Source organism: Penicillium angulare (genome assembly GCF_028827245.1).
Source record: "Penicillium angulare strain IBT 27051 chromosome Unknown utg000001l_segment0_segment0, whole genome shotgun sequence".
Taxonomy (NCBI): domain Eukaryota; kingdom Fungi; phylum Ascomycota; class Eurotiomycetes; order Eurotiales; family Aspergillaceae; genus Penicillium; species Penicillium angulare.
Window position 1 is genome coordinate 1 of NW_026623160.1, and position 52,649 is coordinate 52,649.

The window sequence follows — 52,649 nt, forward strand, 5'->3', positions numbered from 1 at the left end:
CCTAACCACCCTAACCTTATCGGCTAACTGGCGCAGCTGGCTAACTAGCTAACTGGCTTTAGCTATCTGGTATGCTTAGCCGTCTGGTTTGCTTAGCTATTTGGCTCACTGGCTTACTGGCTAACTGGCTAACTATCTACCGGGCTTACTAGCTACCGGGCGTACTAGCTACCGGGCTTACTAGCTACCGGGCTTACTGGTTACTGGGCTCTATGACTATTGCGCTCTATGACTACCGCCGGCTAATTGGCTAACTGGCTAACTAGCTAACTGGTTAATTGGCTTACAGGCTTACGGGCTAATTGGCTATCTTAGCCACCGCCCCACATCTAGCTGCCACCCCACACCCAGCCACCCCCTAAACCTTATTTACACTACCTCTTTACCAAATATATCTCTCTTATCCTTTCTACTTCCTCACCTACCATTAGCTACCTTTTTGAAGATATATATCTTTACTATCTACCAATCTTGATTGATATTATGTCTTCTATCCTACCACCCCTACCGCCTTATCTGGTGTATTATCCCCAGTACGGTCTAATAGCCTGTGCTACACACCAGCAAGCACTATATGAGACTAAAATTCTTGATCATGTAATCAAGTTCCACCACAATCTGTCTCTTACCGAGGCTGATCTAGCTAGCTATCGGCTGCTATCTTTGGCTACTAGCCACCATCTGATCTTGGAAATTCAGCCTATTCCGCCGCTACCGACACTTAAACTACCACAAAACGGCTATCAATGCAAACTATGCAAATCTCTCCATCTGAGCCAGCGTAGATCCCGTGACCATCTACGTGAGAGCCATAGGATTACAGGCTATACAGCTCAGGATGCAGAAGCTACTATATGCCCGATCCAAGCCTTAGAGGGCTCAGCCTATCTTTTTCGTGTTACCGAGCCTAGGCTATCTTTGCCTACTACTCTCACTCGCAAGAGATCTAGAGAGCTCTCTCTCTCAGGCTCGGTCCCTAGCCCAGGCCAGCGGCTAAAGATAGCTACTCTGTCTCAGCTAGTTGGGCCTAGCCAGCCAGCTGCGCTCTCTCAGCCAACCGGGCTCTCTCAGCCAACTGGGCTCTCTCAGCCAACCGGGTCTCCCAGCCAGCCGGGTCTAGCCAGCCAGCCGGGCCTAGCCAGCCAGCCGGGCCCAGCCAGCCAACTGGGCTCTCTCAGCCTACCAGGCCTAGCCAGCTAACCGGGCTCAGCCAGCCAACCCAACAAGCTCTCCCTACCCAGTTTTTAGCTAGCCTGGCTAATCTACGGAGCTCTCTAAACAATCTAGGGTAATCCAACCCCTTGATGAGACCTACGAGGCTAGGGGCTTTTTCACAGATAGCCAGTATCCAGCCTATCTAGCTGGCCGGGATGCTGCTGAGCTAGAGACCCTATTTACCCTACAGAGCCCGGAGCAGATGATCTGGCTCTCCGCTATTATATATCAGCTGATTTCTCTAGGGAATAGCTATATTCAAACAGCCTCTCCACAGACCCGAGCGGCTCTGAATTCCTTTAGCCTAGACCCCGCTACCCAGGCTACATTACGTCCGCTACGGGGTCTACAAAATAAGGCCTCCATCAAGAAATATAGCCTGATTTTTCAGGCTTTAATTCAATTTTTACTACGTTCTTATCTCTCTATCGATGGCGGCGGCCCTGCAAGCTATCAGGGTCTTTATACTCTACAACCGCGGCAGCTAGCTGGCCTAGCAAGCCTAGATCACTTTTTACAGGCTTTGCCACCTCCATCCGAGAGCCTAGCTGCCTATCAGCCAGCTTCCTTCCAGCCTAATGATCTATCTGATACAGGCTCCGATACAGGCTCCGATACAGCCAGTTCCGATAACGATACTCTACCGATACTACCGCAAGCTAGCTTAGATAATAAACAGATCTCTAAGGGTGTAGGCTTAGTAATTGAGCTAGCCCTCTCTCTAGCTGAATGTGAGGCTAGAGATAGACAAGATATCCCACTCTATGCATTCCTAGCCTGTTTTAGCCGGAACTATCAACGTGATTGCTTTAAACCGTTGGACCAAATCACCCATTCTTACTCAGCGATTATCAAATGCTACCAGTTGATTATACTATATTGGCTATATACAGATATCTTTACTGATTTAGCTATTGATCAATCTATGGCTAGTTATACTAGATCTTGGATGCACCAATAGTTTATTGCACAATCGGAGACTCCGTTAGGGTATATATTGATCTTACGTGCCCTAGGCTTTGCTATATCGAAATCTAGCACCTCGCTAGGCAAGATATATAGCCTGGCTCCCTATACCCTTCGGTATCAACATATTACTCTCTCGCAGCAAGATCTAAGGGTCTTCCTAGCTAAAGGTATAAATTAGCTTGCCCTAGCTTTATCAAATGATCTATTTCTGGAATTTACAAATTTTCAAGCGGTAAGTTAACAACCCTAACGAGTATGATATATATATATCTATATCTAGCTATATCTCTATATCTTACTATATTTACTAATATATATCTATCTATCTATCTAGGCCCAATCTTCTCTATCTCTCTCCAAGGCTGCCAGCTTCGAAGATATAGGAAATATGACAAATCAATGGTCTTTTCTGTCAGTCTATCTAGCTGGCCAGCCATCTGATTTCTTACTTCAGAAGGCTTTGGCTACCCCAGCCTGGACTAAGGAGATAGCAGCCGAAGATAGACCTGATATAGAGCTCTCCCGGTCTAAGGTTCTAGGCTATCTAGAGACTAGCAGCAACTGGCTAAAGGGCCTTCTAACCCTAACCCATATAGCTAGCGGTGCACCGGCTAGAGGTACAGAGATAAATCAGGTGATCTGGCAAAATACAGCTACCAACCAGCGGAATTTATTCCTAGATCCAGTGAACCATATCTTCCTAATCCGGCTAGCCTATTCGAAGACCTTTAGCCGAAATGGCCAAGAGAAAGACGCTGTACGGGCCTTACCACAATCAATCTCGTGGCTACTTTTAGCCTATCTGGCCTATATTAGGCCATTTGAAGAGGGCTTGCTGATCTGGCTGCATAAGCGGCTGCCTGAGGCCTATTTTATACTATTCTATGATTACCGGACAGCTCAGCCGTTCTCTTCTAAGATACTCTCACATACACTGAAGAGTATGAGCTCAGAATTGATTGCTCAGCGGATCAATATAAAGGTCTGGCGGCATCTAATGCAAGGCTTTATCCGTTATGGGCTTGGTCTAGCCGATCCGCTGGCCGATTTGGGTACAGATAGGCTAGATGTGGAAGGCCTTGGAGCCGAACAGATGAACCATTCTCGTGGAACCGGCTTAGCTGTATATGGCCGAAATATAGCAAGCTTCCAGGGTATCAGAGCAGATATCCAAACAGCTTTGATTAGCTTTAGTCAACAATGGCATACCTATTTGGGTATATCAGCTGATCAGCTTATATTAGGCTCACTGTTCTATAATAGGCAATCTGTGAAGCCCAAGGCCGAAGCCCAAGCCCAGCTAGCCTCTTCTAGTCTTCCAGAGCTTGTTTTACTACCCCTAGAGAGGCCGGTTGTACAATATCACTACCCTATCCGTTTAGGGGCAGTCAGGCCTACCAAACAGGTTAGCCTAGGCTAGTTCTATGAGTTTTTAAACTTATATAGCAATCTATATTCCAGCCAGCCAGGCACTCTCTCAGAGCCAACTGGGCCTAGCCAGCCAACTGGGCTCTCTCAGCCAACTGGGCTCTCTCAGCCAACTGGGCTCTCTCAGCCAACTGGGCTCTCTCAGCCAACTGGGCTCTCTCAGCCAGCCGGGCTCTCTCAGCCTGCCGGGCTCTCTCAGCCTGCCGGGCTCTCTCAGCCTACCGGGCTCTCTCAGCCTACCGGGCTCTCTCAGCCAGCCGGGCTCTCTCAGCCAGCCGGGCTCTCTCAGCCAGCCGGGCCTAGCCAGCCAACTGGGCTCTATCAGCCAGATCTGGATGCCAGTCAGCGTATACGCAGCCTAGTATACTCGCCTTTGCTAGATAGCAGCTATATCGATAGGGGTACCCTAACGCAGATGCTTAGGGAATTCCTTAGTGATAATACTGCTGTTTTTCGGAGCTCTGGCCAACAGGAAGCTTTTTATGCTATAATAAAGCAAATTCCATATCTCTATCTTATCTTACCAACCGCATCTGGTAAAACTACCCTATTCCTCTTTGGGGCTAGTATATTGCCTAATCAGATAACGATATTGATTATACCGTTGATATCTTTGAAGCTAGATATCCTAGCTAAAGCTAAGGCCTTAGGGCTAAGGCCAACGGTATGGGAGCCTGCTATCGGCTATAAGGGTCTCGATCCGGAATCTCGGCTGATTCTTGTCCAAATCGAGTATATTGTATACCCTAAATTCTACGAGATGGCTAGCTATCTAATCAATCAGCAACGGCTAGCTAGGCTAATATGGGATGAATGCCATTTAATCCCACTCTCGCAGAGCTATAGGCCTATTATGAAACGGGTTTGGCATACCCTAGCTTTGCCGGTTCCAATGATCTTTGCCTCGGCTACCTTACCGGGCTATCTAGAAGCTGAGCTTACAGGGATGCTAGGCTTGCAATCTAAGCCATATATTATCAGAGAGAGCCTAATTTTGAAGAATATAGCCTATGGGGTGGAGAGTTTACCGGCCTTGCTAAAGCCAGAGAATTACGCTGGCTATCTGATACAGTGGATGAAGGCTTTTAGGGCTAATCGGCTTAGCTATACCGGGAGGAAGACTATTGTGTTCTGCCGTACAAAGGCTATAGTTGATCAGCTATATCAGGCCTTAGAGCCTCAGGCAGCTAGATTCCATTCTGATCTATCTGAGGAAGAGAAATTAGCCCAATTAGCCTATTTCAGAGCCGAGGGTCCAATTTTATTGGCTACTAGTGGTATCGGAGCTGGCTATGATTTCCCAGATGTGGATCTTGTAATCCATTTTAAGCCTGGCCGATACGAGATTACTAGTTTTATACAGGAATCTGGCCGAGCTGGGAGATCACCTAATCTATCTGCATGGGCTTATTGCCTAATTCCGTCTAGCTCTGGAAGATATATATCTTCAAATGGCCCTGCTGAGCAAATTTATTTTCAGCAATATCTGTATGAAGATATCTGCCGGCGGAGAGTTATAGCTCGGGTATTTGATAGCCAAACCCTAGAGCATTGTGAGCCTAGCTGGGCTCTATGCGATCTCTGTGCTAGCCGATTTGCTACCCTGACTAGCCAATCCCAAAGGGTGAGAGCAGTGGAAAGGCAATATAACAACGATATGGCCTTTTTTGCTAGAGCGGTAAAATACTGGACCGAGGAGAGATGTTTTATATGCTGGCTAGGATAGTATAGTAAGTTACAACTCTCTCTCTCTTTATATATATATATATAAATATATATCTATATATCTATATATCTGTTTGCTAATATTTAAATATAGCTATATATCAGACAGAACAGCCGAGAGATGAAGCTTCTGCACACTGTTTTACTAGCTGTTACTACTATAGGACAGGCTATAAACAACAGGCTGAGAGGCTAAGGGCTATGGTCTATCCAGAGGAAGATAGCTGTTGTTTTGACTGCTATCTGCCTACTAGGCTATGCAAAGGAGCTTTGTCTACTGAAACAGGATGTTTTTCACCAGAGCTTATAGCAGCATTTTGGGTATTATCTTCTAAAATAATAGAAGAAAATGCAGAGGCTGATATAACAGATCCAAGCCTAAACGGGGATTGGGTGCCTAAGGAATGGACGCCAACTAGGTTTAGAGAGCAGATATGGAGATTAGATACAGAGATGGTAGCCGGCGTATGGTTTTTTTATAGTTTTGCCAAGGAATTTTGGAGTGATATGGGTATGGAGTGATAATTTGGATGAATCTGCAGTTTTACTAGTTTTACTATATTTTTTATATAACTGTTTTATTATAGCTGGATAGCTGTAAATTTTCTCTATCGAACGGTCTAATTTGGGAGTTTATAGGATTAGTATAGAGCTAAATACGGCAAGCCCATCCAAGCCGAACGATATCAAATTGACTAGGCCTATCCAAGCCGAGCCACATCAAACCAACAGGGGCTTTCCAAGCCGAGCTATACCAAACCAACTGGGCCTATCCAAGCTGAGCCGTATCAAACCAACTGGCGTATCTAAACCGAGCAATATCAAACTGACTAGGCCAGACTAAGCCGAACCATATCAAATCAACTGAGCCCGTCCAAGCCGAACTATACCAAATCAACTAGGCCCGTGCAAGCCGAACCATATCAAATCAACTAGGCCCGTCCTAGCCGAACCATACTAAATCAACTGAGCCCGTCCAAGCCGAACCATACCAAACCAATTAGGCTCGTTCAAGCCGAACAATAGCAAATCAACTGGGCCCATCTATATTAAATCAACTGGTATATGTAATCTGAATTAAACCAATTCAACTAGGCCTATATATATTAAACCAACTGGCGTATCTAAATTAAACTATACCAGATCGATTAGGCCCGTCTAAGCCGAACCATACTAAATTAACTAAGCCCGTCTAAGCTGAACTATACTAAACTAACTAGGCCTGTCTAAGCCAAACCATATCAAATCAACTGGGCCCATCTATATCAAATCAACTGGTATATATAATCTGAATTAAACCAAATCAACTAGGCCCATATATATTAAACCAACTGGCACATCTAATCTGAACTATACCAAATCAACTGAGCCCGTCCAAGCCGAACTATACTAAATCAACTAGGCCTGTGTAAGCCGAACTATATCAAATCAACTAGGCCTATCGAAGCTAAACTATATCAAACCAACTGGCGTATCTAATCTGAATTATATCAAATCAACTGAGCCTATCTATATCAAATCAACTAGTATATATAATCTGAATTAAACCAAATCAACTAGGCCCATATATATTAAACCAACTGGCACATCTAATCTGAACTATACCAAATCAACTGAGCCCGTCCAAGCCGAACTATACTAAATCAACTAGGCCTGTGTAAGCTGAACTATATCAAATCAACTAGGCCTATCGAAGCTAAATTATATCAAACCAACTGGCGTATCTAATCTGAACTATACTAAATCAACTGAGCCCGTCCAAGCAGAACTATACCAAACCAACTAGGTCCGTCTAAGCCGAACCATATCAAATCAACTGGCGTATATAATCTAAATTATACCAAATCAACTGGGCCTATCTATATCAAATCAACTGGCGTATATAATCTAAATTATACCAAATCAACTAGGCCTATATATATTAAACCAACTGGCGTATCTAAGATAATCTATATTAAATCAACTGAGCCCGTCTAAGCCGAACTATACTAGATCAACTAAGCCCGTCCAAGCCGAACCATACTAGATCAACTAGGCCCGTCTAAGCCGAACCATATCAAATCAACTGGCGTATATAATCTAAATTATACCAAATCAACTGGGCCTATCTATATCAAATCAACTAGCGTATATAATCTAAATTATACCAAATCAACTAGGCCTATATATATTAAACCAACTGGCGTATCTAAATTAAACTATACTAGATCGACTAGGCCCGTCTAAGCCGAACTATACTAAATTAACTAAGCCCGTCTAAGCTGAACTATACTAAACTAAGTAGGCCTATCTAAGCCAAACCATACCAAATCAACTAGGCCTATCGAAACTAAGCTATATTAAACTGACTGGGCCTATCTATATTAAATTAATTAGCATATCTTATTTGAACTATACTAAATCAACTAGGCCTATCTATATTAAACTAACTAGCGCATCTAAGGCAATCTATATTAAACCAACTGGCGCATCTAAATTAAACTATACCAAACTAACTAGGCCCGTCCAAGCCAAACCATACTAAATCAACTAGACCTATTGAAACCAAGCTATATTAAACTAACTAGACCTATCTATATCAAATCAACTAGCACATCTTATTTAAACTATACCAAATCAACTAGGCCGATCTATATTAAACCAACTAGCACATCTAAATTAAACTATATCAAATCAACTAGACCTATCTAAGCCGAACTATACTAAACCAACTAGGCCTATCTAAACTAAGCTATATTAAAATAACTAAGTCTATCTAAGCCGAACTATTTTAAACCAGATATACCTATCTAACTCGCTAATTAGCTTAACTAGCTAATTAAGTTGCTTAGCTATCTAGCTTACTGGCTTATTTAGCTATTTAATTTACTAGCTTAACTAGCCAACTAGCTAACAGGTTCAGTTGCTACTAGACTTACTAATTAACTAGCTAACTAGTATAACTAGCCTACTAGCTAACTAGCTTACTTAGTAATATATTTTATTTAGCCTAGTAGCTTAGCTAGCCAACTAGTTTACTTAGCTAACTAGCTTAGCTAACTATAGCTAGGTGTCTTTACTAGAATATATGATTTTTATTACAATATCTTTATTATTAAACTACTATAGTTCTAGTCTAATCTTTTAAAGTAGTTACTCTAGGGTAATTAGGGTTCAATAATCTTATCTCTTTTATTAAAGATAAGATAAAATAGCTAAAAAGGGGATAGCCTACCCGCAGCGACTAGCTTTATCATCCCCTATCAAAACTGAATTCCCTAATTCTAAATCAACTAGAGTCTTACTCTTATACTAGTATATTGTAGAATATTATTTAATATTACAATAATTTAGACTTTAATTACCAATTTTAAAAAAACCCCGATAAGAATATCTCAAAAATTAAAGATTTGGGAGGGGCTGTTGGGTTTGACCCACTTTTTCTAAAGACCCACTCAACACCCCCCCCCTTGCCAAGACTTGTTAATGCGGAACAGGGGGGGGGGTGTTGGGCCCGACTATAGTTAGGAAGATAGCTGTTGTTTTAACTGCTATCTGCCTACTAGGCTATGTAAAGGGGCTTTGTCTACTGATAAAGGCTGTTTTTCATCAGAGCTCGCACTAGTATTTTGGGTGTTATCTTCTAAAATAATAGAAGAAAATACAGAGGCTGATGTAATAGATCCAAGCCTAAACGGGGAATGGGTGCCTAAGGAATGGACGCCTACTGGATTTAGAGAGCAGATATGGAGATTAGATACAGAGATGGTAGCTGGGGTATGGTTTTTTTATGGTTTTGCTAAGGAATTTTGGAGCGATATGGGCATGGAGTAATAATTTGGATTAATTTGGAGTTTTACTAGTTTTGCTATATGTCTTATACAATGATTTTATTATAGCTGGATAGCCATGGATTTTCTCTATCTAACGGTCCAATTTTGGGTTTTATATGATTATTATAGAGCTTAATAGGAGAAGGCTAGCTAAATCAAACTAAATTGAATTAAGTGGGCCGGTGTAAGCCGAGCTATATCAAACGGACTGGGGCTATCCAAGCCGAATCGTATCAAACTGACTGGGCCCATCCAAGCCGAGGTATACCAAACCAACTAAGCTGAACCATATCAAACCAACTGGCGCATCTAAACCAAATCATATCAAACTGACTGGGCCTAACCAAGCCGAACCAAGCCGAATCGTATCAATCTGATTAGGCCTATCTATACCAAACCAACTGGCGCATCTAAACCAAATCATATCAAACTGACTAGGCCCAACCAAGCCGAATCGTATCAAACTGACTGGGCCCATCCAAGCCGAACCAAGCCGAATCGTATCAATCTGATTAGGCCCATCCATACCAAACCAACTGGCGCATCTAAATCGAATCATATCAAATCAACTGGGCCTATCTAGATCAAACCAACTGGCGCATCTAAATCGAATCATATCAAACTGACTAGGCCCATCCAAGCCGAATCGTATCAAACTGACTAGGCCTATCTAAGCTGAATCGTATCAAATCAACTGGCGCATCCAAGCTCAGCTATATCAGACCAACTAAGCTGAACCATATCAAACCAACTGGCGCATCTAAACCGAATCATATCAAACTGATTAGGCCCATCCAAGCCGAATCGTGCCAAACTGATTGGGCCCAACCAAGCCGAATCGTATCAAACTGACTGGGCCCAACCAAGCCGAATTGTGCCAAACTGATTGGGCCCAACCAAGCCGAATCGTGCCAAACTGATTAGGCCCATCCAAGCCGAATCGTATCAAATCAACTGGCGCATCCAAGCTCAGCTATATCAGACCAACTAAGCTGAACTATATCAAACCAACTGGCGCATCTAAACCGAATCATATCAAACTGACTAGGCCCAACCAAGCCGAATCGTGCCAAACTGATTAGGCCCAACCAAGCCGAATCGTATCAAACTGACTAGGCCTATCTAAGCTAAATCGTATCAAACTGATTAGGCCCATCCAAGCCGAACCATATCAAACCAACTGGCGCATCTAAACCGAATCATATCAAACTGACTAGGCCCAACCAAGCCGAATAGTACCAAACTGACTGGGCCTAACTAAGCCGAGCCATATCAAATCAACTGGGTTCATCTATATCAAACCAACTGGCGCATCTAAACTAAGCCATACCAAACCAACTAAGCCTATCTATATCAAATCAACTGGCGTATTTAAACCGAATCATATCAAACTGACTAGGCCCATCTAAGCCGAATCGTATCAAACTGATTAGGCCTAACGAAGCCGGATCGTATTAAACTGACTGGTCCCAACTAAGCCGAGCTATATCAAATCAACTAGGCCTATCCAAATCAAACTAACTGGCGTATCTAAACCGAATCATATCAAACTGACTAGGCCAGTATAAGCCTAATCGTATTAAACTAACTAGGCTAGTGCAAGCCGAATCGTATTAAACTGACTAGGCCTAATTAAGCCGAGCTATATCAAATCAACTGGTGTATCTAAGCTAAGCTATATTAGACTTAGTGGGCTAGGCTTGCTCTATGTTTTGGTCTACTCCGCTGTTCGGCTTACTTAGTTAACTAGCTAAATAGCTAACCAGCTAACTGGCTAACTAGTTTACTAGTTTATTTAGTTAACTAGTTTACTAGCTTACTGGCTTATTGGCTTACTGGCTTACTAGCTTACTGGCTAACTGGCTAACTGGCTAACTGGCTAACTGGCTAACTAGCTAACTGGCTAACTGATTAAGGTGGTTAACTAGTATACTAGCTTAGCTAGTTATACTGATTGATCTAAGCTAAACTATATATTAGTCTACTCTTCTGTTCGGCTTACTAGGCTAACTAATTAACTGGCGAACTAGCTTAGCTAGCCAACTGGCTTATATAGCTAACTAGCTTAGCTGTCTATAGCTAGGCTTCTCTACTAGAAGATATAATTTTTATTATAATATCTTTACTATTAAACTAATAAAATACTAGTCTAATATATTAAAGTAGTTATATTAGGGTGATTAGAGTTAAATAGTCTTATCTCTCTTATCTTATCTTTAATAAGAAATCCTAAAAGGGAATAGCCTATCCGCGCCCACTCGGTTTATTATCCCCCATCAAAACTGAATTCCTGAAATACAAACTAGCTAGGGTCTACCCTTTATATTTCTATATCTTATTATATTTTTTAATAATATAATAGATCACAGCCTAATTATAAAACTTCCAAAAAGAGCGATCATAATATCTTAAAGATTAGAGATTTAGGAGGGGGGTCCGTCTTAGACCCACTTATTCTAGAGACCCACTCGGACCCCCCCCCCTTGCCAAGACTTCTTAATGCAGAGACCCCCCCCGGGTCCGGGCCCGACTATAGTTAGGATATTGAAAAACATCTTCTTCTTGTATATATATAAATCTAACAACTATTGGACCGGTCTATTAGTCTTATATACTATAAATATATTAACTATTAACTGTAACTACTCAGGAAATATACAAATTACCTAATGACCCTAGATCTAACTAAGGGATCCTAATATAGATATTATAGGGGATCTAGATATAGAACTAGGGATAGTAGTTTTTTATATAGGACTACTAATATAACCCTTATCCTCTTTATTAAATATATATCCGTCTACTATAGGAATATTATCTCTATAAAAATACTTTTTATAGGTCCTCTATACTAATCTACACTAGATTATAATTAAATTAAGGTCTAATTATAATACTTTATATAATACAAAAAACTAGGTGATTTTAATTAAATTAGAAATCTTAGGTAGATAATCCTCTATCCTATCTTATCTATATAACTTCTATCCCAATATAGCTGATATATAAATAAACATATATCTATACTTATAGTGCTGGATCTTCTAGTGTAATAAATTAATATAAAAATCTATAATTGTATACTCTAATAGCTATAACTTATATAGCTCTTTATCTATATCTATAAGATCTAGGCTAGATAGGCCTCTGGTCTATATACAGTACTATATAATCTCCCACAATCATTACTATTGTAATATAAACTTGTATAGGGGACTCTCCTACTCGTAGGGCTACTACATCTATATAAAAAATATTAAAATCCACTGCTATAGCTCAATATAATCCTTGATCTTTACCTCTTTTATATATACTAATAACAACTTATATAGAGAATCGGCCTTCTATATATATATAGCCTTAATCTATACTAAAAAACTACTTACCCGGGTGATCTACTAGCTTACAATAACTAATCGCTCTATAGCCTATTAAATAGCTCACGCTGTACCCTTAAGACCCTCTATATCCTTATTTAACCGCTCTATAGACTAAACTAATAGAATAGATAGGATACCCTACAAATACTGGACCTACCTTATATAGTTTAACTATAGGGTAGTCTTATTGAATTTATTAGCCTGGATGATAGTCTGCTGGCTATAGGCCTACTCTACTTAGAATACTTATATATACTAAACTAATTACTTAATAGTATCGGCTGGTGGGATAGTAGATATAGTATAGCTAATAAACTAGTAGATCTAGATAAAATAAGAACTAGCTCTATACTTAAAAATCCATTAGTATAATACAGACCGGGAATTACTGTCAATCTCTATCTTAATATATATAATCTCAGACGGTTTAGGGCAGTCTCAGTGGCTATTAAGGGACTATCTATAGATCTATTACTAATAGACTTATAATAACTAGACCATACAGTAAATATATTTCTTATATTATAAATATAATAAACTATTGTAGTATATTAGTAATCCTAGGATAGGTTTATTAATCTAAATAGGCTAATAGGTAATATTAGGCTGATTATTAATATAATCCTATTACTAAATATACTACTTAATATACTATACCCTTATATAGGGTATCCGGTAGTTAGTACTAGTTAAATAGGTAGTGATATTATTCCTTTATATAGTATACTTATATTTCCGGTATACTATAACCTAAAACTCGGAATTAATAGAAAATAACTTACTAGTATTAGGATTACTAGGGATAGGGTATAATATACTAAAAATAGAAATATATATTACAGTAAACCTATATATAATCTATACAACTGGAAAACCAGATTACTAGAACTTAGTCAAACCGCTTCAAAAAAACACTATAATATTAATCGAAATAAAATAAACCAACCCCTAAATTTTTAATTAGAATAATCCTTATGATTATCTATATCCTATTAGATCTATAGTAGTAATATTTGTACAATAATGTATTACGGTCGTACAGGATCTGTACCCTATTAAAAAAACTTGCTAATTTCGAATCCCTGTAACTACCTTTTCTAATACTTAGAATACTTTTAAATTTGGTTAGATAATAAAGTAGGGAGTATTTAAAAATATACTAAAATATAAGCCCCGTACGAGCCTAAAATATAAATATAATAGACTTAGGTATATTAAATGTAATAGACCCTAACCTACTTTTATTTCCCTATACTTAAGAAATCTACCCTAATTGTAATAGTGTCCATTATAATTACCCCTATAGGTTAGGGGGTGCTTAAAAATATACTAAAATATAAGCCCCGTACGAGCCTAAAATATAAATGTAATGGACTTGGGTATGTTAAATGTAATAGACCCCGACCCACTTTTATTTCCCTATACTTAAGAAATCTACCCTAATTGTAATGGTGTCCATTACAATTACCCCTATGGGTTAGGCCTAGGTCTAGGAACCGGTTATATTATACTATAACTACCCTTAACCACTAGTCCTCTACGGCTCTATCAACTAGTTAACGGGGCTATTAACCTATCAATCTATTTGTACGGACACCGGAACGGGTTGTCCTTCACTAGTCTATTAATAGGTTAACCGGCCTACTATAAACGGGCCATCTAGGCTTAGGAATAGGTCCCTCACTACTTATATACTATTACCCTAACTACTTATATATTATCGCCCTTACTACTTATATACCGTTATTCTTACTACTTATATACTATCACCCTAATCACTTATATATTATTGCCCTCACCACTTATATACCATTACTCTTACTACTTATATATTATTACCCTAACTACTTGTATGTTATTACTCTTATTACTTATATACTATTACCCTTACTATTCCTATATATTATTACTCTTACTATTCCTATATACTATTACTCTTACTACTATAATACTATAACCTATTATTTCTTTATATAACAACCGGTCCCTTTATAGGTTCCTTTATAGGTTCCTTTATAGGTCTTTTAATAGCTTAACTGGCCTACTAACTAGTTAATTGGGTTATCAATCAGTTTACTACTTAGTATAGACTCGGGAATAGCTCTTATACTACTTATATATTATTACTCTTACTACTTATATACTATTACCCTACAAATTCTGACTATAGATTACTAGATATATATTTCTTGATCTATCCTAGAATATATAAATATATTATCTATATATAAATATTATCTACGTACCATAATCTATAAATATATAATATATTTCTTATAACTATATTAACTTAATCTTATACCTATTGTAAACTTATCGACACCAAATAAACTTTTATACTAACTAGGACTACTATAATATAATCCCTATGGCTATACCTCCTAAATACTACTTTAACTACCCCTTGTCTATACTATCTACCCTACTATACTATAACTGATAATCTTATGCTGTACGGATCTTACTATATTGTTTCTTGCTAAACAATATTATTATTACTATTAGTAATAATATATACTAGTATCGATTATATACTTACTGTACCTCCTTCGTACAGGATCTCTCTTTATTAGGATCCCCCTATGGGTATATCGACTACGGTATCCTATACTAGAAATATATACTATAATCCTGATATCGGATCCTATTAAATATATATATCTATTTCTACTACGTCTTAGCCTTACGATTATATCCCTATAGGTACTAGAATAACTTATATCTATTGTCTGATCCCTTCTATATATACGACTAATACTATATTAACTACTACTCTATTTTATCTTGGAAATATATATTATACTAGACTTGGTCCTGGCTAGCTTATGGTCGTTGGTTAGATAATTATATATGTTCGATATCTTATTGTTGGAACTGATATCGTATAGCTATAGGGATAGATAGGGAATCTGGGATAGGACTATCTTTAGTTGTGGGATTGGTATACTTAACCATAGGGGTCTAGGATATTAAACTCTCTGACTTATTTACTGTTGAATTATTGTGGGAACTCTATATGCCTGGGCTTACTCCTTGGTACGGCTGATCTGGATAGGCTATATCCTTATACGGCTGACTTGGTTGGGTTGTACTCTTATATAGCTGATTTGGCTGGGCTGTATTCTAGTACGGCTGACTTGGACGGGCTGTACCCTTAGACGGCTGACTTAGCTAGACTATATCCTTATATGGCTGACTTGGCTGGACTGTACTCTCGGATGGTTGACCTAGATGGGCTGTACTCTTAGATAGTTGACTTAGTTGGATTATATTCTTATATGGCTGACTAGGCCTGGTCTTAATATTGTAATCTTGGATATCTATCTTTTATCTTAACCAATCCCGATTATATCTATTACACTAGGATTTATCTTTCTTATATCTAGCCTGGATATATTTATCTAAATATCTATCTAATATTACCTGTTAATACCTACTCCCCTAGTCTAATAGAAATATATATTACTATACCTACTACTACTCCTCTATAAACTCTTATATCTATTTTAGATAGTATTAATATCCTACTTACTAGTCCTTAGGCTAGATAATAATTATCTTACTAGATAACCTATTACACCCGGTATATCTACTCTTCTATATATAATCTAATATTATATAGGACTATCCTAAATAGATTATATTGTAGATATCTAGAATATTAATATCTATATCTAATATATTAGTAGCTATAATCATAACCCTAGCCATCTATTGAAATCGGGTTAATATCCCTTCTAAATCATATTACTTACTAAAAAATATATTATACCCTAACTAGTTGGTTATTATTTATATATACTTAATAATATTTCTATATATAATTACCCACCTAGGGTAGGCTTACTAGACCTGATCCTAGATAAACTAGATTACTATATCTATCTAGATCTATTAATATATATAATTATACCTTTTATTAATCTTAGGATACTATACCTGGTATACTATATTGGGCTAGTGTATACGGGCCTAGTAAATAGTAATCTGCTCCTGGGACTATCCTATCTAGTATAATAATATTAGTTTAGTGGCCGGGAGTAATATAGCTATTAATAATACTATTTATATCTATATAGACCATAAATCCCCTATCTCTTATAATTAGGGCTAGAATATCTTCTAATTATTTAACATAGTATAGTACTTATTAATCATAATCTACTCTAACTACTACAATAATTGCTGCTGGTTTAAAAACGTTTGGAACACCTAGCTATAGATAATCTTAGGTGTTACTAATATAATTGTTGCTTTATCTGACAGTTATTGGTTGTTATATAGTATATATAATATCCCTAACTACTTGTACTGTTGTACTATATCCTATTATAATATAATTAATAGGACGACTATTATAGTTAATCTACTACTAATCTATATAGATAATATAAATAATATACTTTTACCCCTATTAGTAGGTATTATTATAATAACTAGGCTAACCCCTTACTAGATAGCTTATAATATAGGCTTCTACACCCTACAGAATTTTATCTCTGGTTGTCTAACTATCTATTAGAATAACTATAATATATTTATATAGGCTAATTAATACTACTACTATATATAGCTCTCCTTAATCTTATCTTTCTATAGATTATAAATATACTTATCTAATATATTTTCTTAGATAGTAGATACAAATTCTAAAAATTAATACTAATCCTAGTTAGACTACCGGAACTACTGCTATTGGTATATAGTATTGTTAGTAGGCTCCATAATTATATAATTATATATTATCCCAGCCATATAGGATAAATATATAGCTTATAAATTAGTAATATATCTTATAAACTTATTCTTATTTATTCTATCCTTATTATTGGGGTCGTATAAGGCGGTAGGCTTAGTGGTATCCTCTTAGATATTACTCTTAAACTAGCTCTTGTCCTATAAATACTACTAGTTGATAGTAATAGTAATATCGCAGTATACCAATATATAGATAGATTGTTTATATAACCCAGCGGCGGTGGCTGATTCTAATATCTTACGAAATTATATACTGGTCTATTCCTTCTTACTACTAGTATCTGGGCCCTATATATACTCTAATTGCTAGGGGGTGGGGGTAATTCTTTACTATTATTACTAGTATGCTTGTAATATCTCTATAAATAGTAACACTAACCATATATATTATATAACTAACTTATCTACCTCTAGTAGTAAATACTACTAGATTATCTTAGTATTATTACTAATATAGAATCTTTTATAATATTAACTTATAAATACTACTATACTATCTTTAATAAATATATTATAGATCTCCTACTTGTTATTCTAATACTAGATACTTAATAACTTAGATATATAGCTAGGTTAGCTGGTTATGATATAGATAGCTATACTTAATTGTTTATAGAATCGGGCTACCTTAGTAAAATACTAGTTAATTATATATATATAGAATCCCTGGTTATTACTTTTATTAAATTATTGGTGTAATATAAGCTCTTAGGCTATCTACTAGATTAATTACTTAGCCCTAGGGATGGGCTACTTTATACAAGAATCCTAGATAAAACTCTAATCTGTGGTCTATTATATAGGGTTGTTATATAAATCCTGTAAATTGATATAGGGGACTTATATACCTTTAGTGAATAACAATTAGTAGTAGAACTAGTATTATATATAATCGACTAATCTATAGACTATCCCCTAGAAATTATTTATTGTAAAATATAACTATTTATATAATAACTTGTTTATATTTTTCTATCTAATATACCCCTTGGATAAGGTATTAAAAAATATCTTCTTCTTGTATATATATAAATCTAATAACTATTGGACTAGTCTATTAGTCCTATATATTATAAATGTATCGACTATTAATTGTAACTACTTGGGAAATATATAAATTACTTAACAATCCTAGATTTAACTAGGGGGTTTTAATATAGATATTATAGGGGATCTAGGTATAGAACTAGGGATAGTAGTCTTTTATATAGGACTACTAGTATAACCCTTATCTTCTCTATTAAATATATATTTGTCTATTATAGGGATATTATCCCTATAAAAATACTTTTTATAGATCTCCTATACTAACCTATGCTAGATTATAATTAAATTAGGGTTTAATTGTAATGTTTTATATAATATAAAAAACCGGGTGATTTTGATTAAACTGGAAATCTTAGGTAGGTAATCCTCTATCTTATCTTATCTATATAACTTCTGTTCTAATATAATTAATATATAAATAAATATATATCTATACTTATAGTGCTGGATCTTCTGGTATAATAAATTAATATAAAAATCTATAATTATATACTCTAATAGCTATAACTTATATAGCTTCTTATTTATATTTATTAGGTCTGGGTTGGATAGGTCCCTGGTCTATATATAGTACTATATAATCTCCTATAACTGTTGTTATTGGGATGTGAACTTGTATAGAGGACTCTTCTACTTGTAGGACTATTATATCTATGTGAAAAATATTAAAATCCGCTGCTATAGCTTGATATAGTCCTTGATCTTTGTCTTTTTTATATATACTAATAATGGCTTATATAGGGAATTGGTCTTCTGTGTGTGTATAGTCTTAATCTGTACTAAAAAATTACTTGTCTAGGTGATCTGCTAGCTTACGATAGCTAATTGTTTTATGGTTTGCTAAATAGTCTATGTTATATCCTTAGGGCCCTTTATATCCTTGTCCGGCTGCTTTATAGACTGGACTAACGGGGTGGATAGGATGTCTTATAAATACTAGACCTACCCTATATGGTTTAACTATAGGGTAGTTTTATTGAATTCACTGGTTTAGATGATGGTCTGCTGGCTATGGGCCTGCTCTATTTAGAATGTTTATATATGTTGAACTAACTGTTTAATAGTATTAGTTAGTGGGATAGTAGGTGTAATATGGCTAATAGGCTGGTGGATTTAGATAAAATAGGAACTAATGTTATACTTGAAAATATATTGGTATAATATAGACTAGGAATTGGTATCGATATTGGTCTGGATCTGTATAATCTTAGATAGTTTGGGGTGGCCTTGGTAGTTATTAGAGAACTAATAATACTCCTTAGACTAATGGTTTTTAATCCCTTTTAAATTTTGGTAAATATATACTGAATATTATAAATATAATAATCTATTATTATATATAGTTAATCTGGGGATAGGTTGGTCAATCTAGATGGGCTAATTAGTAATATTGGGCTAGTTCTTAATATAGTCTTATTACTAGATATATTACTTAATATACTATACTACTATATAGGGAACCTAATAATTAGTGCTAGTTAAATAAGTAATAATATTATTTCTTTGTATAGTATACTTATATTTATAGTAAATCACTATATTAAACTTAGAATTAGTGGAAAAAAACTTACTAGTATTAGGATTGTTGGGGGTAGTCTGTGATATACTAAAAATAGAAATATATATCTAGGGATGATTATATAAAATCTATATAATAGTTATATTGTATAGATAAAACTTAGTTAATTGGCCTAAAAAAAAAATTGGAATATAAACTGGAATATAGTGAATCAACCCCTAAATTTTTAGTTATCTAAACTATATAATTACCTATACCCTATTGGGTGTCTAGTGGTAGTGTTCGTACGGTAATATATTACGGTTGGGTAGGCTCTCTATCCTATCAAAAAAACTCCCTGATTTTGAACCTTTGCAACTACCTTTTCTAATACTTAGAATAGTGTCAAATTTGGTTTGACTATAAAATGGAGGGTGTTGAAAAATATACTAAAATATAAGCGTTGTATGAGTCTAGAATATAAATCTATTGGACTTGTGAAGATTAATTCTATTGGACCCCGACCCACTTTTATTTCCCTATACTTAAGGAATTTACCCTAAATCTATTGGTGTCCAATGGAATTACCCCTATGGGTTAGGGTGTTGAAAAACATACTAAAATATAAGCGTCGTACGAGTCTAGAATATAAATCCATTGGACTTGTGAAGATTAATTCCATTGGACCCCGACCCACTTTTATTTCCCCATACTTAAGGAATTTACCCTAAATCCATTGGTGTCCAATGGAATTACCCCTATGGGTTAGAATCTATCGGCGCATACTCACGCATCAAAGATCAAGGCTACAACTTTGAAGCTATAACATTCATGACTGATCCAGAGCACGAGACAACTGGAAAGCTCTATTTCGGGAAGCAAGATACATACGGCTATGATGGCATGCGTATCACAAGAAAGGTGTTAAACCACGAGTTAACAGAGATGGCGAAAGAGGCTGGCATTGAGATCTTCTATGGAAAGAAGTTTACCAAGCTTATACATGAAGATTGCAACAGTGATAATGTTGTCTTCGAGTTCGCGGATGGAACTCAGGAAAAAGCCGAACTGCTGATTGGTGCTGACGGGATCTACTCCAAAGTTCGTTCGAGTATTTTCCCAGACATCTCCCCCGATTACTCTGGCCATATGGCCATAACATATTCATTCCCGCGCACCCTTATGGATGATAGCATAAAAGAGAACCTACCACTCCCGGTATCACTACGTGGAAAGCAAGGGTCCTTTATTTTATCACCCCAGGCTAAAGACGGCAAAGAGCTTCTTATTGGGCGACAGCTCAAGTATGCCCAGAAACTTCATTTCAGATGGGTGTAGTATAACTACATGGAGGAAGACTCGGGACGGGTATGTTTGCACTGTTTGCACGTTTGTGCGGTTTGACCCACTCTCGGATGCAGGCCAATCAGATGATTGGCCTGGAGAGTGGCATCCGCCTACATGTATGTAGCATAGCTCTCTCTCTTCTTTTCCTTTCCTCAACGTTGTTATTCGTTGTTCTTCGCACTCTTCTCTATTCTAGTAGATCATAGGCACCTCATCACATAATAACAACGTTCCTCTTCTTTTTTATCCCATCTTTTCAGATAACAGACGGACTACGGTGCTCGCTCGCACGACTGTCACCTGTTATCTCTCACTTTGAACCAACACAATGTCACCAGCGAACGTGACAAACCGATCGTCTTCGCGTCGCCGACGAGAGGCAGGACGCCGAGAAGACGTTGACGATGACCGGCATACCGATGCTGCTGGTCATGGATCGACAACTGACCAGCATACCGATGCTGCTGGTCAGCCCGAACCGAACCCGATGCCGAGGCGTCGTGAATCACTGACCTTCACAGGACCGGACGCAGCGAGCCAGACTGTAGAGACAGTTAGCGAGCTGCTCGTGTGGATCCAGAATGATCCTGAAGCGGCCTGGAGGATGATGGCGTCCAAGTGGAACGCCCTTGAACAGTCGCAGGCCACCCTCAAGGAGGTGGAGTTGGAGCTACGACTGATGCGTGCTAATTATGCGGTCCTCCAAGAGGAACTGCAGAAGACACAGGATGGATGTTGTGGTGGTAACCACTCGGCTGACTTGGTCGATGACCTTGAGGAGGAGTATCGGAACATAAAACAACAGCTTGAGTCGGTTGAGAAGGAGCGCGATACTCTCGCGGCTGCTTTTCGTCTTCTAGTCCCAACTAAGCCTGTGGAACATGTGGTTCCGACAACTGAGTGTGTTTCCTCTACTTCTGTGCCTCCCTCTCCATCACCTATGGGCCCAATACGATCGAAGACAGCGTCATCTGAGCCTGGTTCGTGGCATACCAAGAAGGTCGCTGATCCTGCGATGCTGTCGGACGGAAAGGAAGTCCGCTTCGAGGACTGGGAGGACGGGATCCTGGACAAGTTGGAGTTAAATGCTGATCATTATCCAACTGAACGCCACCGAATGGCATATCTAAGAGGTCGTTGTGAGGGGAAGGCCTTGCAACACATCAACCCTCGGATGAACCGCACATCCGCGACCGCTTACCAGAATGTCCGCCAGGTCCTAGACCACCTACGGGGTGTCTTCTTGGACCCGAACCGGGCACAGCTGGCTGCATCGGAGTACGAGATTCTCAGGATGGCGCCAGCGGACGATTTCAAAGACTTCCTAGCCTTGTTTTCCCGGCTTGCGGAGGAGGCGCGTCGCCCAGAGGAGGTACGAAGGCGTGATCTGTACTCTAAACTCCCGACCAAGATCCAGAACCAGGTTATGATGTTGCTTGGCCGCGATGGCTCGATGGATGACTTCGTACGGGAGTGCCAGCTTGCGGCGAGTTTTGTCTCCCAGCAACAGAAGTTCCAGAAGATTCGTGAGAAGGACACTAAACCTTCCTCCTCTCCCGCGACGTCGACAGTAGCAGGGACAGCCTCAACAGCCGATGTGGATAAGACGAAGGCTAAGGATGAGCGGAGCCGGCTTATGAAGCTAGGGTTATGCTTTATCTGCAAGCTGCCGGACCATATTAGTAGAAACTGCCCTACTAAGGTCACTGTGAAGACTGTGGCGGTGGACACTCCGGTGGACACTCCGATGGACAATAAGGATATGGGAAAAGACTACGCCTAAGAGAAGTCTCCTTCTTAGGCCATACGCTAATGCGTGGTCCGTTAGAGGTGACTAGGAAGCTAGCATGCAGAGATAGTTTGACAATAAATCTCAAAGTTACCTATGATTCTTCCTCTACGGATTCCAAGGCATTAGTGGATAGCGGAGCGAATGTGTACGCAATGATAGACGAAGGGTATTGCCGATCGCTAGGCATACCGACGCGGAAGCTGGCCGATCCGATCGACCCGACAGGCTTCGATGGCAGTCCGGCACCACAGATCACAAGTTATGCGATGCTTGATATTACGATTGATGGCCGAGAGCAGCGAGATCTCCCATTCTTGGTCACGAGGCTGGCAGGCACAGATCTGATGCTTGGACTACTCTGGTTCGAAGAGGTTGGCGCGTTGATCGATTGTAAGAACCGATGTCTTCGCTGGCCGTCTTGCGAGGCTTCGGTAGCGCCTGTCGCGTCTGAGCCAGTGGCGCTAGTCGCGTCTAGACCAGTGAGGCGTACGTATAACAATTACCATCAGACCGATACAATGGTGAAGATGCACCGGTCTCTGGCGGACGAGAGTTACGATTATGGACCACCCAGGGTGAGGCAGACTCGGCTTGCCACGCCAGCGGGCTTCCAGATCGCGATCGTGGGGGCTCCTGGCTTCCATCGGCATCAGCAAGAGGAGGGCACAGAGGTCTTTGTATCCAGTCTCCAACAGATTGAGAAGGTGCTGGATGAGATGGAAGATTCAGCGGAGCTGGACGATGTGAAGCAGAAGGTGCCACATCACTATCACGATTACGCAGATGTCTTTTCGAAAAAGGCATCGGATGCGATACCCCCATATCGTAAAGGGGTGGACTGTGAGATACGACTGGAAGGGGAAGGATTTGATCCCGGATACTGCCCTTTGTATAAGATGTCAAGGGAAGAACTTGAATTCTCGCGTCAGTATATTTACGATAATATCGGGAAAGGGTTCTTGATACCGAGCACAGCACCTTTCGCATCGCCAATCCTAATTGCGCGTAAGCCAGATGGTGGACTCCGGTTCTGTGTTGATTATCGTAAGCTGAACGCGATCACGAAGAAAGATGGCTATCCACTTCCCCTGATCGATGAATTAATGCAGCGTGTTGCTGGAGCGAGGTACTTCACGAAGCTGGATATTCGGCAAGGGTTCCACAGGATTCGGATGGCGGACGGATCGCAGGATTTGACATCCTTTCGGTCACGATATGGCCAGTTCAAATACACAGTGATGCCGTTCGGGGTGACGAATGGGCCTGCAACCTTTCAGCGATATATCAACAATGTGTTGGCCGACTGTCTGGACGTCTTTGCGACTGTGTATGTAGATGATATCCTCATCTACAGTGAGACCCTCGAGGAGCATATCCAGCATGTGCGTCACGTACTTGAGCGCCTGCGGGGTGCTGGCCTCCAGGCTGCCTTACACAAGTGTGAGTTCCACGTGGAGGAGACTAAGTTCTTAGGCTTTATCGTCGGTGTCGACGGCGTACGTGCAGACCCGGATAAAGTGGCAGTTATCAAAGATTGGGAGACTCCAACGACAGTACGGAGGGTGCTATCGTTCTTGGGGTTCTGTAACTTTTACCGGCGATTCGTGGCTGATTATAGCAAAATTGCGCGCCCCTTACATCATTTGACGTGTAAAGGGACACCCTGGTCCTGGACGTCGGACTGCCAGGAGGCATTTGACACTTTGAAAGCCGCGATGGTGGATGCACCGATCCTGCGTCATTACGACGTATCCTTGCCGACACGCATAGAGACAGACGCCTCGGATGGTGTGATAGGAGGAGTGTTATCGCAGCTGCAAAAGGATGACTTTTGGCATCCAGTGGCTTTCTTCTCGAAGGCTATGCAAGCCGCAGAGCGGAATTACGAGATCCACGACAAGGAGCTTCTGGCTATTATCCGTGCGTTGCAAGAATGGAGGCCTGAGCTGCAAGGTGTCGGCTTCGATGTTTTCTCTGATCACCAAGCGTTGCAGTGGTTCGCTACGAAGAAGCGTCTCAACGTACGGCAGATCCACTGGATGCAGGACATAGCCGGTTACCAGTTTACGATCCAGTATCGACCAGGGAAGGCTAATGTTTTAGCTGACGTGCTTTCCCGGAAAGAGACTCTTCTCGGCGCTCCTGAGGAGCAGGTGGTGCTTCCTCCCCGATTCTGGACGAAGCCGGTACTCTCTCCGGTCTATACCAACGTGGTTGATCGTGTATTGGCATCGAACCGCGCGGATGAGAGCCTACAAGGGTTGCGTGATCGTGCGATGTCTGCGGAGCCGGGTGATTGGTCGCTTAGCGAAGGGCTACTGCTGTCCAATGGGAAGATGGTAGTGCCTGACGAGGGCGATTTACGCGCGCGGTTACTGGACGAGATACACCGCCAACCAGGCCTTGCCCATCCCGGTATGGAGAAGATGAAGCTTCTGTTGTCCCGTCAGTACCATTGGCCCGGATGGAGCAAAGATGTGGAGCGATATTGCGACAACTGTACGACATGTAAGCGTACGAAACCTTGGACGGATCGAACTCCGGGGCTTCTGAACCCTTTGCCTATCCCAGAGCGGCCCTGGCAGAGTATCTCGGTTGATTTTTGTGCCTTGCCGAAGGATAAGGCAGGGTATGACGAAGTTATGGTGGTGGTGGATAGGTTCAGCAAGCGGACGGTTAGCATCCCGTGTCACCGTGATATTGATGCTCGCAGTACAGCGCGTCTATTCTGTGATCATATCTTGCGTTGGTCTGGCCTCCCCGATTCAGTGATTAGCGATCGAGGACCACAGTTCGTGGCCGATTTCTGGGAGGAATTCTGCCGCATTCTAGGAATCAAACGGAAGCTTTCTACTGCGCATCATCCGCAGACAGATGGTCAGACGGAAGTGGCTAATCGCTATATGGAGCAGAGGCTACGACCATACGTGAACTACCACCAGGACAACTGGTCGGATTTGCTTTGGTTGGTCGACTTTGCGGTAGCGAACATACCGAGTGCGACCACTGGACATTCGCCTTTCTTCATCGAACGTGGGTATGAGGCGCCACTATCGTTCGATTGGACATCACCTGAGAAGGATTCTCCAGAGAAGGAGGCCGGACGGGGGGCGGTGCGCGACCTAAAGTCGGTATGGGAGGAGGTACGCCACTCGATATCGGAGGCTCAATCGCGTCAGAAGTCATACGCTGATCGATCTCGCCGGCCTGTTGATTTCGATGTCGACGATATGGTCTTCCTGTCCACGAAGCACCTACGCTTGGAGAGACCGTCTCGGAAGCTGTCAGAGAAAGCTCTTGGACCCTTTCGAATCACTGAGAAGGTGGGTAATTCTTACCGTCTGGATCTGCCGGCGGAGTTGCAGAGTGTTCACGATGTGTTCTCCCCTGACAAGCTACGACTGGCCTCGCATACAACCCCGTTGACCGGCCAGATCCCGGATCCACAACCGCCAGTAGAGGTAGACGGTGGGAACGAATGGGAGGTCGCAGAGGTGATTGACTCGCGTCTTTTCCGTAAGAAGATCCTGCAATACCGTGCCAGATGGGTCGGTATCGAGGATAACGCATGGTATCCAGCTGGTGATTATAAGAATTCCACACGTGCGATCCTGGAGTTCCACCGTCGATACCCGTTGAAACCGGGGCCATCTGTGCGTCTACCCTATTGGATTGAGGCTGCGGAGCGAGATGAGTTCGCTGTCGATCATATAGATGATGACAGAGCTGGTTGATTTTTTTTCCTGTATTTATTTGATGTTTTTAACGTTGATGCGGTCAAGGGACTGCCCGCATTTTAGGCGGGAGTGATGTAGTATAACTACATGGAGGAAGACTCGGGACGGGTATGTTTGCACTGTTTGCACGTTTGTGCGGTTTGACCCACTCTCGGATGCAGGCCAATCAGATGATTGGCCTGGAGAGTGGCATCCGCCTACATGTATGTAGCATAGCTCTCTCTCTTCTTTTCCTTTCCTCAACGTTGTTATTCGTTGTTCTTCGCACTCTTCTCTATTCTAGTAGATCATAGGCACCTCATCACAATGGGATCCTTTATTCCAAGATAAACAGAAATTAGTTGATATAATTCAACAAGACCCACACCCTAATCTGTGGTCTCCCCTCGTCCAGGACGCACAAGCAAAAGTGACCCATCTAGAGACTGATTTCTTACACGTCTGGCCATTTTATACCGTCCCTAAAATGAGTCGCTGGCATTCATCAACTGGAAAAGTCGTCATACTTGGAGATTCGGCACATGCTGTACCCCCTCCGGCGGGACAAGGTGCAAACCAAGCTCTTGAGGACGGATATAGCTTCGGAATACTCTTGGCAAATCTCAACTCCAATAATCTGAGCAATTGTATGAGTTTATCAGATGCATTGACGGCTTGGGAGGCATACAGAATGGAGAGAATGGAAAAAGTTCTGGAATTGACGAATCGGGTTCTCACTATCAGAATGACGGATGAAGAAAGGGCCAATGTGTCTGAACACATGAGGTGGGATGAGATTGATGGGAGTGACGCAGGCAAGTCGGAGCTAGGGTGGTTATATCTGGTAGACATCGATAGCGATATCAAGAGTGTAATAGAGACTCTACATACATGAGATAGATAGTGACGAGAAAAGAGGAGGAATTCGACCTCGAAATGGAGCTCCCTTCAGTATACACGCCAAGTTTGGCTCGAAATAGTGCTTTGAGTTGTGCGTGAAAGGACTACTTTTCCTGCTAAATCATGTTCATACAGGGTCATATTAGTAAAGTTGTAAATTAACCTTATCAACGCTCTAGTATAAGCATGCATCTCTTGCATTTGAGGTGAAAGAAGGACATTCTGCCAGTAGCCTTTGTAGGGAATTTTAGATGCGATCAATTGGAAGGCCAAGGTTGTGATCATACCAGACAGTCTCGAGGCTATCTGCACTGAGAGTGAACCTTGGAAGTGTTGGTATCGAAAAGTAGATAGCGTGCGTAGGAGGAGGCCTATTGTTGAATTGATTCTATATTAGAATATTACGAGTTCCCGAGTTCCTGAATTTGAAGATATTCACTTTCAACCATTTTGGGCAGTTGGCCTTGAAAACCATCTAATTTCCCATCTGATGTATTCCTTCACTTCTTCCGTTACATAAAATGGATCGTTTCCATAATGAGTAAGCGGATCCATTCATGTATGTCGACATGGCCATATGGAGAGCTTTTTCAAGCACCAGCAGTCTTCTTGAGTTTTAACGCATTAAGATTGTGCCACTTGTTGCCCAAGCTGACGAAGACAGTTATACCGGCAGCTGCGATAGTAATTGCGAAAGCGACTTTGATACCCCATTCATACGCACGTAGAACTTCGTTCAGGTCGGTTCCGGAAAATTCCTTACGCAGCTCAGTAGCGCCGGTAGTTGTGACAAAGGTGATGTCGATGTCCGGTGCGGTCTTGGACAGCTTATGCGCCAGCTGGTTGGCAAAACCAGATTGTGCAGCTGCGAGCAAAAATGTACTGCCAATCGATCGGTACCCTATGTATGAGGCACGAAATTAGCTTATGAAGCCATGGGTATTATAAAGAAAAATGCCCATAGTCTGGGAGGGGGCTAGAGAAAACTTACATATCTGAATAGCAGTCGTAGGAGCTATGTCGGTTGGCTCCGAATAAGCCTGTGCAATGACGATCGGGACTTGAAGAGCGAGGCCATATCCAAAGCCCGCCAAGATCTGATAGCCAACCCATTTGCCTGTTGAAGTCCCAATTCCGAGAGTATATAGCAGACCTGCGGCAATGGTGACGACCACGGACCCAGCTATTAAATAAGGAGCTGCGACACCTGTCTTCGTGATGATTCTGCCTGTGATGAGGGTGGTAACACTGAAGAGAATAATGAGAGGAATGTTGCGCACACCGGAGCCAATCGGACTGCTGTTGTCGATACTTTGGAAGTAAATAGGGAGATAGTAGAGGGTGACAAAGTACGAGCCAGCGAAGAAGAACCCCCATACGCCGTTAACCCAGACGTGTCTTTGGCGCATAACGCGTGGTGTTAGCATAGCAAGTTCGCCTTGCCAGACTTCTACTATGATAAGTGCAATAACCATTAGGACGAAGCCAACGAGCAAACCAATGACAACACTAGAATTCCATGCATGGGTCTGACCGCCGTATTGAAGAGCTAGAAGCAAAGTGATGGATGCACCCATTATGAACACCGTTCCTGGGACGTCCATGTGTAGAAGCTTCTCTTTGAGTGTAGCATCAACCCGCTTAGCGGTTGCCGGCGTCTTGAAGGTGAGCAGAATGACACCAGCGGCGACACCACCGATTGGAAGATTGATGTAGAAGCACCTAAAGCATCGTATGAAGTCAGTTCCGATTGGTGGTTTACATCAAAAATAGGGCGACACATTTTTCTTGACCTACCATCTCCAGGTCACGCCATCTGCAAATCCTCCGCCAATGAGTGGTCCAAGAACAGCAGCAATGCCATATACCGCACCGATGATGCCTACCCAGGTAGCTCTCTTCTTCGGCTCGGCAGCAAAGGCAGCAATTGTATAAACTCCGGGTGCGATACCGGAGGCACCGAGACCAGTGATAGCACGTCCAACGATCACAGTCGTCGAATTTTGGGCGACGCCGGAGATCAAACTCCCAACTTCGAAGATGAAAATTGCCACAAGGAAGCTAGTTTTGAGAGGGAAGTACTTGTACACTTTACCCCACTGTGACTGGAAGGCTCCGATCGTCAGGAAATAAACCGAACTATACCACGCGATATCGTTAATTTTGTGAAACTGGTCGGTAATCTTTGGGATAGCCGTTGCGACGATGGTCTGGATGGGGATCATTAGCGTTTCCGCGTGTGATGCAATGAACTGGCGAGATGCGACTTAGCGGTAAAACTCACTTGATCCAGAGACATGAGGCCTATACTGAGTATAAGCGCAAGTATGACGACGAACGCTTCGATACCCTGGAGGTATTGTGGTTCTGGCGGCGAAGTCGCGGCGCTTTCTTCAGCAGTAGCACCATCGCCTTCTGGGAGCTCTGATTTCTCTCCGCTATTGACAGTAGAGGATGTCTCAGTGGATGGTTCGTGAAACTCGGCGGTCTGCTCTTTCTTTTCAGGGTCGACCTGAGGTAGTTTCTCTCCCATTGCTTCGAGGTTGCCGTTGGCATTGACGCTGCCCTCTTTTGGCTCTTGGGACGGCGGTGTTGATGAAGACATCTTTTTTTGCATGGCGATAGCTCAGTTGCTCGAGCTTGAAAATCCGTGGGGTGCGAGCGAAAGTTACATATGTATAAGGTTTTAGCCTCGAAACCTTTAGCCATAGCCTCCACAGCCTTATTCGCGACCGTACAGTAATTTTTGTCATAACATCAAAGGGGGCCTAACACACTCAAGGGGCAATTTGGTATAGTTACATGGTTACATAAACAACTGCCCATCGTCTGCAGTGTTAGTACCTCTATCATCGTTAACCCCGTTAAGCCCGCTATTCCCGTTATTCCCGCTCATACACTTGTTGCATTTGTGGCTTTGGGGCCACTTATCTCTGTGGATAAACTCCGGGAAGATCCTAGTTCCCGTCATTGTGGAGCGCTCCATTTATTTATGAAAGCCAGCCTCTAAATTGACACTCTACATCGTGCAGTGCGAGATGATAGTTTGACTTTTATCAAGTCTTTGTTCAAAGTAGAAAATCAACCTCACAGGGTAGTACAATCCTTTCGGGCCTTCCGGAGTTAAGGACCCTTTGAACTTTAGAGGCTTGAAATTGGACATGTATTATGAAGATCATTCCTATTTTCGAAAGGCAACATCCTCTCTGTGGAGATCCCCACGGAAGACCGTAGTTCCCGTTGCTGTGGAGCGTCCTTTTTACTGCAAAGGCCAGCCTCTCTTGAAAGTGGGACTATGGTTGACATTCTATAGCGTTTAGTCTGGGATGATACTCTACTTTTGATCAGGACTTTGTTTAAAGTGTAAGAAATAACCTCACAACGTAGTACAATCCTTTCGGAGTTAAGGGCCATTCATACGTCGGAGGCTTGAAAGGGGGCGGGTGGTATGAAGACTATTTCTGTTGCTACAAAGGTAATTTATTCTTCCGATCTAAATAAGAACACTCTCCTCTATACAAGCTTGAAGTTCTCGGATGGCCTTTAGCAATTTAACGTGCTCATCAGGTAGCATCTTGAGCATGCCCTGCGCGCAGTCCACAATACTATCTGAGCAACCTCTTTCTCCACCACCGTCCGGTGCAAAAATCAATTCATGATGATCAATATTTTCTCGGTTCCCCATTCGTAGGCTACGACCTATGCGGTTGAGGAGGTGTATCATGAGCTGTAGAACCATGATGAACTGCGCAGAGGACGATCCAGCTCCGTGCAATGTTTGCTGTTGCAGCTCTGTCCCCCGAGTTATAGAGCCCAAGGACCTCTTAATAAAGTCGCAAACTGCGTGGAACAGGGATAGGACGCGCTGGTAGGAATCAAGAGCTAGAAAGATTGGGTAGTATTCGGTAGGCAGCTGTCGATCGTTCCCATCGCTTCCATCACGGGAGGAAGATCGCAAAGAACTATCTGTGCTGTCGGCCAGAGTTAAACTGTTGATAATTTGGACCAACGCATTCGCGGCCTCGAACATTTCATTCACTGGAGGGGAGTTTACTGTTAAGGATGTGGTGTTTACTGCGCATTCAAGTTCTCGTGTCGCTCCCATGGCCCGGTTGGTAATTTTCATCAGCTGCTCTGCCAGGGTCTCTTTGCCTTCGCCCTGGAAAAGGAGCGGGTTGGAAGCCAGGTCCTCTTGCATCCTTTCGTCACTCTCTGTATTATATGTGAGGTCATGCTGGCTGTTCCAGCTGTTTGTGCCATCATCGTTCATGCAGCCCATGGTCGTCTCGAGCGGCGGTATCATCAGGTCGTTGAGGTTATATGCTGAAATATCGCTACTTGAGAGGACGGTCGGCAGATGCTGATCCAGCGCCAAGTTTGCATTTATTCTAGGCGAAGAAGCATCTTTGCCCTTTGGTCGTCTTTTTCTCTGCCTTGCTGCGGATATTCCGGTGAATTAATCAGTCCAAGAAATAAAACATGTAACCAGTGTACGCGGGCAATGCACTACCTACAGCTGTACACACAGGGCACGTCCGCCTTTATACATCGATCACATGGGGTCAGATGGGCTTGGACTCCACTAATTGTCGTTGATAATTCATGATTCTTCAGACATCGAACCTTCTGCTGGCGGCAACGATCGCATGAGTACCGTTCTGGCCACATTATGCTTGTTGAAGAGCTATATGTTTCTTCAGAAATATAAGAGCAAGGACATCTGCTTATTCGTAAATGGAACTAAATACTGACAGGCAGAAGGTTGAGAATTTCTAACTAGATTTGGAATGTCAATCACGAAGGATTGGGCGGCTGAGGCGTAACGGCCCCAATCTAATCTTCGTACTACAGTACATGGCGTCTGGACGGCCCCGGGGGCCGATCTTATGGTCCGCGCCGAAGTGAGAAATGGTTATCCTAATTCGGTTAAAAAAAAACACGAGAACTCAAATCATAGAAACCTAGAATGTCTAAGAAATATCAACAGTTTGGATTTATTCAAGAACACTCGCTACTGTATACTTGGGTGATCGACGCTCAAGGGTCAGGGGTCCTTTGGCCTGTGGAAGGGGAGGGATGTTTCAAATGTCTGTATTCACTAGCAGATGAACAAGGAAATGTCGCTCGATTGTCATTTGAGAAAAGGAGACTAAGGTATGTACTGGTTTCATTCGAATGATTGATCATGATCGATTGCTTCTGGATCAAACGCAACTACGCCTTCGCGGAAATTTTCGGATTTGGTAACGCCAAGCCAATCGATTCGAATACGGGCTCCCCCACATTCAAGCCAAAATGCAAAAGGCGTGACATTATTTAACCACAAAGTATCATTTATAATACGAAGCATAATCAATTCGTAACCTGCACTTCGTCTTGCCTTATCACCATGAGATAGTGTGAGACCACGGAACACTATTCGCACATTGAATGGTCAGTGGCAAGGTGATGGGTGGACTAAAATCTGAGAGACATATACGGCGTTACATAGATTATGCATTTATGGCCTATTATCTTGTACCCCGCCCCTGACCTCGGTCCAATTGAACCAATTTGGCAACGGCATTGTACTTGTGGGCGTTGATAGCGGCTTGATACGAAATCGGCAGGATGATCTGCAATGGATACAAACCAATAATCAATAATCAACAAAGGGGGCAAACCCTAAAATTGGCTGTCATTGGGTAAGGTTTGGCTAGAATAAATATAACCACATGTGCAGGCGACCTGCATTACGCGTTATACTACATCTATCCGGTTAGAAATCCTACTCCTTGCTAAAAAGAAATTGTTGGAATCTATTATATTGCCCCCGTAAAAAACACAAAAAATGTCAAAAGATCAAAGGAATTTTGGGTGATACCACATTCAACGCTCTACGCCTTCTATATCAATTAAATTTAATTGATTTTGAGTGAATTTATATCTTTACATTAAAAGGTTTATTTACCAATACCACAATATTAAGGTCATAGTATATACGGATATGTAGAAAGGTACTAATATAGTGATGTTGATAAAACATTGAATAATTTATTGTAACATCGTGTAAACTAGGATAAAAAAGACGCTTTTTTCATAAAGGAGTGGGATTTCTAACCGGTTAGATAGATGTAGGCCCGTGAACGCGGGAAGGATCTGGGGATTTTCTTCGTTCTGCAGCCTTCCCGGGAAGCATCCTCTTATTGGTACATAACTCCGGAGTAAATTAAAGTAAAACATGGAGAGCAAAGAGAAGAAAAGATTTCAATCCTTTAGCAATTAATTGTCTGCGAATATCGGCACACTCCTACAGAAGATAAGGGGTACAGAAGGCCATAGAGGCTACAGCTCTTTTTGCCTTCATATCTTAGATAGTATTTCCATAGTGACCTACCATCATAGTTAATTGCGTAAGGTACATATACATCATATTACTATACAATATAATATAACACGATCCAAGGCACCTACATGTGTAGGCGCTTTAGCCTACTTTTGAAGCAACTACTCAAATGATCTTTCAAGACGGCCTACATTGATAGAATCAGACTTAGGTCGCTGTTCTTGAATAGTCCGACGCGGCGCTGACTGGACTTGCCACAGCAAACTTCGCGTGACGTCATTTCCCAAACACTTCTCCGCTGGGCTTCTTCGCGATAAGTGCATCTCACAAATAAGCATCGATGCACGAACGTTGAATTTCCACGACGATAGTTCGTTCTCATCTACGCTTCTCCAACGGCTAATTCTTCTTTATATTCTCTTCTCGCTGGGGCTACACCAGCTCGCACACTTAACAATCCAACTATTTGTAAGCAGGAAACCGTATCAGACAAATAGAAAGGAGGCTAGTAGGGAGCTCTAATAGTCTAAATAGTACTCTATAGATAGCAAATTAGGCTTTATACACCTAAGCTAATTATACAATCAGACTTGCAACCAATCTTAAGAGCACTACATTAACAGGGATATAACGTTCAACAGTAAGATAAGTAGTAAGGTTAACTGAAAATTTGACTTTATAAGGGGGCTTCTATATATTATAGGGGTATATTATAGTAGTATAGCCTTATAGGTACTTACTATATCCCCGAAGCTAAAGACTAACTAGTCTAACTTAAATCAGAGTAGCTTCTAATTATAGCTTTACCCTAATAAGGCTTTAGTAGTGTGGTATTTGAATAAAGCTACTTACTTATTATTAAGAGATAAGAGGGATTAGGCTCTACTAGATATATATCTACTATTATAAATTATAATTATTAGTATAAATACTATTAAGTAGGCTTAAGTAGGATATTCTAAGGTTATTTCTATAAATAGTATTAACTATAATCTTAAAGCTTAAAGTTATAGATTTAATACTAGAGACTTCTCTAACAGAAGCTATCTAACTATACTAAGTACCTATATTAATTAGATATTATTTATTTACTATATTTTAAAATAATCTTAGTAGTAGTTTTACTATAATAAATATTACTTAAAGGAAAGGCTAAGTAAGAAAATAGCTTTTCTATTTATAGTAGGTGATTCTACTATAAGGGATATATAATTTTCCTAGATAGATCTATAGAGAGACCTATTACTAGATATTTAAAATCTATTCTAGTATATTTATAAGATATCTATATATAACTAGACAGCTTTTAATATATACTATATTTTAATAAGTAATAATTAGGAAAATCGCCTATTTTTTCCTAAGATTAAAATAGAATATTTTCTAATTAACTTAGCTCTTTATATAGATATATTAGGATTAACTCTAATACTATAGCTTTATTCTTATTCTATATTAACCTAGAATCATAATAGGTTAACCTAGTTTCTATATTTAACTTTTATCTAGGGCTAAAGAGGGCTAATACCTATAGGGTAGCCTTATATACTAAAGATCTACCTAAACTAAGTACTATAATCCTTAGAGGGAAAGTCTAGAATAGTTCTTATAGGTATACTAGGAGTAACTAAAGGGAATAGATAACTATAGATATCTTCTACTTAGTTAGGGTATAATATTCCTATAGATTATTTATAATAGGATCCTTTTAAGAATTAATCTCTAGGTTCTAATTAAATAAAGCTCTTCTTCTAAGATTATTCTAAATCTTTTAAAGTAGAGATTTAGAATTATAGAATAAGATTAATTCTAAATAGGGCCTTAGAATAATAGAGTCTATATACTTAGTTTAGTATCTTTTATTATAATAATCTATATAGTTTAGATAGAAATATTAGATATTGCTATAATATATCTAAACACTTAATTTTTACTACTCTAAATCATTATTAGAGAAGGTCTTTCTATATAGACCTAAGATCTAAATAATTAACTTTTATTAGATTTCCTAAATAAAAGGATTAGAGAAAGTCCTAAGATAATAATAGTAGGTTGATCTTACTTATTACCTATAGGAGATATCCCTAATAATTAGAAATTACCTTGCTAACCCCTTTAAAGAGAATCTTTAAGAGACCCTATCTCTTAGCTTAAGGGCGTTTAGGTAATAAATTAAATCTAGATATAGCTATAGTTTAGGAAAGTAAGTTAATACTAAATAAGTAGTATTTATATAGATAAAATACCTATATTTTACAATAATAAGAAGAAATATTGTATTCTGGAAGGCTTACTTCTTATATTAATATATTAATAGTAGTAGTTAGTAGGATAAGTATAGTAAGTTAATATATTAATGTATAATATATATCTACTACGTATAATCTTAGTTACTTATTAGAATCCCTGGTCTTGTTGTTTAACCCTAATCTTTTAAATACTTAGATTAATCTCGATATGTTATATCTAGAGTGTTATTTGACTTTGTTCTTATTTAATTTACTTTTGTTATATTAGTCCCTTCCTTGAGCAATAAATATGTAGCGGGGAGGTAGTAGAAAAGGTTAAGGGTAGATAGATGGTATGCTGACTGGAGCCCCTTTGAGGCCTTAGCTTATGATATATTTATTCTAGTGCTAGAAACCCTCTTATATGATCTTTCTCCTAATAAAAAATATCTAGAAAGAATATTTCTAAACTTACAGGATCCTTTGAATATATAAATTTATTCAGTATAGCAAGAGTAAGAGGTTAGATAGGGATAGAGGATATAAGGCCCTTGAAATCCAAGCCTAGAAGTAATGTTGGTTATCTTAACTTTTTCTATTGACGAGTTCGTTGGGAAAAGAATTGACTTATATAGTAGGTATATCTTATACGTGTGCCTTCTATACGACCTAATACTGTTCTGGTCTGTCTGTTGTAACCATTCTCAGAGAACTGTCGTGGCAAACCGTACTGTAGACTATTTTAAATCCATAATTAAGAATGCTGATTACGAATAAGGCAACTTCCGTCTGTATACTAGATAGGCTCGGTATATACTAGTTCCAGCTGGTGGATCACCTTCAGAGCCGGCCAGCGTGGTTCCACATGGATTTTCGACGATCTGGCTGTGCCTATTAGAATCGGCATGTGATGGAGGGTAGAAATCTCATATTCGCTGTCAACTTCGAAATATCAGCAGTAATGCGAGTTACACTCAGAATTTTGTACATCATAGTGCTAGGATGTTCGTTCATCATGTTCTACATCTGAGATATAACAAATGCTCCTATAATACTTTCTATGTTGACAGTTGCTCACATATGTTGCTGTATTACCGCTATGAGTGAGTCATGCTGGTCTTGAATGAGACCCGCATCCAGCACGGACACGGTCGCAATTTTGTGCTCAAAAGAGGATCGGACGTATCCTTTTCTGATTCCCACCCACTGACAGCTTGGGTCAAGATATATTGACACTATTTGCAGCGACGGTACTGTATATCCCCAAGATACCTCATAATACGAGAGGGAATACAACATCCCAGTCTCCAATTATACAATTCCAGATGGGTGATACGACACAGTACCTCGGCCTCATGCAAGATCTTTTTCTAGGGCTGGTGATCAACAAGCAAATGTAAGAAGCATAACCAATGTGGTATGTTAGAACAAAGAGATTGTTAAACGAAGCTGAAATTTACACGACTTTTTCGTATCTGACATTGTCTCTTCCTTGACGAGTAGTCTCCGTGGCTCTTTTGCTTCATTGCCTCTTGGATGAGACGGCTCATATCACGTTTTTTACGGGATTGAGCAACTTCGGCTGGCATTGCCAAAATACAAGGCAAGTTCGGGCCCTGGAGTAATCTGCTGACCATTGCGGTATCTTCTCGTTTGACCGCTAACAACAGGGCCGTCTCACCCCAACCATTGATCGTATCAATATTGATTCCAGGATGCCCAAGCAAAATATCTAGGATATCAAGTCTTCCGTGACGAATGGCTACACAAAGTGCCGTCTCCTTATCAGGACTGTTCAACTGGTTGATCTGCAGCCGATCACCTTGCCGGACCAGCAATTCAACCATATCACGGTGGCCCTCCTGGGTTGCCAAAAGAAGCGGCGAATCATTGGGTATTTCCAAGGCGTTAATTTGTGTCTTTTTGTGAGTGAGGAGTAATCTCACCACTGCGGTATTCCCTTGTTGTATAGCCAGACAAAGAGGAGATTGAGAGCCCCGCATAGATTTGGGTCAAGACTCGGCCGGCTTAAGAACCATCCAAGAACGGTTGTATCATTTCTTCTGGCTAGATGGTGGAGCGAGGTAGAAGGGCTATCATATTTCCCACATGTTCCAAGCGTATTGATCTCCACGTCCTTCTCTTCCAGAAGCCTCTGCGTGACACGATCATAGAATGAAAAGGTAGACCACCACAGCGCAGTCCTACCGTAACTGTCTTTACGGTTCAAGAGAGTATTTGCGTGGCGAAGTAGAAAATCCACTGCCAAAAGATGACCGCTCCTTGCCGCTGTGTGGAGAGGTGTCAGTCCCTGTTCATCAACTATATCGAATTCCTCTCTCCGGAGGCGCAGCATTCTTGATATGGAAGCACTTCCGCTACCAGCAGCTGACGCAACCGTTTCCTCACTTCTAGTGAGCGGTGTATCCTGTGATATGACGCCAGGGGATGTCGCTTTCCAATGATCAAGTAGGAGATCTTTGATATTGTTTCTGTTTCTGATGCATGCTTGGATCCATGGCGATATTCCATTCAAATCTTTTGTATCAGGGTTGGCATCTCTTATGAGTAGTTGGCACACAAAGTCTCTGTTTCCTTGAAAGACAGCAAGCCAGAGCACCGTCTGCCCCTCAGAATTTGGGAGGTCGACTTTGAGCTGAGGGTGTTGAAGGAGCTGGGTGACGATGACGGATGATGTTGTCGCCACGCTGTGCCACAGAGCACTCTCTCCCTTGGTATTTCTCAAGTTCACGCGCAACCTTCTCTTCTGCAGTAATACTTTGATCACCAGCTCTGAGCCGTGATCTGCGGCTGTCATGAGAGGGGATGAATCGTCAACTAGTGCATTTATGTCGGCTCGGTAAGAGATTAACGCCTTTGCAAATGCACAATGATTGGTCTTAGCAGCCCAATGAAGCGCCGAGCTGTTTTGGTGCTTGATATTGTACTTTATTAGCGCCAGACGCAGCTTGGGATAGAGGTTTCGGTGGGTCTGAGCAAAAGCAGAAATCTGGCCGCCCGATAAGGTGCTGGCTATGATCCAAAGAATCTCCGTTGGAAAATCGATAATGGAAACCTGTAGAGTATATTCAGCATTCAATTCCATTACAAAGCATCGATTGCTCATACCATTGCCTCAACCCTCAAGCTGTTGACTTTGTGAAAGTATATGCAAAGAGGTTATGAGGTGCTGTTTCTTTCCAAGGCGATGCGTGAAGTTTGATGCAAAGTAATGAAACTAATGCAGCGTATTTTTGGGCGATTTAGCATTGCAAGGGCCAATCAATTTAGGAATTAAGGGATATGAAGAGCTTTCAGTATCACTAAAGCGAAAGAGTGGATGCTTGACGATGCAATCTTGCCGCTGTAAATTGCGCTTCAGTTCCCAGGCAGACTATAGAAACCTCCAGTATTCAGAACCGTGGCTCCGGGAGTAGTGACCGGGATCCCAGGGACAAGGCGGTTCCCAGGACCGGCATATACTTTCCCAAGACATTCAATAATGATCTCATTACCGATTCATTCTCAGGCTCTTGGTTATTTGGAACACATCTTCCATATTTGGTCCACAGTAATGTCTACTTGAACAACTTGAGACCCTGAATGATCCACCTTTCTTCCCTCGACATATTTGAGTTTTTGTGCTAAATACGAAACATGCTGGACAGACTGCCAAATTAATTTTTACTTTGGATCTGCAGAAGCGTCGATGGGAAAGAAATCGTTCAATTGACCATTTGCTGCTGCTGGGCAACTGCGCAAACCTGCACCAAATATCTCCTTGATTGTCTGCCCCACGATGAGATGCCACCCCTTCATCGAGCCATACTCAACAGACGACTAGACATTGCACGACAGTTGTTGGATCTTTATCAGGTAAATCCCAACTCCGAGTACCGTGGGATGAGCACGCTTCTGCTCGCCATTGAGATGAGCTACCCACAAGCAGTTAATCTCATGTTGGAACATCACCCACGGCTGTCTATTTGCGACTTTCAAGGTCGAGGGCCGTTGTTAATCGCGGTCGCAAAGGGCACTTTTGCCATCGTTAAAACCCTGTTGCAGTACCCAGCGCTGGATGTCAATAGCCGATGCACCGATGGCATGTCCGCTTTGATGTACGCAGTGGAATACTCGGAGCACACCATTCTAAGCCATCTTCTGACCGATCCCCGCGTAAATGTTAGCATCGAAGATCGCCTTGGGCAGAATGCGCTACATTCCGCAGTTCGAAAAGAAGACCATATCTTAGTACAGATCCTAGCCCGAGACCCTCGCTTGGATGTCAATTAGTGCAGCACCTACCGAAATACGGCACTACTTCTCGCGGTCAAGACCCTTAAAGGGAGGTCGTCCCGACGGGTAGTGGAAGCCCTACTGCTCAACCCAAAGCTTGACATCAATCACCAGGATTCTAGAGGACGCACGGCGCTATAGCACGCGGTGGACCAGCAGAATAAGGAGCTAGTGTAGCTGCTCTTAGACCAGGATGGCCTCTGTTTAAATGATGCGGACGGCGGGGCTGTTACCCCTCTTGCGCGAGCAGCGGAGTATTAAAGCCCTCGTTTACTACAGATGCTTCTGAGACAGCCGAAGATATGTATCAATGCCATGCCTAGTCCGGCTATTCCACCGTTATGGGCAGCGTGTCAGGCGGGTTCGCTCACTACGGCTCAGAGGTTGCTAACCCAGAAAGCTATTCAGATCAACGAGAAAGCCCCGTCTGGAACGTCACCCCTGCATATGGCCGTGATCAATCAACACTTGGGTATTGTGTCTCTTCTTCTCTCGCAAGGTGAAATCGCACTGAATAAGGTTGGGCCCTTAGGCTTCACAGCCCTCATGTTTGCTGCTGCAAGCGGGTATGCTGCATATATTGAACGGCTGTTACGACACCCGCAGATCGATCTAAAATAGAAAGATGCGTACGGTTACTACGCTTTCCGCTTAGCGATACTATATAAACATGTTCAGTCGATTAATCTATTACACAGTACGTTCGTACAGCAGACAATACAAAAGTTAGGCTGATCATCGGTCTAGCTTTGCCAAGACTAAGTGGGGGAGAACTAGAAAATTTCACGGTAGGTAACTCGATACTAGGGCTCTCATAATCCAAGTCAATTAGATTACGCGAGTAAAAATTACAAATTCCCAGGGACACTTTCAATGAAACAACTATAAAATGCGCTAGTCAATACTAGCAAATACATTTACCATTACCTTTACCTACTCGACAGAGTACTGCAGGATTCAAATTCGCACTATATACCGAAATGAGATAAATGAGACATGTTCAAAATGTTAGTGTACCTGTCGGGCACGTGGTAACTGGTACTTCATACGGGAACCATGGTGAATTCTCTTACGCGTCCCCTAGTCCCTGGACATTTAAACTTAACAGTCAAGTAGGACCCGTGCCAAATGATCCTCGTGTAAGCGAGCCATAATGATCCACAGCGGGCCACGACCCACATTCTATCGAGATTCAGGGTCCAAGCCAATGATTACTTGCATAGTGGGTCATGATCGGCTCATCCATCAAAATGCCTCAAACCGGCACTCAGCTAGTCCGGCACCAATCGGATCAACACACCGTTTACTACTCGAAAAATTCTTTTTGGCCCCAACTCCTGTATTTCACCGGGCGGAATACTGCAGAGGTATACTGCCCTAAAATAAGGGGAAAGATTGTAAAGAATGCTGGTATCCCGCAAGGTAAAATCTTTCGTACGGACAAAGCCATAAGTATTCCGAGCTTTTCCTGTTCTGATCTTTTCTGTGACTAAAACTAAACAACCCCCTATCTAACTTATACCCCTTAGGTTACCCTAAGTTTTCATTTACCTATCCCCGGGGTCATAATTTTTAGTCGAATTTTACCTGAGTAAATATTCGTATCCTCCGTATCTGCAATCTAAAAAGCAGTCAATGGGTACAGAACTATAGAGCTCCACATGTATCAAGTCTTCTGACTCCTCAGACTGACCCTGACATTAATCCACTAGTAAGGCCAACAATGAGTAGTCTTGGCAAAGAGCACATATTATCCATATTGTAGATGTTCTTTCCTATTTTAGTCTATTATCTTTAGCGCCCGGATCACGGAGAGTGGTCAATATTTCAGGCTTCAGTGAGGAAGGCCCTCAAGAAAGATCCAGCTACGAATTATCTCTTGTGCTAATATCTGCCCCCTATCTTGACCTAGATGGCGCCAGGGCCGGGGGGCCGGAGCCAGGGATCCGATGTTGCTTCTTTGCTGCGGGTATTTCCTAGCGTCCCACCACTTGATCCCACTGGGGCCAAAAGCGTGGTGGATCATCAGGAACTCGTTCGTTTAGAGCCACTCTATGGACAATTCCCGAGGCTACGCATTTACCCCAAACAGGTTCCACACCACCACTGTTCTACTGGCATGTTTGATCCACGGTGGATTTGGATAATAGAACAATGTGTATTGTGCGAAACATGCGACAGCATTTGAAATACTGAAATGGCTCGTTTGTAAGACCGCGATCTAGGGATTGAGTTTTACTTCTGTGTCCCTATTCTTGAATAATAGTAAAAGCTCGTCCCGTAAAGCCAGCTTGCAATGATTCCTGTGACTCAATTATGCTTTGTAAAACTGGGCGACTACAATAAATATGCAAGTGTATATTATGCGTGCAATATTTGAAAATATGAGCCAAAACGCTTATTCCTCAAGAATAAGAATCAAGGATGCTCATTCAGAATAAGTTTAAACTATGTGTTGCTATCCAGTCTAGTCTAGAGCGACATCAAAATGTCAACTACATACTTACCAAGTTCCTTTCTTCAAGTTGAGGTCTTTAGAAACAACCACTCAAACTGCAACGCAGACATATACTTTTTTCTCCAGATCGCCACAAGCGGGTCCAACAGCGGGATTCCACTTCAGGAAATCAGCCGCGCTGACGTCGCGGTCTTGTGCAATAGCATAGCATGTGTCACCAGATTGGACCTTGTAGTACTCGGTGCAGTTGGAAGCAATACCACTCTGGACAGGGGATGTCACTACTGCACCAATTGATGTTGTCATTTGCATGGTGGCCTTTGTCACCGGAGCCGATGTGAAGCCTATATTGCATTTAGCTCAAGTATCAAATGAATGGAGTATCATGTTGGATATATGTAACAGGAACACCAGCGCAGACATAAGTTTCCAGCCACAAATTCGTACATTTGGCACCAGTGGCTGGATTCCAGTTATAGAATTCTGCGGGTGTAACACCATATTCCTTACGAATAGAGCTGCAAGTGTCATTGCCTGAGACAAAGTGCCACTTGTTACCTGAATCATGAGACCTCCTAGTCCAAGGGAAAGTTTTTCAAGGGAATGGAGACACTGGTAACATACATTTTGAGATCACGCCGGTCTGGGTAGAGAATGATGAGGAAGAACTTGAAGACGCAGTCGAAGCTTTCGTGGCCACGCAGAAATAGTCACCATCTACCAGATCGTTGCAACCCTTGAGGGAACTATAAGTACCACAAATGAGCAAATAAATCTCGTCGCCCGCTAATTTAAAGAAAATTACTCAAGGGTTCCATGAGTAAAATTCCTTAAGCGTATAGTCCATGTATTGGTCCTGAATGCTATAACAGGTGTCACCGTTGCGAACCATGTAGTACTCAGTGCAGCTTTTTGTGATTCCACTCTGGACAGGTGCAGCGGTACTATGATACGTGACAGTAACGACTGGAGTGGCGGTGACTACTGCTGAAGAGCTGGTCGCAATAGAGCCAGAAACACAGTAGCTGAGTCCAGTTTCCAGGACACAAGAATCAGATTCCAAAGAGGGGTTCTAATCATTTACAGTTAAATTCTAACATCCCTCATAATAGAAAAATCAAAGAATGACTTACCCAATTTACCAGCTCCTTTATGGTGATACCAAAGTAATCTTCCAACATCTCACAGGTATCAGATGATTGAACATCGTTAGCCCAATGGTCACAGCTGGAAGTCACATCAGGATCCGCCTCTCCAGTCGCTTCGTAGCCGTTCTCCCATCCCCCCCCCTGGCTCTAGCATTGACCGCGACAGCTAAGTTAGATACCGCTACCGTTGCACCGAGAAAACATGTTCGAAACGACATTTTGGATTCTAGCATGATGATTGAGAAACCCAAGAAGGCTCAAAATTTTTGAAAAGATAGGAGAACGTGCCTTTGGGCTGGCAGAATGATTGTATATTATAACTCTAGCTTATTTACCCTCTTTACTAATAAGTAAATATATCTAATACTACTATATATTTTAGTATATAGAATATCTAATACCACTATATATATTTGGTCTATAGATATTAATATAACTATATATATTTATATATAAAGAACTATCTACCTAAGGTAGATAAAGAGATACTACTATTTAGACTATATCTTACTATTATAATATTACTAATTTGCGATACCTCCAACAGCAATACTATATAATTAGATATATTTATACTTATTTTAATTAATCGTAGACAATTAAGTCTAAGTGGGGAAGGATACTAAATTTTTGCTTTCCTATACTATATTATTTCCTATATTATCCTACTATGTTAGTATCCCTATTATATCTACTACTATAATGTCTATACCGCCCGATCTAACCTAATCAAATCTATTTATTTTGTTTGTCTTTATACCTATTATATATCATATAGTTGTTTCCCCTACTATAGTTAGATATACCTATATAACATACTAATTTCGCCACAAAGATCTCAATATAATTATATTATAGGTGTTTTATATACTACTACTCTATATAAACACTTAAGATCAAGACGATCTTTAATTAAGTAGGGGAGGATAAGATATTTTTACCTAATTCTCCCTATATATCTTATATATTACGATCTATTATATTCGTTTATATATAGTAACGTCTATGTCTATATCTGTTACTATCTATTATAGTTAGCCGATCATATATAATCAGGCCCTATCTATTTACTATGTTTATTTAACCAATATATATATATTAACTATCGTTTCCCCTAAATTAGTCATATATGCCTGTTCGCACCCTAAGATCTCACTAGTTAATAAAAAACTTAAGTATAAAGTAGAAGAGATAATAAATATAAGATATAAGAAAATTAATTAAGAGTATTATAATAAAACCCTAATAAAATAAATAGATCAAGTAGAATAAATCTAGTAAAGGCTTAATAATATTTAAGATTACTTTATATTAGATGTTTTTAAAAGATAATTTAGCCCTATTTCAACCCTATTATAGGCTCAAAAACAACTAAATATAACTATAATATATATAAGAAAGACTATCTTAAAGAGAGAATATTATTATAGGCTAGTACCTAGTATAAGATTATATATTATATATAACTATAATAACCTAATATATAGAATACTTACTTAGTAATTCTTTTTTAAGCTTTTTATATATAGTTTATGATCTAGCTTAATTAAATATAAATTCTGCTTTAGCCCTTCACACTCACAGCACTACTATTAGTTTCTTTGACTATAGCCCAGATATATATAATATATCTATTAATATAGATGTAGGTCTTGGCTTCTTTAATTATTAAAGCGAGAATTAAATACTAGTCCCTAGTACTACGTAGAGATACCTATACTTCGCTAGAGTCCTGTGAAGGGCTAAAGTAGAATTTATATTTAATTGAGCTAGGCTATATACTATGTATAAAAAGCTTAAAGAGAGAATTACTAAGTAGGTATTCTATATATTAGGTTGTTATAGTTATATATATTATATAATCTTATATTAGGTATTAGCCTATAATAGTATCCCCCCTTTAGGATAGTCTTTTTTATATATGTTATTGTGATAGGCTAAAGTAGAATTTATATTTAATTGAGCTAGGCTATATACTATATATAAAAAGCTTAAAAAGAGAATTACTAAGTAGGTGTTCTACATATTAGGTTATTATAGTTATATATACTATATAACCTTATACCAGGTATTAGTCTATAATAGTATCCCCCCTTTAGGGTAGTTCTTCTTATATATATTATAGTTATATTCGGTCGTCTTTAAGCTTATAATAGAGTTAAAACGGGGCTGAATCGTCTTTTAAAGGTATTTAATACAAAATAATCTTAAATATTACCGAGACTTTACTAGGTCTATTCCACCTAATCTATTTATTTTACTAGGACTTTATTATAGTATCCTTAACTAACTTTCTTATATCTTATATCTATTATCTCTTCTACTTTATACTTAAGTTCTTTATTAACTAGTATTAATAAGAAATATAAATTATCTATAATCTATAATAGAAATAAATCTAAAGCAATAGATCTAATTAGCTCTATATAGAATACTAGATAGATACTAATAAATACTTTTAATTATACTATATAAGATATAGGAATATCTAAAACTTAATATTAGATATATAGCTAGTCTAGCTTTTTTAATTATTATTATATATATATATTCTATAAATTTAGCTATATCTAGTTATTTTTCTTATAGATTAGTATAGCTTATTATTACTTATTTAATTACTTTTTCTATAGAGCTTATATAAAAGTAATTATAACTTAGGCCCAATTAGTAGCTTCTTATAATTAATTTATAAATATTTTGTCTATAATTCCTAGTTATATATAAGTTTTATAGGATTCCTCTATCTTTTCTATCTTAATAAGATTAATATAGTAATTATATATAAAGAAGAAGGGGGATAGTCCTATTATACTAGTATTATAGTTATTAATTATTATAGTAATAATAGGGAGTAATATACTCTAATTACTTTATATATAGATTATAAATATATATAAGATCTATTTAACTTCTTAGTTTATATACTTTATAGTACTATCAGATTATAGATAGAAAGTAGTTAATAGTTAATATTAAATTAATAGTTTCTTATATACTATTTGCTAGAATACACCTATAAATTAAGACCTATAATTACTTATAACTACTTATAGTAGCCTATAGTATATATAAAAATAAATAAAGAATATATCTACTACTCTCTTAATAGTTATTTCTACTATACTTATAAGAATTATACTCTTTATAAGCTAGTCTATAATTACTATTAAATTTATTATACCTATATATACTATTAGGGATAGTTCTATAATAAAATCTATAGATAATTCTATCTATATTTACTATAGAATCAGTAGTAGTTTCAATAGCCTATACTTTATATTATACTATATAGTACTATAGCTATAAACTATATAGTTTTATAAAAAATATTATATATCTCTTACTACTTCTAGCTAGAAGAATCTCTATAATAGTATTATATAAGTAGTATTTTAACTAAAATATACTATAATATAAGAGTTATAGATCTTCTATATAATCCCTATATATAGTATCTTATTATCTAGGATCTATATCTATTACCTAAAATAAAGTAGCCCTTATTTATCTAGGTAATATTCTAATAGGTTTATTTTTATATTTACTTTAGTAGCGATTCGCTAGTCTCCCTTTTCTAAGACTTTATATATCTTCTAATATTCTAGATCAGTAGATCTTATATTCTTCTATTCTTATTATAGTATAAGCTTCTTAAATAGAGGTATTTCCTTCTTAAAGTTAATTCTTTTTATTATTAGTAGATTAGGTTATCCTATCTTAATCTATATTTTTTTTAATAGGGTTTAGAACTAATTTAATAGCCTTTTGTCTATAATATATTATAGGGTATCTTAGCTTTACTATAAAAGTATATTAGGTCTTATAGTAAGTTTCCTAAAGTAATACTTTAGTTTATAGTTAAACTTTATAAGAATATCTATCTATCTTATTTATTATTTATTTAGATATTATATTTTATTAAAGAATTATAGGTTTTTATAGTTTATTATAATAATAAATTAAAATACTATTTTTAACTCTAGTCTTTACTTTTAGAGAATATATATAATTACTAATAACTCTTTATTATAAATCTTATAATTTAACTTTATTAGTAATAGTTTCTAAGAGAGGTAGATATATAGATATAACTATTTATTTAGTTTATATTATAATAAGATAACTCTTATAGTCTATCCTAATATATCTATCTTAATAATAGTTTTCTTATTCTTTTTAAAATATACTAGAATTAGGATATTAATAAAAAGACTTTTTAATTCTTTAAATACTTATTAGTAGTTATTATTCTATATAAATTAAGTATCTTTTTTTATTAATTTTGTTAGGAGTACTAAGAGATTAGTAAATTAAAATATAAATAAATAGTAAAAGTTAGTAAATCTAAGGAAGCTCTATATATCTTATATTAATTTTAATATTTCCTATTCTTAAATAGTTATAACCTTCTTTAGATTAATATAGATTTTTTTATCTATTTATATAATAAACCTTAGATATTTTATAGAATCTTATTTAAACTCTAATTTTCTAATATTATACTATAGGTCTACTTCCTATAGTTTCTATAGTACTTATTCTACTTTTTATTAGTAATCCTTTAATAATCTATTACTATATATAATAATATTATCTATATATATAGATATAAAATTATTAAGATACTCTTATAGAATCCTATTAATATAGCTCTAGAAAGTTATTAATATACTAATTAATCTAAATAGAGTAATATTCTATTTATATAGATTATATTATATCTAAAATACTATTTTCTATTCTTTTCTTAGTTAGATATAAATCTTATAGAAAGTAGTAATAATATCTAGCTTAGAAAACTATTTAATCTACTTTATATTTCTTAGTATCTCTTTAATTAGTAATAGTAGATAATAATCCTTTACTATTAATTTATTTAACCTATAGTAATTAATATAGAATTATACTTCTCTATTTAGCTTCCTTATTAGTAGGACAAGGGTTATAGTAAGTAATTTACTTATTTAGATAAAGCTTTTTCTAAGAAGGTCTATTAATATCTTCTATAGATATAGAAGCTTTTTTTTATTTATACTATAGAGAAGACTATATAGGGATAGTTCCTTAATACTATTATAGTCTTATTTTAGGATAATTTTATAGTTAATTCCTAGTTAATTTAAAAATAACTTATTAGCTAATTACTAACTAAAGATATCTAACTACTACTAATAATATCTTAGTAGCTTATCCTTAGGATTATCCTATTTCTTTAGATATAGTACTTTTTTAATATTATCTATTATAATTTTATTAATTTATAATTAATTTAGCTACTTCTCTCTATAAATAAAGTTATATAGTAATTAGACTATTAACTTCTTAATCTATATTTTCCTTATATTAGTTAGTCTAATTATATAGTTTATATAGTTCTAGTACCTTATCTACTCTCTATTTCTTATAAATATATTAATATATTCTTTTCTTACTAAGTATTAACTATTAATATCTTATAGCTAAGGATCTTCTAATATTATACTATCTTCTTACTAAGGAATAATATATATAAATACTTATTCTTACTAATAATTATAAATATCTAGATTAAAGTATATAACCTAGGTAATTTAGTTCTAATTTAGGACTACCCTATCTAAGATCTATATAAATATCTTAATATATAGAAGATTAAATAACTAAACTAATACTTTATTTATAGTTATATAATAATAGTATCTACTATTAACTAAGATTTATATAAATTAGATTTTATTTATTTTAGTATTGACTAGAAATAATAGTATTTCTTATTTTAATAACTTTTTAACTTCTTTTTACTCTTATTTATAACTTAGAACTAGAGTTACTCTTTTTTTAAATTTTTATTTAAAGAGAGTTTATTCTTAAAAGCTAATATATTTAACTTATAGTTAGTTATATATCTAGCTTTCTTACCTTTAATCCTATAAGAATATCTTTTTTTTAGTTCTTAGTACTATATAGCTAATAAGGAATACTTTATAATAAAATAGCTTTATTTACTATAATAAAGATATCTTCCTTTATCTTATTATTTCTCTATCTCTTTATAATTAATCTACTTTATTTATTTATTTATTTTAAGTCTTAATTAGTAATATTTTATATAGAGTTTAGCTTAATTAACTATAGTAATTAGGATCTAATCTATTAAATCCTAGTATTACTAGATATATATATAGTATAATCTTTCTAAGGTATTAATACTAAGAGTATCTATATTAGTACTAATTTTATAAAGCTAAGTAATAAGATCTAAAAATATAGTAGAAATATTATAATTTATTAATAAATTTGTTATATTTTTGTTTAAAGATCTTAATAAGATCTATCTCTTTATTTTATTATACTATTTAAGAGTATCTATATTTATAAACTTCTTCTCTAATCTAGGAAGGAATTTTATAAAAAATATATTATTTAACTAGTATATCTAGTAGAGATATCTTATAGTATATATTTTAATATTTAGATTCCTATAAATACCCTTAAGATAGTCTAGAATTATTTATAGATCCCTATTATTTTATTATAATTTTATAAAGATTCTAGTATTCTTCTAAATAAACTTCTTAAACCTAAAGAATATATATATAAACTAATCTTAGGGTAAGCTAATTACTATATTATCTATATATAGTTTATTCTCTATTATTATATACTATATTAGCTAGTTAGCTACTTTTCCTCTAAATAGGATTAGGTCTAGTAATTATATCTTTAGGTAATATATAGGTTCTAATTATAGGGGTTCTAGGATTAATTTAATTATAGTTTATATCGGAGTTAGTTCTCCTATTATTGTCGTTATTAATTATAAGACTAATTACTTTATTATAGTCTTTAGGTAATAGATTTATTTATCTTAGGTAATATACTTTTAGTTATATTATTATATTAATTCCTCTTATATTATATATTCTATATTAATTTATTTATTCTGTTTACTTTATATAGCTTATGATTATACTATTTGCTATAGTAGTATCTATATCTATAATAGTAGGCTTATAGACTTTTATATCTTTTACTTAGGGGTTATATTGCTGAATTACTCTTGATTTAGGGATGATTTGTATATAGTTTTAGATTTTTACAATATCTAATTAGAAGCTTTTTATTTATGAAGGGCTAAAGTAGAATTTATGTTTAATTGAGCTAGGCTACGTACTGTGTATAAGGAGCTGAAAGAGAGAATTACCAAGTAGGTATTCTATATATTAGGTTATTATAGTTATGTGTGCCACATGACCTTATACCAGGCATTGGCTTGTGATAAGTCCCTTGGTTTCATAGCTGTCCCCTATAGAGCATAGTTAATAACACAAAGCTCCTACTATAAGCAAGCATAAGGCTAGTATCATAGTGCTTAAAGAAGCAACCACCATATTCAGATAGCTATAGAGACTTAGAAGTCTACAACCAAAGTCTATAAGTAAGAGAGTAATACTATAGTATAGGATATATTAAGAAAAGAAAAGGATAAATTACTAGAAGTATATTAAATTAAGAAAGAGATATAGGCGAAAAGGTTATATATATAGAAAAATTATATATATAAAATAAAAAGATAGTAATATATATTACCTTTATTAATAAATAAACCCTCCTAATTAAATAATAGCTACCTTAGTATTTTCTTAAAATACCTATCTTTTAATATTACCTTTTAATAATTATCTTTTAATACTATCGTATTAACCTCCTATAGATATTATATTCTAGATAACCTATATACTCTATATATATATTTATTTATATACCTTTCTATTATTATTTATACACCTATCTAATATAATATCTCTTTTATAAGCTATAGAAAACTCTTTAAAAAGAGGGGGAATAATTACTATAGTATATATATAGATTGATATTCTAAAGGAAAGATCAACGAATAATATATATTAATATTAGAATAGGTATATTAAGATCTTTAGGTGCGAACGGGTATATATTGCTAAGTTAGGGGAAACGACAGTTAATATATATATACCGGTAAACAAACATAGCAAATAGATATATCTGATTATATACAATTAGATAACTATAGATAGATAGTAATAGATATGGATATAGATGTTACTATATATAAACAAATATAATAGATCGTAATATATAAAATATATAGGGAGAATTAGGTAAATTTATCTTATCCTTCTTTACTTAACTAAGATTATCTTAATCTTAAATGTTTATATAGGGTAATAATATATAAAATACCTATAGTGTAATTATATATATAGAGGATCATAAATGTTTACGATTTATCTTTTTGAGAGTGCTATATTACTTGCTTTTTTGGTTATTTATAAAGTATTTTATATAATAGTATATAATAATATATCTGGTTATATAGTAGATAGTCTTATTGTATAGTATATATTATATAAGGGAATACTAGTAATATTAAGGATTGTTATATAATAGTAGTATCCTAGGGGTATTAAGATAATAGAACCTCTTAAATTATTCTTTTAGTATATAAATCGATAGTCTTAGGCTTAATAGTAGCCTATTGGTTATTTTCTAGATAGTTTTAATAATAATATAGTGAATAGTATAGAGAGAGAGGTTATGATTATAGGCTATATAGTATTTGCTAAATAGTGTTATAATTAC

General features: G+C 38.1%; 10 protein-coding genes across 10 annotated transcripts; 5 read left to right on the forward strand and 5 right to left on the reverse strand.

The window, feature by feature from the left end:
* Positions 1-483: 483 nt before the first annotated feature.
* On the forward strand, positions 484-1,200 carry N7478_000001 (uncharacterized protein; the record flags this gene model as incomplete). The annotated part of the gene is made up of 1 exon (XM_056916217.1): positions 484-1,200. The coding sequence occupies one exon, from the start codon at positions 484-486 to the stop codon at positions 1,198-1,200; it is 717 nt and encodes a 238-aa protein (XP_056784097.1).
* Positions 1,201-1,646: 446 nt separating this feature from the next.
* N7478_000002 (uncharacterized protein) lies at positions 1,647-3,974 on the forward strand (the record flags this gene model as incomplete). The annotated part of the gene is made up of 4 exons (XM_056916218.1): positions 1,647-1,673; positions 1,736-1,915; positions 2,519-3,589; positions 3,654-3,974. 4 exons carry the CDS (start codon positions 1,647-1,649, stop codon positions 3,972-3,974), a joined length of 1,599 nt encoding a protein of 532 aa, XP_056784098.1.
* A 15,350-nt stretch (positions 3,975-19,324) lies between these two features.
* Positions 19,325-20,981, reverse strand: N7478_000003 (uncharacterized protein; the record flags this gene model as incomplete). The annotated part of the gene is made up of 2 exons (XM_056916219.1): positions 19,325-19,356; positions 20,825-20,981. 2 exons carry the CDS (start codon positions 20,979-20,981, stop codon positions 19,325-19,327), a joined length of 189 nt encoding a protein of 62 aa, XP_056784099.1.
* Positions 20,982-21,507: 526 nt separating this feature from the next.
* On the forward strand, positions 21,508-22,962 carry N7478_000004 (uncharacterized protein; the record flags this gene model as incomplete). Its single annotated transcript, XM_056916220.1, has 1 exon — positions 21,508-22,962. One exon carries the CDS (start codon positions 21,508-21,510, stop codon positions 22,960-22,962), a length of 1,455 nt encoding a protein of 484 aa, XP_056784100.1.
* A 29-nt stretch (positions 22,963-22,991) lies between these two features.
* Positions 22,992-26,705, forward strand: N7478_000005 (gag/polymerase/env polyprotein; the record flags this gene model as incomplete). Its single annotated transcript, XM_056916221.1, has 1 exon — positions 22,992-26,705. One exon carries the CDS (start codon positions 22,992-22,994, stop codon positions 26,703-26,705), a length of 3,714 nt encoding a protein of 1,237 aa, XP_056784101.1.
* A 469-nt stretch (positions 26,706-27,174) lies between these two features.
* On the forward strand, positions 27,175-27,582 carry N7478_000006 (FAD-dependent oxidoreductase; the record flags this gene model as incomplete). The annotated part of the gene is made up of 1 exon (XM_056916222.1): positions 27,175-27,582. One exon carries the CDS (start codon positions 27,175-27,177, stop codon positions 27,580-27,582), a length of 408 nt encoding a protein of 135 aa, XP_056784102.1.
* Positions 27,583-28,177: 595 nt separating this feature from the next.
* On the reverse strand, positions 28,178-30,192 carry N7478_000007 (MDR family MFS transporter; the record flags this gene model as incomplete). Its single annotated transcript, XM_056916223.1, has 4 exons — positions 28,178-28,488; positions 28,579-29,309; positions 29,385-29,797; positions 29,872-30,192. The coding sequence occupies 4 exons, from the start codon at positions 30,190-30,192 to the stop codon at positions 28,178-28,180; spliced, it is 1,776 nt and encodes a 591-aa protein (XP_056784103.1).
* An 888-nt stretch (positions 30,193-31,080) lies between these two features.
* N7478_000008 (uncharacterized protein) lies at positions 31,081-31,890 on the reverse strand (the record flags this gene model as incomplete). The annotated part of the gene is made up of 1 exon (XM_056916224.1): positions 31,081-31,890. The coding sequence occupies one exon, from the start codon at positions 31,888-31,890 to the stop codon at positions 31,081-31,083; it is 810 nt and encodes a 269-aa protein (XP_056784104.1).
* A 6,192-nt stretch (positions 31,891-38,082) lies between these two features.
* Positions 38,083-39,272, reverse strand: N7478_000009 (ankyrin repeat domain-containing protein; the record flags this gene model as incomplete). Its single annotated transcript, XM_056916225.1, has 2 exons — positions 38,083-39,216; positions 39,270-39,272. The coding sequence occupies 2 exons, from the start codon at positions 39,270-39,272 to the stop codon at positions 38,083-38,085; spliced, it is 1,137 nt and encodes a 378-aa protein (XP_056784105.1).
* A 3,712-nt stretch (positions 39,273-42,984) lies between these two features.
* N7478_000010 (LysM peptidoglycan-binding domain-containing protein) lies at positions 42,985-44,260 on the reverse strand (the record flags this gene model as incomplete). Its single annotated transcript, XM_056916226.1, has 6 exons — positions 42,985-43,238; positions 43,306-43,444; positions 43,532-43,680; positions 43,774-43,966; positions 44,028-44,189; positions 44,222-44,260. The coding sequence occupies 6 exons, from the start codon at positions 44,258-44,260 to the stop codon at positions 42,985-42,987; spliced, it is 936 nt and encodes a 311-aa protein (XP_056784106.1).
* Positions 44,261-52,649: the final 8,389 nt, after the last annotated feature.